Consider the following 72,089-nt stretch of genomic DNA (forward strand, 5'->3'; position numbering starts at 1 on the left):
TTATAAATATTATATCAGTCCTTATGTGAGACATGTGATTTGGGCAGGACAAAGGGAGTGGGGTATATATTTTGGGAAAAAAATAGCAGATAAACATTAAGCATGTCTCCTGAGATAAGTGAGGGGACATCTCTGAGGCATCATCGTGAGTATAGTTTGTTGTGAATTATGCCCTTTTCAGCTCTTAGTCTGAGCCACACTGAAACAATGAACCAAGACAAAATCCAAGTAGCACCCAGTCAGCAAGGAGACTGAAAAAGCTTCCAAGTTTACTCAAAAAATGTTGGAACTTAGTTTTGATGCAGTCCCTGCATGTAAAGGACACAAAAGTGCTTAACTTTATAAAATAAATTAATTTCTGTATGTTTTGGAGTTCTGACATTTTTTGAGTGAACTTGGAAGTTTTTTCAGTTTCCTTGCTGACTGGATGTTATTTGGTGTTGTCTTGGTTCATTTCTTGTTTAGACCCAAGGTTTTCTCCCACGGCCAAATACCCGCCTGCGCTCTTTGAACTGTAGTCTGTACTTTACAGAGAACAAAGACAGGCTGCTTTTCTGCCACTGCCTCAGCTAATTGTTTGTCAGCTGTAACCCTGTTAAGAAAACAGCTGCTCACAGACTTTGTGTAGCCAGATAGGCTGACCATGCTGTCATCTGAGCATTTTACAATACTAGTGTTTTGTGGTAAATTGTTAGTGACTGCATTTTGATTTAACCTTCCAAGGAACAACTCAGGGCCTCAACTGTTTCTCAGATGAGGAATTCCAGTTGATACTCTGCTTTGAACCTTTGGCCCGATAAGCTAAAGGTAGCTTTATCTGAAAGAGTTCTTTGTGACAGAGACATGCACTATAAAACTAGGTGAAAAACAGAAATTCTTTTATATGCCTTTACCTTAGGCAAAAAAGAATATATTCACATACATTAAATATCAACAAAATTATATTTAGAAAACTATGAAAGTGCAATAATAGAAACCACAAACAGTTTCTGGGAGACAAGAAAAAGGAATGCAGCAATCTAGTATGACAGCTTTTAGACAGAATAATCTGCCTGTCTCCATCTGAGAGTCAAAAAACTAAACGCCTCGCAAGATGGGTATGCTCGGCCAAACCATTAACTGAAAAAACACCAGAGGCCAGCACACGCAGCTAATAATTCCTTTATTCAAGAATAAGTATTAGTAGAGCATATAATGCCACAGGAATCTACTAATGTCAATTCAAACCGGTTTTGGCTTAATAGCCTTCATCAGTGAAGAAGCATAATAATAAACAAATTCTTATAAATATTTATAGAAACCACCAGCCAATAGAAATGTGGTATGGTCCAACCCTAAGGCTGGTTTCTCAATGTGATTAATAAAGCCATACACAACAATTACTATCACCATCCAAATAAACTATATATGAAAGAATCATATAAATGTATGTTATAACCAAAAAAACATATCATGGAAATGATGAATATAAATAATAGTAAACAATAAAGAGTAATTAAGAAAAGAAATAAATATCCATCAACAATGTGTTATCCTATAAGTATATAAGATATGAGAATAGTATACTATCTAAACACACAGATATTGAAGGAAATAAAAAAAAAAATGTTTTCCCCACCTGTGTCGGCAACAGTGTTATCATAAATACAAAACTGGAGTTTGTAACTTGTAGCTAAATGCTAGGGTTAATAGTATGGATTAGTGAAATAATAATCCACCAGCTGATCACAATAACAATAGCTTACCAATACATAGCCCAGATTATATCCAGGCACTTAACAAAATGGTAAACACAACAATAACCTATGGTAATGTAAAGAAATAATATACAACACGAACATGAATATTTATTTATCTGGACTAATAGTTCATAAATCAATAAAGTCCAAACTATACTTAGAAGAAAAAAATTTAATAAATTCATGTTCTTCCCAAACATAGCTCATATACTATGATTCCGGTGATTTAAGCATCTATAATCTCCTAGTCCCAATAGTTTATTAAATTATAGATGATCATTAAGGCCGGGGAGGGGGGGAATAAAGCCCCAAGGTGAATTATCCAATATTTTTCTTTGTGATTCAAAATGCTATGCCACCCCTGTTGACTGCTCCTGTCTCCAGTTATTTTATCTATGATCATATACATAAATTTGGCATTATGATGTTTTAAGGTGTGTCTGTACAGAGCATCAGTCTGCTTTCTGTTTTTAATGTCACTTTTGTGTTCACCCATCTGAACCCTGAGTGATCATGATGTTTGCCAGACATAAAATGCTGAGCAATGACACGTTGCCAGATATATGATCCAACTACTGCTGCAATTCCCAAAAACTCTAAGATCGTAAACTCTACTGGTGTTGGCACTGGTGAACTGTTTTAATTTACTTACTTGGTTGCAGGATACACAGTGGCCACATGGAAAGGTTCCCAAAAGTTCATCTCCCGACATTGTCAGCTGTTTATAGATGGCGCCCCCACTTTCTTTGTGCTTATAGTGTGAGAACAAGGCTCTTAAGGTTTTACCCCGTCAGTAGGAAAATTTACATTTTGGGCCCAAAAGGTTTCTTAGTTTGTTATTTGCTAGTAATATATTCCAGTTAGAATCAAGAATGTTTCTAATGACATTATGGTTTCTGCCAAATGTAGTGACAAACCTTAGTGAAGATTCATCACTTGTCTGTTGACGTTTTTTGTACTCTAATAACATATTTCTATCTTGATTGTCTGACCATATACTAGCTGATATTATGTCAGATTCGTGATATCCCCTTTCTAAGAATCTGTTTTGAAGATCCAGTTTAGCGACCTCAAAATCTGTTTTGGAAGAACTAATACGTTTGATCCTCAAAAATTGAGATTTCGGTATATTACGGATGGTGTGGCGTGGATGCATACCGGATGCATGGAGCAAGGTATTGTACTGTGGATATTTCCTAAAGGCTTTGGTGCTCAAAGTGTGGTCATTGTTCCTATAGACCGTAACATCCAGAAAATCAATAGTATTGAAATTGTATGTGATTGTAAATGCTATTCCCCAAATGTTTCTATTAAGATATTCCACAAACTCCTGCAAATATGTAGATTCTGCACGCCACACCATCCAACAATCATCGAGGTATCTTCGCCAGATATCAATTTCAACCATGTATATATTATGAAGTGGGTTGTATATCAGGCATTCTTCAAGGTATGCCATGAATAGATCCGCATATATGGGGGCAAAAGAAGCCCCCATGGCAGTACCCTGAAGTTGCCAATAGCACTCACCTTGAAAATAAAAAACATTCTTGTTGAGCACATGTTCAGCCATACATATAAGCAAAGTGTTGAATCCTGGTGGATATATATTGGAATGTTCTAACCAATATTGTAGTGCCTGTAGTCCTGCCCAGTGGGGTATACTAGTGTATAACGACTTAACATCCAGGGTGCACATAAGCCAATGTGGTTCAAGTTGTTTGTCCTGTATAATTTGAAGGAATTGTGTGGTATCCTGTAACCTAGCCCTAACCACTGTAAGTAATGGTTTGAGATGTTGTGTCAGGAACATGGACAAAGGTTCTGTAAGAGAGCCTATACCTGACACAATAGGTCTTCCAGGTGGTTTTGAAATAGATTTATGTATTTTAGGAAGCAGATACAAAATTTGTTTCTGGGGGTCCATCACCGTAAGATGTTTAACTGTATTCAGAGTAATGATGCCTTCTTCCTCCGCCAAATTCAAAAATGTATCTATTTCTTTTTTGAAATTTGGAGTGGGATCAATAGACATGTGTATATAACATTTAGTATCTGATAACTGTTCCAAACCTTCTTTTAAATAGTAGCTCATGTTCAAACCCACAGCCACCCCACCTTTATCTGCTGGTAATATGGCAATATTGTGATTATTTCTCAGTTCTTCTAAAGCTATTTTTTCTTAAGTGGAAATATTCTGACCCATAATTTGTGATTCAAAGTGTGGAAAATGTAGATCCCTAACCACTGATTGTTGGAAAATAGAGACATATTTATTCATGGGGGGTTGGAATTGAGATTTGCGGAATCTGAAGTCATTAGATCTTTGAGATGTTTGTAAAATTTGATCTGAAAAAAAAAAATTTAAGATTAAGATTACGGCAAAAGCTCATAACATCAGGCACAATGTTATATTCATTACAAAAAAAGCTTGGTACAAATCCAAGACCTTTATTGAGTAATGTTTATTGTTCATTAGTCAATATTACATCTGACAAATTTAACACATTTTTGCATTCATGGTCAATTATCTCAATAGTGTTTCTATCAATCCCTCTACAGAATCTATTCTGCTTCCCATGTTTATGTTTGCGGCCACCCCGCCGCCTTTTTCCACTTCTAAAGGGTGTGCTGAGTTGGACCTTTTTACGCATGGGTGACTCCTGAGGCTGGGCACTTTCACTGTCCGTGTAGGAGGATTCCTCCCCCGATGTGCTTGTAAAAAACTTGTCATTAGTTTTGAGGATGGACCTGGGTCTCTTTCTAGTTCTGCCCCTTGTTGCCCCCTGACTAGTATCCATAAATCTCAGATCTATGTGATTCAAAGGGGCGCCCTCTTTGGTAATCTGTAATATCCCTGTTAAACGTCTTGATTTTCCTTTCTTTTGTTTGTTTCTCAAAGTCTGCCAGTTCCTTGGACAGCCTGTTTACTGAGCCTTCATATATCGAAAGTGATTCATATTTTTTGCATTCCTCACAGATTGATTTCACCTCTGATAAATTTATATCAATCATTATTTCATAGTATGAGGAGAAAATCTTAACAAACATCATAGATGCTTCTTGTAAGGCCAAATTCCATTCAGTGGTTAGTCTCTCTTCAGATCTACTAACCAACAGCTGTAAACGTATTCTGAGACCCCTCGGGGCCATATTCTTATTGCTATATGCACAAAATAATTTAAGATGCCAGATGTTGGCTCTGAGATTTTTTAAACCCTTGCTAAGATTGTGAAAAGCCACATCACATCCATCTGATGGATTAGTAACTGAATCATTTGGATTATTGCCTGAGATGTGGTCTATGCCAAAGACCCCTATGTCATCTTGATTGGCACATAATCCTTGTAGGATTTTCTCCAAATCCATGGCTAAAGTATAGTCAACAAGACCAAGGGTAATTGCAATAAATATATTGGGCAAAAAATAAGTAGATCAGACTGTCCAATGAACTGGCAACAAATGATACTCTTTCGATAAACCGGAAATCTAGTACAAAACAGGGTAATACACAGATACCACGGGCTGATATACCAAAGTGAACTGTTTGTCAGGTAAACAGCAAGGAGGCAAGAACAGAAGAGAAAACAGAACCAACCCACACAAACTGTGCTTAGATATAACACTTGTTTTAGGTTCATAGGTTCATAGTGTGCAAAAGCAGCTGATAGTAAACAGATACCAAAAACTAATGTACAAAATTGAATTGTTATTCAAGTGACCATCAAAAAGGGAACCGGTCCACACTGATAGCACCTAGATATAACAAAGATATCCAGTAATGCACAAATATCACTGCAATTATAAAATATGCACCTACTTATAAGCATCAGGTATGTAACTTATATATGAAGAACCCTATGATTTCTATATCTTTACAATAAGGGTATAACCCGGTCTAATTGCATACAAACATGATAATCAGATCCAGTAATATGTGTTCCCATATATGTATAAAACGTCTAGGTATAAAAATGTGGAAAAAACAGAAAAAGAACAGCTCAAAGAATTTACACATACAGTTATAGATCTAGTCCTTATTAAATATCCACTCTAATGTTATAACATTAATCCAATTGTAATGATTTCACATACAGAATCAACAGGCAGAGTCAAAAGATAAATATAAAAATACCAACATTATTATACATGAGAAACTGGCAATCTTATTAATTATGAATAATAAATATTATGCCCTGTGCTTATATTCCTATATACACATATGTATGTATATGTATATAAGAATTTTATTGCAATCCTAGGCTTAATAATAAAGTATCCACTTTTCCCTAGAACATTATGATGATTGCACATACAGAGTTAGCAGGCAATATCAAAAAATGAATATAAAAATAACAAAATTATTGTACGTGAAAAAATGGCTACCTTGTTTGGTTATAAGTGATATATAACATGCCTTGTGCCTACACTCACATATAGACATATAAATGTGTGTATGTATGTAGAGGTTTGGTTGAAATCCTGAGATTGGTAATATTATAATACAAAAATTGAACACATCCATCTCAGACTCTGAAAGGACATTTTTTAGGAAACATTGTCTTTTATCAGTCAGTGTAGGATCAGCATGGTGGGCCATCTCCCTGGCTGTGCAACATGCTAATGAGGCATTCCAGGAGACCACCCTATGCTAAATAAGCATGTGCTGTCCCCTAGAAATGCCTGTAGGAAGGGATTTATGCTGCTGAACAATTCAGGCAATCACTCAGGTGTGTAATTGCCAATTTGCTGTGGTCCCGAGTAGTAGTCAATAGGTAAGTACTTGGCTACCTGCCCTTGTGGGGCATTTTAACTCTAGTCAATTTCCTTTTCAAAGGTAAGACGCAATCGTTGTACCTTGTGTCTGTGAGGTAAATAGCTTAATCATTATGCCAACCCCCAATCAACACCATGTTGCTGGTAAGAGGAGCAGCTGAGATGTAGCAGAGGGGGAGTGTGTGAGTTTATGTATATGTGTAGCAGTATGTGTGGATCTCTGCAGGGTGTGACAGGTCTCGGTCGTGTGTGTATATGTATGTGTCTGTAGATACATATAGATAGATACGTGTGTGTGTGTGTATATGAGTATATATATATATATATATATATATATATATATATATATATATATATATATATATATATATATATATATATATATATATATATATATATATATATATATATATATATATATATAAATAAAGAGCTAAAGGTCACAATGAAAAACCAGTGAGAAAAAAACTAAATGAAAACTCCAGCCAAGCTAGAACTTTCAAAGAGTGACCTCCCAAACCTCCTGTAACAGAGGTCCATGGGATATATGCAAATGACCCTTATGAACATCAGGTGTTTCAGCTATATGGCGATTCTGAATGCCCATGACTTTTACATTTGAAGTCATTTTAATGGACAATTTCAGGCCAATAAAGCCAAACCCCACTAGCTATGGATATGCATATTTCGGCCTTGTTATGACCTCTTCAGCATAGCATAAGCAGAGTGTTTGACTAAGATTAAGAAACACGAGGTTGTTATATAATATATATATGTGTGTATATATATATATATATATATATATATATATATATATATATATATATATATATATATATATATATATATATATATATATATATATATATACACACACATATATATATATATATATATATATATATATATATATATATATATATATATATATATATATATATATATATATATATATATATATATATATATATATATATATATGTATATATATATATATATATATATATATATATATATATATATGTGGATCTATGTTCTTAAATCAAAAGTATGGTTCATCAAACCGTAGTTCCGTGAAATGACTTCCGTGAAAGTGCATTTTTTCAAAAATGCACTTTCGCAGAAAAATTAAAACAAAAATAAACATTAAAAAAAACACTGTAAACACTAATATGCAGGGGGGCAAGCCCCCTGCACTCCCCACACCCTCCTACTTTAATATTTTCACTCTGAGATCACACTACAGTGGGGAGAAGGGAATATTCCCTTTTCCCCACTATACTACGATCTCAACACGATTTTCCTTAGTTGTACATCAACAGTATACGTTGATGTACAACTAATGTTGTTGTATCTTTCGGCTTTTCCCGGTTAGGGGTCGCCACAGCGGAACTCCGCTCCGCTAATGATTGGCAGTTGATTTTTACATACCGAGTTGCCAGCTCTGACCCACAACTTTCAACGAAAGTACGCCCATTCACACATGTCTCCACACAGAAGACGCTTTAGCTGAGAATCGAACAGGTCAATGTTTTACTGTGAAGCGACAATGCTACCACAGCACCGCCACCGCAGTGTTGATATACAACTAATGGTACATGCAAACGCTGACCCCGGGATTCATGAACCTTGCGCCAGGCGCACGCATAGCTAAGGCGTTACAACGCCAAATATGGCCGGCGATTCAGGTGCGATCAATCCACGTGCACTACCGGCGTGCGCCGGATCTGCGCCGCCTCCGGCGTAGGTATGCTAAACACCCCATGTGCGGTGTTGCACCATGCAAATGAAGGCATATAGCGATCCATGAAGTGGCGCAGGCGTAGCATAAGGCCACGGCAATGTAAACCAAAAAAAACGGTTTACATTTTCCCAAACATAACATAGGAGTAACGGAAGGCTGTCAGCGTCAGGTATCACACTGTTGCCATATGCCAATGGCGAAAGACACAGAGAATGTCAAAAGAAAACATGCACAACATGTAAATAATAACATAAATGGTATGTCCACAGAAACTCACAGCAGAACCCCAGGACATGTCTGCGGAAGGTGCAAAACAATGAAATAATATGACAATGTTATAAAACAGCAGCGTAATACACATCAGCTTCACAGCCACAATACACCATGGTATGCATGGAAAGCCACAACCACGGTGCAAGGGTTGCCAAGGACTCGCGGCAGTGTTGGCGTGGTAACTATGAATTAGTAGTCAATGCCATGCAAATGAGGCAGATAATACTGAATCGCAAAACCCCCGCCGGCGTAAGGCTGTACCAAGCAGCGCGGTAATACACCGAGGAGTGGCTCAGAGGAATACATGTCACCTGCAGAGGGTGTGCCACTGTAGGAGGAAGCACATTGGAGCTCAGCAAACCTGGGCTGTACATTGCACATCACAGCTGCAGGACCGGCGTGTGGGGAAATAGTTGAGCTGAGAGCACACAATGCGCGCAGAGGTGCATGTGCACGAGGATGACTACGTTCCCTTAACCCAGTCATGTGGCTCGCCCGCAAATAACATCGGAAACAGGAAGGTGATGTTGAGAATATGAGGAAATCGCGGAAGCAGTGTAATTGGAGTAGTAATGAGCAATCAACACTAATCAACCCACGAAGGCCAATCGGCAGCTGACAACTCTGCATGCAGAAACCTGCAAAATGGGATAGGGGAGGCATATGAATGCAAAGAAAGTAGGGGAGGTAGCAGATTGCAAAGAGTGAAGACCTGACACAGCAGAGCCAAGCAGACAGGCAGCATAATGGCGGCACACAAAGCACGATATGCCATGTCCCAGAAACTACACATGACAGGGCTCGGCAGGATGCATGCCAGGAAATAGTAGGTGCAACGTGCAGAAACAGTAAGGGAAGGCCGAAAGGTAATCCATTGCAGGCAAGAGTAATGCAACACCAAAGGCAACAGCGTTGCAGTGCCAATGGTAAAACACGGAAGATAATCCCCAGATACGGCCGCACAGACACACCCTATGACATCATCGGGTGTACAGCACAACAGTATAAAGTGTGAATGCACACAACACACAGCCGTGTATTCCCAAACGCCGCACCATAGGTGTAAACACACGGGAACTTTTAAAATGTACATGTTGGGTGCTGCCGTGGCCGTGATCCATCAGCATGTGTTAGAGACAGGCGGTGTTGTGGAGGAGGGTGCCGACAACTACCGTAGGCCTCAGAGGAGAAGGAGAGTGTTCAGACCAAGGGTAACCTACCAGGGGCTACAAGACCTGGAGATAGTAGAGCGTTACAGGGTGGATAGGGACACGTTACAGCAAATAGTGGAGCTGTGCCGGCCACGCCTGAGAACAAGAAACAACAGAGGGAGCCCATCCCAGTGGACACAAAGGTATGTGTAAGCTTGCGAATACTGGCCACAGGTACCTTTCAAAGGCCAACTGGGGATATAATGGGCATCTCACAGGCATCAGCATCCAGGGTACTACACCAGTTTCTGGATGCCATGTTACCACATGCCAATGAGCATATATACTTCCCCAGATCTCAGGAGGAGTTGGCTAGCAATATGTGCCACTTCCACCGTGTGGCACAATACCGGAGGTACTGGGTGCGATAGACTGTGCGCACATACAAATCAAGTCACCACCTGGGGAGCAGGGTAGGCGCTACATAAACCGCAAGGGATTCCCCTCCATCAATTGCCAGGTCATGTGCAATGCGCAGGGCATTATCATGGATGTGTGTGCTGGCAGCCCTGGAAGCTACCACGACTCCCATATCTGGCATGCCTCACAGCTGTACCAGGTATTAGCCAGGGGACATCCCACAAGGCCACCTTGTGGGGATGCTGGCTATGCACTGGAGCCGTGGATGATGACTCCCATCAGAAATGCACACACACACATGCAAGAATGCCATAATGAGGCACACGCACAAACCAGAATAATCATAGGCGTGTGTTTGGGATGCTGAAATCACGGTTCCGGTGCTTGGATACATCCGGTGGAGCCCTGCAGTACTCTCCAGGCACATGTGCCCACATATTCATAGTATGTGCCATGCTACATAATATGATCCTGCGGAAGCAGCTGCTGCAGGGACATAATGGTGAAGGGCCACAAAGCCCACCACAACTGCCAAGGCCAGTCCAGGCACAGAGGGTTCAGGACCATGAACACACTGTGCCAGCCCCAGTAGGCAGGCGGAGGTGTACCCAATATGCCTATGCCCTGGCAAAGAGGGAGGGTATAGCACATACTCTGACAGCGTAGGCCCCATGGACTGACACCTCCCTACCTGCACACACAGTGAAATGGATGGCACACAAACATGACCACCCGTAAAGTGTACCGTATGGGTGGCCCCATGTGTGACTCCAACATAGGCAGCACCCAAACACTGTACACCCAACAGCCAGCGGGGCATGGGACGCCAACACCTGAACCGTGCGCGGGTCCTACAGCAGGCGGCGTTGCTGTATGCTGCCACGTTAAGCGCCAAAGGTGTATACATATAAACATGTATATATGTGCATATACATATATGTAGATAGATATAATTACATATATAGAAATATATGTACACATATACATATAAGTACTACAGGTAAGACAGGGAATCAGAGGGATGTAAGGTGACAGAGATGTAACACGCGATATCTGTACATAGTATACATAGTGAAGCGACAACCTGAGCATCCGGGAGGTTTAACAGAAGAGGATACCGCCAACCATGGAAAGGTCAACATACGAAATGCATAACCATGAGTCGGAATGATCGCCAGGCCACAGTACAGTAACAGTACATGCGGGTAATACTATGATGATATGAGGGGAGGTAGACACCGCCGCGGTGATGACCCACGCAGGTACTGTGTGCAACCGTCCCGTGACTGCCGTAGTATGTGTATGTGTGCGGTGAGGGTGCCGTGTGTGTCGCTGTCGCGAGTGTAATGTGTGTGTCTCTGTAATATGTGTATGTTGGTGCCATGTTAGAGGCAGAGTGGAATAATATGTGTAGGCATACAGTACATTAGCCACAGACATAAGTACACCAGTAGTCCCAAAGTAGTAGTGAGAGCCCCACCCTGGCTAGGCGTGTGGCGGTGTATAACGATGCAAAGTGACAGTGTCCCAGAATGTAGCACAGGAATATACCCCACAGGAAATGGAAACGGCGTAAGTACTAATCATGACAGTATGTATGACACCGATATGCTAATTGCAAAGCGATCGTCGGCAAAGTCACACAGCAATAGGTATGTACCGCGGAAATACGTATGTGCTACCTCGGTACTGACCGCGGCTGCGTATCTGCCCGTAAACACCGCTGTGTGTTCTACAAGTGTCAAACAAGCAATCCCCACCTGAATAGGTGGCAACCACTAACAAACAGGCCATCCCAAGTACAGGACCACAATGACTGTAAATATCTGGGACAGAATGACAAGGGATAGTCGTCGCATTACAAACAACCGCTGATATACCACAGATGTGATGGAGGAATACATGCATGAAGCACACATGCAGGCGATACCAACACCACATGACAACAACACAACCTACACTCCCAGACCAACAGACAATTAACTGTCAACTCCCCAGGCAGGGATGGAGCACACAGACAACCATACCGTGTATGTAGAGATGCAAGGCCCACAACCCGTATCCGTCACCTACAACCTCCGATATCCCCCATCGTACATATTAAAGGGATACAAGCCGTAATAGCAGCACAAACATACAGGCAGTCAATGACATCTGCATAACCGCAACATCTCGCGTGGGAAACACAATCAACAGCGGATGCATACTTGCATGCGTTGTTTAAAGGAATACAACAGCTATGTTACACATCCGAATGCAAAACGCCATCAACAGATGCCGTCAGGACAGGGACACCCACATGTCGAACCTAATACCATACCCAACACACACAATCCACGGCTAACACCACTGCGAAATGTACCTGTCGCCACACATAGCGGCTGCAGTTACACATAACATAACACAATACAGACCATCTCCACGAAGGTAGGGCAAATAGCCAGCGCCCAGGTGAGGAATCAACCATACCCCAGTTACGATGCGTAATGTCGAATGGAGTAGATGCACAGGTGATATCGCACAATTACACACTGAGGAACAGCAATTGGTGGGATGAACCCACATGTTGCAGGTATCGGCGGATTTAAGGATGACTCCCAGGATATTCAAACCGTATGTTCATACCGAACCAGCCGTGTACAACGGAAAGAGTAATAAATAGGAATACCGATACGGAGCGAAAAGCGGAGCGAAACACCGACAAGGTATGTAGAACACACGATATGTATGGGTGTGTAATGCATGATGTGTATGAAGCTGTACTGTATGGGAATGGTGTTTGTAAGTAATGATACTTGTCCATAATGCAGAGAGTGGTGAAAGGTGGTTATGTAGTGCTATCCTGCTGATCATACCAGCGACTGTGGACACCGTGTGCACAGCAGTGGGACATCATGTACACAGCGAGACACCACAAGGGCTGCCACAGGGGGCATAAGAGAACAATGCCAGACCACGCCCGATGCTGGCAGTGGATGTCCAACAAGGAAGTGCCATAGCAGGGGATAGGACATGTATGTATACTGTCACAGCACACATGTGTATGGGCATATACCGTCGATGTCATACGTAATGTGCCCGGCGTGCGTATGCCTTGCAGTAGGGGATACTATGTCAACTATGTGTAATGTAAAGCTGTCATGGTGGATATGACAGACATTATACACAGTATCACAGGCATATCATGCATAATGGAGGTATTGCCTATTGGTATGTACAATAACAGGATACATATGGCCTGTAGGTATGGGACAGAGTAGTAGCATCATAGCCATCCGAAATGGAAGGAACACCAAGTAACCATGCCCAAACGATCTGTAGCAGGTGCATTGTGGGCAACAATGAAGTCTGGCAGGTCCATGTGTAAACACATGTGCAGTGTACACAGTAGTGTCACCTCCCCATGGTAGTGTCCAGTGAACAGCAGAGGCGGGTGTCAACTGCATGTTTACACAGTACTGCTGCTGTGGTGGTACCATGACTACGTGTCACTCAAACAGCAAGGGAGCTATCACATGAACAGTGCCACTGTGTGTCCCTGTGGGATGTGCACAGGACCTATGTTCCACAGCATGGTGTGTGTTGTGTCTGCGGAAGTAACACAGAAGCCCAGCCCATGCAGTGTGGCATGTGTGCACATATCCATGAGCAGTCCGTTCACACTGCCCACTGCAATTGTCATGTATGAGGAGTATATGCATCAGTAATGCGGAGGACATGGTCCGTGTCAGAGCAGAAGACACCCCTGTGTATGTGGTATGCAGATGTGTACAGATGTGTTTTCCGTCTGTCAGCCGCATATGTAAACTGTCCAAGCCTGGTACACATCGTGGCATGACAATGCTGTGCCATGTAAAGTCGTAGCCATTGTGGAAGGTACACCATGAATGTGGTATTGTACCCTTGACCGTGTGTAGATGTGTGTATGCCACAGGTACAATGGCTACCTATGTACCAGCATCACACACAGTACAGATAGGTGTGGCCCTGCAGAAGTGTATCCATGCCACAGTGGAATACGGTAACCACAGGACCGTGTGGGGCATTTGTGTGTACAGCAACCATGTACAATGTGATATGCGTGTGCAGGGCCAGTATCCATGTGATAGTCAGTGGGTGAATGTTGCTATGCAAAGGTGATGTGCATGCACCATGTGTCATGCATCCTGATGCCATGACACCCACATGATGTATCTGCCACACTGACACCCGTATGGTCATTATCGGTATGAGCTGGTGGAGCTATAATGGCGCCAGGTATGTAGATGTGGGATATCTAGGCATGGACAGTACTCTGTGACAGCATGTTGTGTATGTAAGCAAATAGTGAACATGAGGGGCCCCATGACTGAGGACTGTGTAATGCCATATGTACCTGACATGTAGTAGGTAGTATGATATGCTTGCACCACTGTGTGTCCTGTCCAGGAGTCATATAGCCTAACATCCTGAGACACAGGGTATGATGTGCAGGTGGATGTGTATGTTGCCAATACCAGAACGTGGAATGGTGCTGAAGGGCAATGTGAGGACAACGTCTGATTTGTTGCCCTCTGTACCACCCCAACCACCCATGCAATAGTACGACAGGTGGCCAGCATGTGTATGTGGCGTGCTGTGTTACGCAGAAGCCCAACCAGGGTGCCAGGGAAGGCATGGAGGCCATCAATGTGTGCGTGAAGCACGTTCGTGAGGATGTGCCCCAGTGCCATACAGAACGGTCCAGTCATGGGTGTATGAATGCAGTCCCACACGTGCAATGCAGTGCCACCCATGGGTAGTGCGATAGATGCGGCTGTCGCGGTGGTCAAGGTACACAATGTCCGACAACAGGCTAGCAGTGAATATAGTGGGCTGGTGTGGAGACACATACCAAACAGGTTGGCGGGACATAACAGCTAGGGACATCGGAAGGTGACATCGGGCCAGTGTCCCAGGACATAACGTGTGCATGTCAGTACCATGTATGTGTCCACAGGGACACTACGATGTCCATGTATGGATTGCAACCCTGTAGTGAGTGAGAGTGTGTATTGTTGGTAAGTACACCATCGCCTGGCACGTTGCCAACATTATCTCGGTCTGCAATGCCTGGGTGACTATTGTATGTGACATTGAATGTGGATGTAGCCAAACAACACAGACATACCACCACACTGCCTGAGGCCCCACACTGCAATGTTGCGGCAGTCATGTGTAGGTAGCTAGCCTTGGAGCATGTGATGGACCACGAGGACCCACCATGGCTGACAAGTGATGCACCCCACACATGTGAATATACACCACCGTGCAACAGCCTGCACATGTGCCCATACATCAGATGTGCATGGAACATGACCACCACCGTGGCGTCTGTGAAAAGGTCAGTACCGCCATGTCTCTGTGTGGAATAGCATGGTCCCTACCATTGTGTACATGCTACGGAAGTGCACTGTGGTATGTGTCAGCATATGTATGTACACTGTCCATCTGCCGGGATGTCATGCCATTAACAACTGCTGTCAGCAGACGTCAGTAGTACTGGCTGTAGTACACATGTTCCGTGTATGCTGCGATGGGTGTGTGTCCAGGGTGTGGCTAGCAGGGCCGTGAAGCATATGTGTTCATCCACCAAAGGGGGGATAACCCCAGGTTTAACACACCAGACACATGGAGGTATTGTGCATGCTGAGGGTAGTGTAGGTATGGTATGTGTTGTGTAATGTGTCATCCAGCTGGGTGGAGTGCATGCCTCAAGCATGTGTAGGTACATGGGTGTCCATTCTAGGGAAGTGTGGGTTGCTGTCAGCACATGGCAGTATCAGCTGTCTGAGGCCCAATGTACAGTATAACAACACAGACAGCATGTAACCTGTGGTGTACAATGTAAACTCTGTTGCGTGTTACAATGTGTCTAGCGGTCACAAACATGGGTATCTGCACATTGAGCACCTATGATGCATTGTGTTTGGCAAATATCCAGGATGTGTGCAAAACACTGTGTGATGTGGGATCCCCTCACCTGTGTGTGTTGCAGTCCAGGTATGTGCCTGGGAGGTACGATCCGTGTACAATCTGTACTTGCAGGCGTGCTGCGCAGAGCATGGAGGCAGGTCCCAGTCACTGCAGATAAATGTGAGTGGTGCACTAGTGTGTGTGCCTTGCTTGTGTGCAGCACAGTGGAAGGTGCAAGCATTGTCCCACATGACCCCATGCCGTGCCTGCCTGTTACAGCCCTGCTGGAGACAGTCATGTGACACCGCCACAGAGGCAGTATAGCATGTGAAGATGTACATGTGTGCTCCACACCCCAGGCAGATGGCGCAGGTCATGTGTGCCACAGCAGTGTGGTCGACCAGGACTGTCATAGTGGTCAGATACCACATGCCTGTATAAGTACAGTATGAGCATAGGCAACAGTTGCAGTGACACAGTAGGTCAATGTACAGTGTCCCTGTGTTCAGACCACTGCCTACTGTACACTTGGCTAGACACACACCCAGAGGGTGAATATACTGGTGAGCCATCACATGTCCCAGTACACGTAGCCTGTGTAATGCCATCACAGGGCGGTCACAATAACACGTTGTATGAGAGATATGTTGTACCAGGTGATGTGTCATGTGTGCATATGTTGAGTTGCACAGCTGTTCACACGTCCGCAACATATCAGTGCATGATGCCTAGTGTAACATGATGTGTGGAACTGCACTGTGATCCACAACAGGGTCATCTGAGACAGGTGTGTTGTGAATGGTGTAACCCATGGTTCCACGGGATATACACTGGTGCTGTTGGCTGCCATGCTGGGGGCCACCAGTGGTGCCTACAGTGGTCATACAGACATACTGCACACATTGTTCTGGCAGGAATGTCCATTGTTGTAGATGATGTGTTACTACGTGAAGGTAGGTGTGTGTTGTGAATGTTACCCATCCAGATGTGACCATCAGGTGCAGTCATGGTTGTCGACAGCATCACACCCATCCACAGCTGTCAGCACCCTGTCCCCAGAATGGGTGTCAGCCGCCCTCGTACTGTGTGACCTATGTGCAGATGGCGGAACACCTACTACTGGCTGGCTAACAGTGTCATCTAGGAAGGCTATGTGATGGCTGGAATACGCTGTTATAATGTATAATGATGGTATCCCAATGAAGTACATGGAATCACATACAGTAAGCCATGGCTGGCATGTAAACCATGTACAACAATGACTGTGTGACAGACACAAACAATGCGGAGCCATGTTGAACATGCACCCATGAGAACACCAAATGAGGTATGTTGCACATATCGATGTACAACTGTCAGCTATGGGCACAGCATGGATGCAGGCACATAACCGCCACAGACAGAACCACGTCATGTACGTAGGGGGCATTGCGACTACATGTGACAGTCGCTGTACCGCCACATGTACTGCATATCCGTCATATAGGGGTAGCAGTGGTACGTGACTGTTGGACATGCCTGTACATATGACCATGTCCCACAGGATATGTGTTACGTGTGTACAACACCTGTTGTACCGTCATCAAGCTGTGAAGTGTATGGCTGCCAGTGTACCTGTGTGACATGTTGTGCAATGGGTGCAAAGGTGCACAGTAGTGCATTGCATGCCCACATGTCCCACACAGGTGCATAGCCTGAACATACAATACAAAGAGGGTGTTGGATCATAGCAACCCACAAGAGGAGATGGGTACGGGTGGCAACCCACTACCACCTGTCCGGGTAAGGTGTGCATGTCCATGACACATTAGCACCTGAGATGTTAGCAGTACAGCTGTACAGGGCGGCATGCATATTTGATCACTAATACCCTGTGTGTTCCACCACTGGCCTGTTGACAGACAGACACCAACACAATGTGCAGCATTGACATGTGCACAGCACATCACCGCTGGCTACTGTAGAACAGGTTTACCGTGTAGACACGTGCACAGAACATCTCGCCAGCCACACTCAAACACGTTATGTGTCAAACCCCACCATCATTGTAGCCCATGCCACAGACAGATGTTCATGCATCTGTGTATGTATGACTGGGAATGTCCCTGGCCTAGCAGTATAGCTGTGTCAGTGTTGCGAACAACATACTGAATGGGCTGGGTGTGTGAGGTGTCGTCATGCGTGTATGGTCCGATGGATGATACCATCAGTGCCCCCGCTATGTGAACATCCCTGTCCCCATACATGGATACCTATGCTGTGCCCAACACCACGGTCCCTGTGGGAGGGATGGTGCTGTGTGGTGCACCTGCTGACATGGCGGTGGCAGCAGGCACTGGATGTAGACATATGTGGTACCCATGTCAGGCCAGGCTACCATCCATGTGCACGGGATATCAGTGTGTGGGCACATACAGCACTGTGTTGAACAATATCACAGCACATAGCACCTGTCAGGGGTAATGTGTATGCATGGATGTGCGATACCAGCATGCACCATACACACCCCCACCAAGCAGCATGCTGCCTACCTTGCAGAAGGCCATTGTCCACACCATGATGATAGACATGTGTAATGTCCATATACACATAGCAATGACATATGGAATGGACAGCCACCCTCCCAATATCAGTACCCCAGGTGGGACACATCCCTGTGCCATGTATGTGACATACCCTGTCATACCATGCAGCCCTGTCCAGCAAGGCTGCACGTGCTATCACAGTCATACATGGTGCGATGGCCAAATGGCACTTGCACTATCAACCGTCCAGAGCAGTAATGTGGCACTGATGCACCTTGTGGTGTCACAGGTGCTGTGTGTTGGCGTGTACAACGTGCGCGCACATGCTATGTATGACCATCCCTGCTAATGTCATATGATTACACAATGTCCCATGTGTATCACATGTGCAATACAGGTGAGCCGTGGCAGGTTGTCCAACACCTGTACAGTGCTGTGTAGATGTACATGGCACAACACATGCATGTACAGGTGTCCACGTGTATGTGTGCAGTGCCACTGCTGACGTCCATAATGGCTGCGTCCGTGATGCCTAGTGACATATACACAGCATCCAGGTGAACAGTAGAACTGTGTGCACATTGGGACACGTGCCAACTGGTATGAACACAGGTGCAGGCAGGTACACATGTCCACAGCAGGTTACCATCAACATGGTGTGTGTACAGTGTGATGAGTTGACACACAGATATGATATGATACCCGCTGCTTAATGGTGTGACAGCAACACGTCAGCTGTGTCAGTGCCATGATGCATCGCAGAGATTACTGTGCAGATGTCGTACATGTCATAGCAATGTATGTCCAGCGGTATGCCAGTACATCAGTGTAAATGTGACCTGTCACCATCATTATGTCTTACAGATAATGCCACGTTCACGGCTGCCAGCCTTCAGCCGCCAGGAGGATGACGTAATCATACCGTTGCTCCATGACAACTATGACCTGCTATTCAGCCATGTTCCACAGCAAGCACAGCAGCGGGATGACCTGTGGCAGGATATGCGCGGGAGGGTGAGCGGCGTGGGTGGCAACAACCGCACCTACCAGCAGATCGCCCGACACTGCATGGACCTAATACGGCACGAAACAGCGTGCGCCGCAATCGCCAGAGAACAAGGTGGAACAGGTGGTGGGCCACCAACCCAGCACCCACTCACACACGGAGGAGCTCCTGGCCAGTCTGGGGACACCCAGGAACATCATGCAGAAACACTCGCTGCCATCGTGGAGGTGGGTGTCTCCCAACCAACGAGCCTGGAGCTGCCTGGTAAGTCAGTCTTGCATATGTGTATGATAACTGGCGTAGGTGTGTGTGTCACAGTACACCACATAATCTACCAACACATGCCAGGTATATGGCCACACAAGCCGCATACTACAGTATGCTACGTTGTGTTGCAGACATGTGCATAACACATGCTACCACACAGGTACATGATGTGACATGCACAGTGCTTACTGTGGCTACAGTCATGGATAATGTTTATACTGTTGTGTCGCCCCTATACAGGTACCTCTGGCGTGTCGCACAGCCATGGGTCCGTCGCAGGTGAGACTGTTGTTAGTAACAGGCATGTTACAGTGTATAGATATTCGCCATGTGGCCAGGTATGACATGCACACCTGGGTTCTGCTCCAGTCACGGTATACAGGTTGCACCACCTGACACACGCCACCCATGTACAGTAGATACAACCGTTAGTATACACCGGCATGAAACCACAGAACCCGTCGGTGTGATATGTGCAGTCAGCTATGCATACAATGGTGGAGGTGTTCTACAATGGCTGCATATGTAGTATGCATTGGAATGCCATTTGTGGTATGCACACAGTACCACATAGTGAGCTGTGATCTGGCCAGCACACAGGTGTTACCAATGTGACATATGCCCCTGCATTGTGTGCACACGTTGTGACATGGCACATGACATGTCCCATGCGTGGTGTTCTGTCTGCAATATTGTCACACCATGACATGACCTCGCCCGACATAGCAGACATCCACACTGTCTGCATAGCCCTCTGGATTGTGACACCTCAGACTTGTATGGGTGTATGTCACATGGGCCACCACAGGGATGGGTACACGATGCCCATCACACACAATTGTCCATGACCCAGTCAAACATGGCCATGGGTGATACCTACAGGCATGTTGCCACACAGTACATCTGGGGTGGATAGACACCGTTGCACATTGTCCACACATAGTGCGATCATAGCTGTAGTGGACCACCTGTACATTTGATGTGGTACACCAGACAACGGAATGCCTGTCTGCAGCCACTGGAGGTGCCACCAATGTCTACCATATACGTGCTGTGGAACAGCATGACTGTGTTGCAGACATGGCAATGCAATGCGTCCATGTTATGCATCGCACAGAAACATACCTGTGTCCTGCTGCCATGCAGTGGCACAGTGCCTGTACTCCCCACTGTATAGCTATGTACACGGCTCACACCAACCACACCTGCACAGACATCTTTGTTACACATGCATTCTATCTGTAGCCTGTACACATAACACTGCACTGTGACGTCCAGTATGATGCGGTGCATGTGGTGGGACACCATTGTCACATGTCCACATGTTATCGCACATGTTGGCGGAGTACATGTCAAAGTGACGCCAGCCATGTGTACTGTTAACCTGCCTGTGGCCACATGGTGTATCACGGTGATGCATGCAAACTACCATGAATGTGTGTACTGCATGCCTACTGAAATGACACCTGCTTGATGTAGTGTGCACCCCAGGGCAGTATGCATACTACCACTATTAATGTCTGGCCTGCATTCACTGAGCTGTGGTGTGGGAATGCTGCATGCCATCTGCAATATCACATGCATGATGTGTCTGCGTGTGTGTGTGTCTGCGTGTGTGTGTCAGCGTGTGTGTGTGTCTGCGTGTGTGTGTCTGTGTGCGTGTGTGTGTCTGTGTGTGTGTGTGTGTGTGTGTGTGTGTGTGTCTGTGTGTGTGTGTGTGTGTGTGTGTCTGTGTGTGTGTCTGCGTGTGTGTGTGTGTCTGCGTGTGTGTCTGCGTGTGTGTAATGTATCTTACAGTATGTCTTTGTATTCACAGGTGGTGTAGGTGCGTTCCCCTCCTGCGGTCCATCTGATGCTAGTGTCCCCACAGATACTAGCGGTGATGACCATATGCATGAGGCACAGGCAGGGTTGTCAGGGGCAGAAGCTGTGCCATTGGTTACCATCCACCTATGTCCCCTTCATCTCCGCACACGGTTCTGATGCCGACACATACCACATCACCGTTGCCCATAGAGGAAGGACAGTCAGCGTCTGTTGGCATTGAGCAGGAATGTGTGGTGGCTACAGAAGGTGCGGGTACACACCATGTTGCCAGTGTAATGACTGGTGATGTGCCACACAGGCATGTGGCTGGTGCTGCTCGTGGGAGGACCTCTGGCAGACATGCACCTGCTGTACAGGGTGCAGCAGCTGGTATCACCAGGCGCATGTTCCAGACTGTAATGGCGGCACAGGCACGTGCTGAACGGCAGAACCAAGAAGGGCAGAGGCTGCAGAGGGCCGCAATCCGTTCCCTAAATGAGAACATCCAGTCATTGGCGAATGCTCAACAGCAGATTGCTAATGTTCTGGATAGGCGATTAGGTGAGATGGTTGGAATCCTCGACCGAGGCATGTCAATCCATGGCGTGAGCTGTCTGTGCTGGAACACCTGGTAGGGGTGAGGCGTGGGACACGTGGCCGTGGGCCAGCAACACCACCTAGTGTAGGTCGGCGTGTGCGTGCCACCTCTCATGCCCACTCACACAGTGCGGTAGCAGCAGCAGTGCAGCTGGTGCTACACCAACCACACCAGGACACAGCAGGCCACGTGGACGTGGCCCTGGCGGTCCCAGCATGGACACGGTTCCAGCGGACATGTGTCATCGGAGTGGCCACTCCATACCTCTACCGGTAGTGCCCGTGCGACCCCAGGCAGGCACGGGTCACGTGGCGCCAGACGGACACAGTGAGCCATACAACCTGCACTGTACAGTCTGGGGCTGCCAAGTATACCCGTGTAGGCATCACAGATGGCTGAACTGTGTACACACATACCCACACACAGCAGACACAACTGTAGGGCTCCACCACATCCACATGCATTCTGCACAGTCATGCCCAGTAAATGCACCGGCCCTTACACACACACATGATGTCATCCATTGGTACAGCCTATGCCCTGGCACACATATCACCCTGTGCATATGATGAAGCCTCTGCCGCATCACTGTCATCCACACCATCGGTGCACAGTTATGCAAATATATTCTGATGCACAGGGTGGACAAGATAGTGAGAGGTGTATGTGATACCTGTGTATGCATAGTGTGTGATGTGTATGTTGCAGTGGTTGTGTATGACAAGTGACAGGTGCGTATGTGACGTGGGTTGTGTACTGTCATCATGCAGCAGACATACCATGTAGTGCAGGTGCAGCATACATTGAGCTGTGTACACGGTATGTGTGGCGGTTACATGTGTAGCACCATGTTGGTTCTGTTAACCTGTATGCCTCATATGGTGTACTTGCATGTGCCTACTGGGAGCACTGTTATCAGTCCCCACGTGTAGCTGTGGGTTACCCACAGGCACATCTGGCAATATCAGCATACCACAGGTACCCGCAACCTGCCTGGACACCTACATAGGTACATAGGTGCATAGGTACATACCAGGCTATGTGCCCTACGGCATGTGTAAGCCTAGCCAGAGTGTGTGTGGCTTTCACCACCCCTTAGGATGAGGATACTATATCCATTGGTCTGCTGTCCCTCTGTCCAGCAGTGACACAGAGATGATGCCTGGGGCATACCTACGATCTCCCATCCACCGTCAGGATTACTCTTGGACAGAGTCAGTGAGGGGCTCTGCTTCACAAGGGCTGGGAATCTGTTCCATGGTGTAGGGAGTCTCTGGGCGATGAACCTGTCCCTCCAGCACGTCCTATTTATGTCCGTGTTGAGGTTTCTGTCAGTTGCTCCCGTGCCCGTGGTTGTTTGGATCCTAGGAGGTGGAACATGTCCATGACACCCAGGTCGGACATGGCCGTGTATGTCAGGCACAGATCACCTCGGAGCAGGCGGTATGAGAAGGTATACAGCTGGAGTCCCCTCAGTCGGGCAGCGTGTGACATATGTTTCAGCACCTTTATCCCTGTGTTGTGGAACGTTTGAGGTCCTTCCGAGTGCTGCAGGTGTCAGGTTAGGTACATTCCAAATGTGGCGTTGTACCCAATCATTGGTCTGATGCGTGAAGAGTACAGGGGTACAATGACCTCCCCTGATGTGGATGTGAATCCCTTCATGACCAGGTGGGCACAGTGGAATGTCTTCCCAACCACATTGGCAATGTGAGTGTCAAGAGAGGTTACCGACAGGTTTGGTACCCATGTCCTGATCCGTCCACCATGTTTAATGGATTACCACCTATGTGGTAATTCGGGTGAACATGTCTTTCCCAAAGGGTAGGTCTATACCTTCCCTGGCATGTAGCTTCAGGCCATGGCTCTGGCACCAGTTATCCATTTCTATGAGACCTCAGGTGGATGTCCGTGTCTGATGGGGTGTTGAGTATGGTGGCCGGTTTGCAGTCATCTGCATACCTTGTCTGCCACAATCCCCCTATGTTTGCATGCACGTCGGAAAGTTGAATGCCGAACAGGAGGGGGCACAGGACTGAGCCCTGTGGGCCACCACTCGGGACCAGCTTGGAGTCTGACATGGCACCAGGAACACTAACCCTGTGGGTTTGACCTCCATCCGGTTGGCAAACCATCGTGTGACATATGTCTCTACATCTACGCTGGTGAGCCTTTCTATGATGCCCGCGTGGAGTGTGGTTCGAACGCTGTCGCCAGGTCACGGTAGTCTGTGCAAACTGATGTACCCCCATCAATGGCTGTAGTGACTCCTCCAAACAGGTCGACCAGGTTCAGGAGGCAGGATCTGCCCTTGACTAAGCCGATGTGGGTATGTTCCAGTATTTGTCGTTCCCCAATGTCTTTATTTATGGGCTCCATTATGGACCCCTCCATAGCTTTGCAGACAAGGCTTGTCAAGCTTATAGGGCAGGGATGTACAGAGTCCATAGGAGCACTACCTTGGTGGAGTGGGACCACAGTTGCCGTATGCCATCCATCGGTGCGTAGCCTGTAGTAAGGCTAAGATTAAACAGCAGCCTTATGTGCGGGGTGAGGCCCTCATTGAGGTTGTGTAGCACACAGCCGGGGACACCATCTGGTCCCATTGATGCTGTGTTCACTGCTTTACAGATATCAGCTCTCACCTGGGCATTCGAGATGTTTGGGAGGCTAGACTCTGGTGGGATAGATTCGTCCCCTCTTGGGGGAGGGTAGATGTATGCACGGAACCTGTCTGCCAGTTTGTTGGCAATGTCTGTGGGTTCAGTGATCATTGTACCATTCTGGACTAATTCCGAGCATAACTGTGTGCTTCCACCCATGTTCCTACCATAGCTAAGGAAGGCCTTATGGTTGTCTTATGTGTCCTTTGCAAGTCCAGTCCCACAGGCGGCCTTGGATGATTGTATGAGTGATCGTATGTTAACGCCAGTATTAATCAGTGATGCCTTCCCTGGTAGTGATATTGCTCTGTCATGTAGTAGCTTTCACCTCTTGTTGTACGGTTTGTTAATGGCTGGGGTCCACCAGACCATGTGCCTGCCTTTGGTGGACAAGGTCCTGATGTTATCAGGGATCGCTTGATCCAGACATTCCTGGGGGTGCTCATAGAAGGCATTTGTAAGGGTTTCAGCAGCGTGGCCTGTGTTTACCACTGGCATGGAGGCCTTGTAGGGTACCACACCAGTCGTATGACATGTGGGGTTCGCTGTGGAGAGGTCTTCACTGTGGTCTCCCTGAAGGTGTTGGGTGCAGGATCACGGATCTCCAGTGAGTTCACTATATGGTCTGACCTCACCGTTGAGGGATGTACATCCTGTGTGGAGCATGTCGTCCCCATGTGTGATGATCAGGACTAGTATAGTTCCTCCCCTTGTGGGTATGGTGCATGGTTGTTCCACAGCATTGGTGTATGAACACCTGGAACCTTTGGTGTAGGGTGTTGTGTCCTGGGTAATGTTCGTTCTATGTATGGGTGGTTGATGTCACCCAATATGATGGTGTTGTGAGAGCATTCATACTCCCCAGTGTCTTCAGGAAGGCTGTGCGGGTATCCTGGGTTTGGGAGGGTGGTCTGTAGCATGCAACAAACTGTAGGGCAGTCCTACCCATGGTTAATTGCACCTGGATGGTCCCCGCTGCTACGTGCATTACTGCCAACCTGGAGGTGTGGGTATCCTTCATGGAAATGGAGACTACCCCTGCTTCTGTGTTCGGTCCGGGTTCTGGTCCTGAACGCGTGATATGAGGTATGACCTGATAGTGCTGGGGTGCTCTCAGGAGCCCTGAACAATGTTTCAGTCACAGCACTGACATCGATGTCCTCCATACTGAGGAGGGCATTTGAGGGCGTGCAGCTTGGGCGTAGACTACTGGCACTGAGCAGTATTACCCTTTCTTTTCTCCAGGTTTGTAGTCTAGGGTGGTAGGTTTATCATTCCAGCCTTGCCTGCAGTGGGCACTGTGGGGGTGGCAGGAGCCTTAGCCAAACTCTTGAAGACCAGGGGCGACAGGTGCGAGCCATCCCTTGCGAAGGGGCGTGCCAAGCATGTCATCCCAGGCAAGAGGAATTTGGATCCCCTCAGACTGACACCGGTAACCAGGCACATTATCAAGGGTGATCATTTGGAGCCAGTATAGTGGCATCATACTTGATGAGGGTGGGATACTGCCCAGGGTCAGGGACATGCTGGCCTGGGCTACACAATCTGAGAGCCCCTCTATGTCTCCTTTCATGTATCCCAGGGTGGTATGTCTCCGGTCGTTGACACCAGCATGGACAATGACCGCGTCATACTTGTACATGCTGCGGAGTGACCTGAGTGCGTGTGTTATGTGGCGGATTCCAGCGCCCGACAGGCAGCCTACTGTGATCATTCCCTTGTTCAGTCTGGTGGGTGGGGCGTCGGTGTGTCTGACTGTGGCGTCACCCATTACAAGTGTGTCTGGCATTGTGTGTGGCCTTTGGGGCTGTGACTGTTTAGCACACTGGCGTTGAGAACTATGTGTTGCATGTCCTATGTCTTGTGGAGGCAGTTGCTTGGGTGTCTGCTTCAGAGGCCTCGTTAGGTTCGTTACATGTTTTAACAGTGCCTCCAAGTATGTCTTAGTGTGTTCATGTGTTTGTTTAGCATTTGTGATAGTTACATGTGACACTGGGTTTGTGGTGTGCATGGTGTCCTTCCCCTCCCGTTTGGTCTTGGTCATGGTTTGAGAGAGCTCAGCCCCCTGTCTGGCTATATAGTTGCATCTCTCACATGTATTATGTTTAGTGGGGGAGGTGCGGCTTGTCCGTGTCCATGAGGCACCTGTAACATTGCCCAGGATGCCCAGATTCACCATCTGAACAGGAGAGGTCGCTAGCAATTGACCCTTGACATGCCAGAGAGCGTGAATGCATTTGCTGTGTAACTGGGTCAGAAGGCACCTATAGGGAAGTGGGTACTCAAGGGGATTCTAGGCTAGTGTAGTACTCCATCTAGTATACATGTACTTTACCTATGTAGGAATACTATGGGAGCAGGTGCAGAGCTTTTGTGATAGAGAACAGACAGTTGAGATTGCAAGAAGAGGTTCTACATGTAAACCTGCGAGCACGGAGCCAGATATAGTGTAACGTTGCTTACACGGTACATGGCACATGTCCACACATATACTGCACCTGCGCCTGTGGTCGGTGCCACAGGCTACGGTGGACAGAGACATCACATACATGGCATGACACAGTACAGGTATGGTGACATTCTGCAGGTGTCGTACACAGTGTGCTGGCAACTGACCGCAGGTGTCACCTGTCAGCTGTGGTGCACGGTGTGCAGCAGTTGGATGCTGTACCGGTACAGGAATATGTCCGCAATCGCGGGGCATACACCACTATGGCACACACCCCATTGTGTGCAGATGGGGACACCTGCCTGTGTGGTCAGCACCCTCACAATACAATGCACCCACAAGCCATGTCACAGGGGGCGGTCTTGCACAGGTGGCCAGTAAGGCTCACAAGTATGGCATTGACAGGGCTGTACAATGCAGCACCAGTACAGGATGGTCACCCTGTGTGGTTAGTGTCCAGTCACAACACTATATCTGCATACACCCTCACAACAGGCAGCAGACATACACACATGTTGACACACTGACATGGTGGTGACCACACATGTCTACGGAGGGACGGCGTGTTGCATGTACTGCACCATCCACATCCATGCACCCCACACTGAGGTATGTACAGATCTCTACCATGGTGTACAGTGATGTGTGGCACGTGGCACATAGTCCCCGATCTGTGGCATACATGGGCACACATTCCTGCACACATGTTGGTGCTAGGAATGCCACAGCCGCTATATGGGATATGTGCAGGCGTGCAGCGGTATGTAGTGCATCCTGCGTACCACCACTGTATCTGGCAGCTGTGCCAATATATGCACTTGGGAGGTGGTAGGGGTTACAGTGGCCATGTGACATATGGTCGATGACACATGGCCGATGGGTATGCATTATGGCAGCGCTGTCATGTAAAGGCGACATAGCAGACTGTATGCACATGGCAGGGTAGGATGGTGTGTGACACACCTGTGACCAGCACCTGCACACATGCATGTGGACAGGTGTTTAAACACATGGTGTACACACATACCGCCATGCGTGCTGTTACTATGCCACCATATGATGGCCCCCATGATGGGTATGCATGTGGTAGGGGTTGGAACTGTGTTATGGACATCGGACACAGCTCATGCATGGCTGCACCGTGCACAGTACACGTGTCACATGTATCCCCTGTTGCCATGTGTGTATGCATTGCTACGTTGTGACATGTGTGTCGACATACATGGAACATGGACTGTGGTATGGTATCACAGCTGTCACAGGCAAACTGTACAAGGGTATGTGTCCCAGTCAACACCGCTACACCCTGTAGGGGGGTGCATACCACAGACATGTGTCCACCTTCCATTCGTGTGTGTATTACCGCGTACGCCAGTGTTATGCATGTGGTACATCACAGGCTTCATATGTGTCCTGTGTGCAGTCCATGCACACAGCCAGGCAATCACATATATGACATATCCGGACTTTGTTTCACTGTGGTACAGCTGCAGTCATGTATCATATCTGTGTCAGGCCCGTGGTATGTGTGGAGCACGCCTGTCCATGTATACCGATATGGGTGGACTACATCACACCTGTGGGATCATTGATAGTACATGTGTACTCTGCATGATGGACGTACACCGCCACATAGACTTGTGGACATATGTCACATGCTGTTGCTGGACCGTGAGGCATACTGCTGCACCGATGACATGGTGCTGGCATGGCAGCTACAGTGTTCACTGCAGTGTGTACATGTTCAGCCTGCACCCGTGACGCCTGTGCTGTCATCTGTGTGTGTACGTGTAACTGCATGTGTGTCCACCCTGTGCGTGTGTACAGGTTTACCTGGCCGTGACTTGCGGTGTGTGCACTCCGTCTGCATGCCGGACGGCGTAGCACATACTAAGTTTGTGAGCATGCCCGGGTTGCTGTTGTGTGGGTGGACACACACGACGGTCCACAATCTGCCCTTCCATGATTTCACCCCATGTGTATGCATGTCTGCACTGTGCAGATTCTAAGTGTCTGAGCATGCCCAGTAAGCAGCTGTGTAGATGGACACACAGTACAGTGCACACCGCGCCCGTCTGCGTTGATACCCGTGTGCATGTCTGTTTCCCCTTCGCAACCGCCACGTCTGTGGCATGGCCGGGTTGCTGTTGTGTGGGTGGACACACGACGGTCCACAATCTGCCTTCCATGATTTCACCCCATGTGTATGCATGTCTGCACTGTGCAGATTCTAAGTGTCTGAGCATGCCCAGTAAGCAGCTGTGTAGATGGACACACAGTACAGTGCACACCGCGCCCGTCTGTGATGATACCCCGTGTGCATGTATGTTACCCCTTCGCGACCGCTAGGTGTGAGGGCATGGCCAGTATGCCATTCGAGGGTACACACTACAGTCGGCACCGATGTCTGCTACTAGGCGTGTAGCCATGGCCAATGACATCCTGCATAGCCATGGTGACCGTCCAGGTGAGTCATATGTGGTTGGTATGCCACAATGGCTGCCTACATCGTGCACGCCGGATGCCCTCTCATAGGGTATACTGTCTGTGGTGCATCCCGTATCCATGTTGTGATGTTGTGCTCCGTAGTTAGTTGGTATTCCCGAGTGCAGCACTACCATGTTACTGTCGCCCACCTTGGGATGGTAACATGCTGTGTGACTGCGCACTCTGTCTTCATTCCCTATCGGCTGCCTTGCCTCTGCAGATGATATCACCCACCTAGGGGTATGCCTCCTGACAGTGCTGTGCTCAGTAATCTCGGTAGCGCGTTCTGTAAATGCATCATGCTGTAGTGTGTTCATGTAGGTAGGCGTAGGTTCAACTCCAGGCCCTTCCCGGTGTGTGTGTGTGTGTGTGTGTGTGTGTGTGTTTCCAGCTGCCTCTGCAGATGGTCATGCTTTTAGACGCTTCGCAACACATACCTTGGCTATTGTCAGCTATTCCTTTACGGATGATGTCACCCGCCTAGAAGTATGCCTCTGACAGCGCTGTGCTCAGTAATCTCGGTAGCGTTCTGTAAATGCATCATGCTGTAGTGTGTTCATGTAGGTAGGCATAGGTTCAACTCCGGCCCTTCCCGTGTGTGTGTGTGTGTGTGTGTGTGTTTCCAGATGCCCTTGGTGAGAGTAGTTCCTTTAGTAAACTTCGCAACACATACCTTGGCTATTGGCATCTATTCCTTACGGATGATGTCACCCGCCTAATAGTATGCCTCTGACAGCGCTGTGCTCAGTAATCTCGGTAGCGTTCTGTAAATGCATCATGCTGTAGTGTGTTCATGTAGGTAGGTGTAAGTTCAACTCCGGCCCTTCCCGTGTGTGTGTGTGTGTGTGTGTGTTTCCAGCTGCCTCTGCAGATGGTCATGCTTTAGTCGCTTCAACACATACCTTGGCTATTGGCATCTATTCCTTACGGATGATGTCACCCGCCTAGAAGTATGCCTCTGACAGCGCTGTGCTCAGTAATCTTAAATGCATCATACTGTAGTGTGTTCATGCAGGTAGGCGTAGGTTCAACTCCCGTGTGTGTGTGTGTGTGTGTGTGTGTGTGTTTACAGCTGCCCTTGGTGAGAGTAGTTCCTTTAGTCGCTTCGCAACACATACCTTGGCTATTGGCATCTATTCCTTTACGGATTATGTCACCCGCCTAGAAGTATGCCTCTGACAGCACTGTGCTCAGTAATCTCGGTAGCGCGTTCTGTAAATGCATCATGCTGTAGTGTGTTCATGTAGGTAGGCGTAGGTTCGACTCCCTGCCCTTCCCCGTGTGTGTGTCAGGTGTGTGTGTTTCCAGATACCGTTGGTGAGAGTAGTTCCTTTAGTCACTTCTCAACACATACCTTGGCTATTGGCATCTATTCCTTTACGGATGATGTCACCCGCCTAGAAGTATGCCTCTGACAGCACTGTGCTCAGTAATCTCGGTAGAGCGTTCTGTAAATGCATCATGCTGTAGTGTGTTCATGTAGGTAGGTATAAGTTCAACTCCGGCCCTTCCCGTGTGTGTGTGTGTGTGTGTGTGTGTGTTTCCAGCTGCCTCTGCAGATGGTCATGCTTTAGATGCTTCAACACATACCTTGGCTATTGGCATCTATTCCTTTACGGATGATGTCACCCGCCTAGAAGTATGCCTCTGATAGCACTGTGCTCAGTAATCTCGGTAGCGTTCTGTAAATGCATCATGCTGTAGTGTGTTCATGTAGGTAGGCGTAGGTTCAACTCCGGCCCTTCCCGTGTGTGTGTGTGTGTGTGTGTGTTTACAGCTGCCCTTGGTGAGTAGTTCCTTTAGTCGCAACACATACCTTGGCTATTGGCATCTATTCCTTACGGATGATGTCACCCGCCTAGACGTATGCCTCTGACAGCGCTGTGCTCAGTAATCTCGGTAGCACGTTCTGTAAATGCATCATGCTGTAGTGTGTTCATGTAGGTAGGCGTAGGTTCAACTCCTGGCCCTTCCCGTGTGTGTGTGTGTGTGTGTGTGTTTACAGCTGCCCCTGTAGAGAATAGTTATTTTAGATGCTTTTCAACACATACCTTGGCTATCGGCGTCTATTCCTTTACGGATGTTGTCACCCACCTAGACGTGTGCCTCTGAAGGTGCTGTGTTCAGTGGTCCACGTGGCGCGTTCCATACCTGTGTCATACCGTTGTGCGGTTGGGTAGGTGGGGGTAAGGTCAATCCCCATGCCTGCCAGCTGTGTGTGTGTGTCTATGCTCCCAGCCACATGGGTTCATAGGTTATGGCTTTAGAGTTTCCACAGAACACTTATATCCTGCCGCCATCTCTGTGTTTGTGGATGGTGAGACGCAGCTCGTGGACTGCCTGTGTGCCTGCTGTGGTTGGCGACCTCCGTAGCGTGTTCTCCACGTGCGCCCTGCTGTGGTGTGGTGGGGTGGTGCTGTGCGTTACACTCCGGCCTTGCCACATGTGTCCGTCTGTATCTCTCGATGTATATATACATACTTATGTTGTGCCCATAGCGCTGCTCTTGCATGGACAGCTGTCTGTCCCATGTATCGCATATTTGCGGCTGACACATAGAACTGTGGTGCGATGCATATCCACTCATTGTCCATGCAGCGTCCGTATTCCAGCACACCCTAGAGACATCTGCTGGATATCGTGGCAGACAGCTATCCTTGCTGTACTGACACTGTACCCGTACACGCCATAAACCTTGTGTATAATTGCCTGTTTATGGTGTGTGTATGTCTATCTGAGCTGTATGCATGGTGTGTGTATGTCCCGCTATAGCCGTCTGTGCAGGTGTCGCCACTATGGGTAATCCTTGTAGACCGCTGTTTCATGTGCACTTCAGCACATACCTGCAGACCGTACTACCCCTTCTACGGCAGTGGCCTTAGATCAACCGCTGCCCTAGGCGATAGGGCTCCATGGCACCCACCACCACAACACATGGTGCCCCCATCCTGGTGTACCTACATGACATACCTACTAGAAGGGGGCCCTGCTAGTGCGGCCCTAGGCAGCCGCCAGATTGGCCTATGCCTGACCGGCTATGAGCACATCACAAGGCATACTTTTACATTCAGTGTTTTACAAAGGCTAGATTTTAATACCAGAGGGGGGGACCTTATCAACTATACTTTAGAATGCGGATTGAGATGGATTATTAGGTGGAGAGTTGACCACACACCAGGGCTGAATGATGAAGCACAGATTAAGCCTCTTTTGAGAAGCAGGTGGCTTAAACCCAAATAACAGGAATGTAGTTTAGGTACAGCTATACATTTAACACCCATTAGTCCACTCTTTCAGTTGTTTACCACTGTATTACATTGATATAATATACATATTTTCTATATATATTGTTAGATTTTTGATTGATGAGTATTAGGCATAGTACAATATCATATAATACATGTTTTAATAGGATGTTTTGAAGATGTTAATATATGTGTGTGTAGTTAACATTGCATCTGCGCTTTATATGCTGGGGTTAATTGTTCATTGTTTGATGAGAAATTGACCAATGAAAGTGTAAGGAGGGATATTTAAAGCCTGGATGCTTTTATGTTATGTGTAAGTCTGACAGAGCCTACGGGTGAAAGCGCTTACTTGTCTATAAAGGAACCTTTTTATACCATTTGGGCACTGTCCTGGACAATTTCTACGTTAACTCTTTCATCTACCTATGTGTTTTTTGATTGTGTGCCATAAGGTGCCAGCGGTTATTTTATGTTGATTAGGTGTATTCCATGGTCAATTGACATTAATCATATTAATTCATTAAAGGATCTTCTTTATAAGTGGGAACGCCATAGTTTAACCATCCTATGACCTTCCTAGTTGAAGTTGTTAGTGTGCCATTAGTATGTGTTCCACAGGTCGCCCATTTGTTCCGCATTATGGGCGAGTGATCCCCATTTTGGTGATGGCAGATTGAGAGCTGTGTATGCGGTATTACGGCGGTCTGACTTTGTATGGGGAATGTCTAATGTAGTCCCTATCTGTATTTCCTGTGCTATGCCTTACTGCAGCTGTGTAATTCCACCAGGTTTCCAGTTATGGGTGCCATCTTGGTCGTGCGCGTGTCCATCCATGGGAATTGCCTACTGGACACTGATATAGGGCTGTACACATTTCACACCTGCTTTTAGCATTATCCGGTGGATGCTTTGCATCATTAGTGGGGAGTAAGGCATGTGCTATACCCACATCCCTCCCAGGCGGGACAACGGATTATCTGCCAAACAACACCGAGCCCCATTTCTGCATACCCAGGATCCCATGGCTGCAACCCTCGGCGGTACACATTACACATACTTCATGTGTGCGGGACTGGGATGTGGGCACTTCTATGGACTCGACAATCTGGGGATTTCTGTTCATATGTCCTGCATTTCATGGACACTTGTCATCAACCTTAAACACGCTGGTGGTGCATATGTCTAGCTGTGCCGTAGTCACGGCTGTCATTTCTTCTGGGTCGATCGCAGCTGGTTGATATTGCGAGCGGATCAATTTTTGGAGTCCTACAATGGACACCAATGTGCATATGTAAAGTGTAGAACTTGTTGGACTGTCACCATCTGGCCAGTGGTTTTGACTGCTGCTGTATGTTCCCCAATCGCGGATGTCTGTTTGACTACCCATATTATGTATTACTTGGCCTATCTATATCCATGTGCCAGTAAGCGGAAATACAGCAAACCTTGAGTCCTGGTCATCTTCATAAAAGACATTATTGAACATAAACCATGCCAAAACAGGCGATGACAAAAGCGATACACTCCACAGTCAAAGATACTGAGCTCTTTCACCCACTAACATGGGGCATCGTCGGAGTCTGAAATACATTAGATAGTCGTCCCTTATATACTTCCTTCAGAGTCAGTTTAAAGTCAATTAATTAATAAACTTGCTCATAGTTAAGTGGACAGTGCTCCAAGTCTTGATGATAAAGTGACATATACAAATCAGTGTTGCATACATTACTTAATGGAAACAATAATACAACAACAATGTGTTAATATAAATACAATATTGGTCAATACAATCAGTATATTGAAACATAGTTGATAATTGTTGTGAGTAAACCTTAGAATGTAGTGTGTTGATAATGATATTGTATATCAATGTGTATAATTGTTGCATTAAGATTCCAAATCATGGAATAAATAAGTACAATTAAATGCATATTTTGTATAAATATGAATGTAAATAAGAGTCACAATGTTAAATATGAATATGACTGTATTATAACTATATCAATATGATATGGAATAAACTGTAGTTGTTTACATCTTGTTTTCAAGTGACAAATCTATGTCCATGCGTCATATATACGGGCCGTCGGACTGCTGTGTGTAGATATATACATGTGAACCCCTCGTTTCATACCTTGCTTTGTTACTGTCTGTGGATTACCTGTGTACACACATCAATTACCATGCCATACCTTTCCACTGTACAGGTTCTGGCATGGTGTATGGCTGGTTGGCCCTTAATCTTGCTGTGTGTTACATTGACCTGTGTCTATCTGGCAATTCGCTGGCGTGTCATGTGAGACCTTCTTGCTTCTATAGGGACCTGATCCCGTAATTGTGGCGATGCTTCCACTGCCCATATATTTCTCTGTCGTCTGGGATCTGTGTGTAACCAGTCCTTTCAGGACACTTTCTATTGTTGTTCTTTTTTGGTTACATATATGAGTACTTTGGTATGTTGTGCTATTATTGTGTGTGGAGCATTTCTCCACGGGCCTCTGCTGACACTGGACATATATCCAGCTAGCCTAGCCCGGTCAACAAGTGTGAGCCAACTGAACACATTTCGTACAGGGGCACCTTCTGACAAGTGGGTCGGGTTACAGATGCATAACCGTCATCAATCCATACTACTAACACACACGTTATTCTATCCACATTCTATGTTTGTCTTATCACATAGCGTGTGTTTCTCACTATTTCTAATGGTACTTTACATGGCATTGCCCGATTCCATACTTTCAGAGGCTGACAGTTTTGAGACATGTATGATTGACGTGGAGGACACAGCCTTAACTTTCCCTGCTGTGAGCGGATCACACACGCACGCGCACTTGCATTTCCTAATTGTGGGTTACTGGCGCGCGCATGCATATCCGTATTCTGGTTACATATGTTTACTGGGTCTGTGTGGTTACGTGGTCTGTGTTAGTTGTGACTGTTCGGTAACATATCTCTGATCCGGTTGACGGACGTGCGAACGCACTTTCACCTTTACACATGTAACAGTCTTTGCGGCATGGACGCATTACGTACACGTTCACATTTATATGTTCTATAGTCGTAATTCAAACGGGACTGCATTCACGTTTGCCGGTTACTGTGACCACTACACGTTAGCTGTTCGGTCTCATTTATATGCATACCCATGGTACTTAGCTAAATTTACATATCCCCCCCACACCACCACCACCCCCCTGCACTCACGTACGTCACAGGCATCCATTCTCCTGCTGGGAAAGGTGCGGTACTACATGTTAAACATTCCTTATTCCCTCCCGCTCATGGCCCAGGATGCATATGTCGTGACCGCAGGGATATTCAGATCACAGGGGCTTATATCCCCTACGCATACAGGCCTTTGATTGTCAGGGTGTTCCTGTGGTGCTTTGGGTTTGGTCTTGTCCGCCTAGTGTACAGAACTGCCCTGACCGTGTACGAATGTCAGATGAGTCACATGGGCACGGTTTGTCCATGTCTATGATACCATATCCCCCCCCCATTATTTCTAACCGTGTGCGCTGATTGGCCGGCGTGCCCGTTGTAGATCTTGTTATAGTAATTGCACACGGTCTGGTCGAACGGACCTATTTCCATTACTAAACCTCGGTATTTATAACCTGTCTCGCTATATTACATGGGTTTAACATTGCGTGACGGCTTTCACTGAGCCACGGACATGTCCGTTGCTTAGTTTGGGGCAGTCCCGCTCTGCTACACACATTTAACATGGCGGAACAGGTTGTACAGCTCAGCAACGGGGACATCGGGCTCTCCGTCGCTGTTTAGTATTGAATCGCTATGTTGACTTTGTTTCACATAGCGAGACAGTGTCGACATTGGTAACGGACATCTCGCGCAGTACGTCCGCACCGCGGGTGCCATATGTCTGCTTTGGGCGGCGGACAGGCATTATGCTGTGCCATTATGTCTGGGAATATATGGTTTCTTTCCATAGATGATATGGCATACTAGCAATGACCCGCGTCTGGATGTGGGTACTGCTGTAAGAGTGGCCTTAGGTCAAGTGGTGACCTAGGCAAAAGGGCTCCATGGTGCCCCCACCACATCACCCGCTACCCCCATCCTGGTCTACCTACACCAAATAAAGGCTGGAAAGGTGCCCCTAGTAGAGCGGCGCCCTAGGCGGCTGCCTAGTTGGCCTATGCCTAAGGCCGGCTATGTGTGTGGTCCCTCGGGCGTCGGCCTCGGGAACGCACCATGTCTGCCGTGGGTATATCTAGCATTACCCACATCTGGGCGTGGTTTATTGCTATGATGTTCCATGTGTACGGACACGTGTGTTTGGACAACCTACAATAGCTTCTGCTATTGGCATACAATGCTGTGGGTGGTGCCGGTTACCATACATATGCCTTTCTCAAAAGCCGACTTCACACTTCTAAACACTAGTGTGGTCTCCTTTAAGGCCCCTGAGCCAGTGGTAAACATTACTCAAACCACTGAATCACTTACATATGCCTTCTACCAGCACCTACAGGACTGCATGGATCAGGCAATCCCATACAAAACTGAGACTCTTTGTACCAAAGCCAAGCATCCAGTCTGGTGGACCCCAGCCATAAACAAGCTCTACAACGAAAGGAGGTAGCTACTACAAGATAGAGCAGAATCCTTGTAAGGTAAGACACCCTTGCTCATTATATGTGAAGAACTACAAGCTCTCATGAAATCATCCAGGGCAAATTCGACAGATAAATCACCAAGGACTTGACAGACAATCATAAGGCCTTCTTTAGCTATGTTGGACACCTGGGAGGACACTCCCAGATATGCTCAGACTGGGTTCAGAATGATGTGAAGATTACTGAACCTACACACATTGCCAACATACTGGCTGACAGGTTCGGTGCAAACTTCTCCCCCCCCCACATGGAGAGATATCTATACCAGAGGATTGTGGCCCCCGGAACATCTGTAACGCACAGGTGGGAAATGCTCTCTCCAAGGCAGTAAACACAGCATCCATGGGACCAGATGGTGTCCCAGCTGTGTACTCCATGAACTCAATGAGGAATTAAACCCACAGTTAGGACAGCTGTTTAATCTTAGCCTCACCTCAGGTAACGTACCCAAGTAGTGGCGCAAGGCGACTGTAGTCCCACTTCACAAGGGCGGTGCCTCCACTGACCCTGGTAATTACCGTCCCATTAGCTTGACAAGCCTTATCTGCAAAGCCATGGAGAAGGATCATAATGGAACTCATAGATAAAGACATAGGGGACTTGCATACTTTGGATCCAACCCAGTTTGGCTTGGTCAAAGGCAGATCATGCCTTTTAAACTTGGTTGACTTTTTAGGAACAGTCACCAAGGCCATTGATGAGGTCAAGCAGTCCATACAGCCTACCTCGACCTGGCAAAGGCCTTCGACACAATACCCCCCTCAGGTATCATTGATAAACTCATCGGCTTGAATGTAAACCCATACATCGCAAGATGGGTTGCAAACTGGCTAAGTGACAGAACCCACACGGTCATAGTTGCTGGCACCATGTCAGACTCACAGCCGGTCACAGGTGGTGTCCCACGGGGCTCAGTCCTGGGTCCACTCTTTTTCGGCATCTACATTTCCAAAGTACAAGCAAACACAGGGGGGTTATGGCTGACAATGTTTGCAGATGACTGCGAACTGGGTGCCATAGTCGGACACACATCTGACACAGATATCCTTCAGAAGGGCCTCACAGATATGGATATCTGGTGCCAGAGACATGGCCTACAGCTAAATGCCGGGAAATGCATAGTCATACCCTTCAGGAAGAACAAGGTTACCCCTAGCTACCATATAGGTGGCAATCCACTGAGCACAGAGGGAGTTACCAGGGATCTGGGGACCCAGGTTGTCAGTAACCGTTTGTTCGACACACACGTTGCTAACGTAGTTAGGTAGACCTTCTACATTGCCCACCTGATCATGCAGGGATTCACATCTAGATCAGGGGAGGTCATCGTCCCCTTGTACTCATCACTCATTAGACCTATGATTGAGTACAATGCCCCATTCGGAATGTATCTGACCCGACACCTGCAGCAGCTGGAAAGGCCCCAACAGTTCATCGACAAACGGATGCAGGGTCTCAGGAATATGTGTTATGCTGCCCGACTGAAAGGACTCCTGCTCTATTCAGTCACATACCACTTGCTCAGAGGTGACCTGTGCCTGACATACAAGGCCATGTCGAACCCAGATTTGATGACTATGCTTCACCTAAAGAATCTAGATCCCTCAGAACCACAAGGGCAGGTGGCGTAAACCTTGACACGGTCATTAATAGAATGTGCTGGAGGGACAGATTCATCACCCAGACACTCACTATGCTGTGGAACAACATCCCAGTACATGTGAGGCAGAGCACCTCGCTGGCCTTGTTCGAGGGGAATCTTGACCAATGGATGGGAGATTGCAGATATACCCCAGGGATTACTTCAGTGTCACTGCTTGACAGAGGTACAGCAATATAATAGGCATAGTTTTCTTCAAACTGAAGGGGTGGCAAAGGCAACATAACTATGGGCTAGGCTTATAGATGCCCTTGGGCGGATAGCCTACTATGAACCTATGAACCTATGAACCTATGTTCATAGTTTGTCCCATTCACACTTGTCTATCCCCTGTCCTCATTCGTATGTGGATATTTCTGTGGCACATGATTGAACTATGTATTACCTGCAGGTATGCTGTGTACAGTGCACATATGTCACGGTTGATTACAGTGTATCTGTGTACCTACCTCTGTGATACTGAGGACTACCACACATCCTTCACAGCATTACATGCATATGTCCATACTATTATTTGTTGGCCTGTGGGGGGGGTTGTCAGGGCAACGGTTACACATGTCCCTGTTTGTGCACGCATGATGGTGGTCTTTGACCGGCCTCCGTTGCTATCGTGGGATGGACGGTGGTGTTGGTGTGTGTTTGGGTTGTGTTTCCACTGCCGATACATCTGTGGGGGGTGGGGTTGGCACATGTTCCTCTTTGCAGGGAGCCCCATCCTGGACATTTGTGTCATGCGTCAACACTTGGCACATGCCATATGTCCTGTGATATTCCCACAGTCATGTATGCCTTCCTGCATTACTACTGCGTGTTACCGGCAGTTTGTATCTGGAACGCATGGCTATTATATTGGATAGCTTAGCCTATTCCCATGATATGACATACCCATTCATCCAGGCATATACATGTTATTCCATCCTTTGCATTGGCCGTGGGTGTTTGGCCATCCGGCACCACTATTCTCTATGTGTGATGTCCCACCTTCACCTTCTGTGCATGTGGCACCCTGTTGGGGTGTCCTGCTTGGTGGGCAGATGTTCCGCCCTATGTGTTGTGTTTGACATGTCTGCATAGCTAATCATCAGTACGGTGGCTGAACATACTGCTTTGTCCAGATGTGTACAGTTATGGACACCGTGGCGTGTGAACGCCTATGGGGTTTCGACAGGTCCATACCACATGCGGGATGTACACATTCTGCCGACACATTCACATGCAGCCATTTGGATATCAGTACCTGAGGTGGGATGTTGACATGTGGGGTACATATTTGCCCGCGTGGCACTGCCTAGGACAATACTTCATACTACATTTGAGGTATACCCACTGTGTGTAGGTGTGCAGCTGCGCAAGGCTGCTAGCTGGGTTGGGTGGACAGTCGTACATGGGTGCGGGTTACGTGCTATGATGGGGCTGTTGTGTATTACATTTGCATGCATGGGTTCTGCTTCTGGATATTCCGCTTGCATCGCCGTCCTATGTGTATCACGGCACGTTGCTGGATGTAGTACATGTTGCTATGCACATGTTTGTCTGTGTTTAGGGTATCTGGTTTCCTTCTGGTTGTTATATAGACACGGCTGCCCGGCTGTGTACTCTCACTACTGCTGGTGACCATGCCCATGGGGCTACTTGTGTGTAGGTGCGGTGCGCTGACATGCTGCGGTACACCTTCACTGGGTATGCCCACTGACAGTGCATTGCATGACGGACACGGTATTACGCGTATCCTTTGTTCCTTGGACGGGTACAATTTGGACTTCGTGGGTTAATGTTTGGTTCTCCGTTTTGTGTGAACGGGTACTATGTTGCATACTCTGCGTACGTTTCATTATCCATGGACACTGACTGGTGCTGTTACTATTGCAGGCGGCCTGTGACAGTCAGCACTTTAGGTTGCTCCTCGCCTGCCGGCTTGGCCACGCCTACGGGCGCATCCTACTTGGGCTCGCGCACGTGCCCTCTGCACATGTTTGTGGTTGCGGCGCGCAATCATTACTATGCATGTGGCGCTGCTACGCCGATTATACACTGCACTGCCGGCGCAAGCCTTGCGCCGAGCTTCATGAATCCGGGGCCATGGTTTTTTTTGTTTACATTAGCGAAAGTGCATTTTCAACAAAATGCACTTTCGCTAAAGTAATTTCGACAAAGAATGGCTTGATGGATCATACTGTTGATAAAACAATTAAGACCCATTTATATATGTATATATATATATATATATATATATATATATATATATATATATATATATATATATGTGTACTTAAAATAATGTCAACAGCAGGAATATTCACAGAAAAATATCCAAGCACAAAAATATCAGTAAAATCTAACCACTTTCAAAACCAATGTCTTTGAAGGGGAACAAGCCCCCTTGTACCCCCCCCCCACATTTCCTGCTAGTTATATATACCGACTCTGAAGTCACACAACAGTTGAAAAATGGCATAAATCCTTCCCTAGTTTAACTTTGATTTTGATGATATTTTGTGTTTAGATATGTTTAAGTATTGCTTCTGTCAATATTATGCTGCTTAGATTATTTAATAACTTATATTTATTTATAACTTTTGTTGACAGATTCAGACTGGGCGAAAAGCCCCTTTTCATTGGAGGCCCAAGGAGAAAAGCACAGAAAAACACTTAATACATAGTCTAATATTATACTGCTACCTTAACATAGTGTAGAAGACAAGATTATTTTAAATATACCTATATGCATACATATATAGATAGATATACATAGATATGTATAAGTGAATGGGTGAGCATTTTCTTGAGTGCATTTGAGTGTGTATGCGTGTGTATGTTTGTATGGGTGAATATATGAGTATATCCCTGAGTGTGTTTGAGTGTGGAGGTGCCATGTTGATTGGATATGTAGATGTATGTCTGTGTGTCTGTAGGAATGTCTGCAAGTGTCTGTAGGTGTGCTGGGGGGGGGGTTCTTGTGTCAAGCGAATGCCTGAGTTGCCTGAGGTATGTACTGTTGACCGCTGCTGTTAACATCAGCAGTATTTAAACACAGTTTGGAGACATGCAAATTATCTGATAGTGAGTTCTTCCTCATTGGGGTTAACCATGTCTCTGAGTTTCATTTCCCTGAGATCTGGTAAACTGTTGCTACATGAGCACAGCTTTTTTTTTAATACTATCCCCAGTTGAGAATAAATCTATGAGTCTTGCACCCTATGAATGTTAATTCAGGCACCACTTGCCCTACAATCCTTCACTTAACTAAGCCAGTATCTGGAAAAATAAATGAAAATGGATTTTCATATGTAGTCAGTAGAAACAGTAAGGCAAAGAGCTCAGAAAACAAACTAACTTATAATTTGCATAATACTAGCAAATGTAGGCTAAATTACCAAAGCAACCTTGAAAACATGTTAGACTTCATTGTTCTTCCTAGTAGGTGCCTTGAAGAGCTTAGAACCATGATACTATTCTCATGACGGCAATGCCTGCTTTGTGAAGGCCAGATGTACCTGCCAGTGCACTGCTGGACTTTATGATTTACACAGCTACTGCTAACCTCTGCAATAAGACATAATCAGAGCTAGTAATACAAGAAGCAACTGCCGCAAAAATGACAGAAGACAAAAGCATAACATTGATTATAATATTAGAACAAAGAACACAGAACATTTATTGAATAATAGTTATCAGTGGTTTGTGTACTGAATTCTAAAAGTTCACAATAAATTATTTAGCTGCACACTCAAGTAATGAATGGTTTCCAAAATACACTTAAAAAAGCATTTTAAAGTAATTTTATTGTTTTCTTTGCAAAATTTTGCCTTGCAATCTTAAACAGAAAGACAGACAGCTTTAGCCTTGTGCCTTACAGGCATCATAAAACATGCAGTTAATTTCTATTAATCACACTCCACTGTGCCTTATTCCTTTCATTAACTATTGAAAATAAAGTATGACATTCCCCATGGGCAGACCTCTCAAATGTCCCTGTTCTGGAGGAACAACCCTATCTTCAGGCTTGATTACCCTCTGCACATTATGTCCCTATTTTTGGAGGTAAATCCCTATTTTCAGGCTAGATTTTTGAAATTATCTAGTACATAGAAAATGCCACTATATAACCAACATACAAGTGTCACCAATAATATAAAGAAAGAGAAGCCACAACTTACATCTTACTTCTTCAGAAGCAAAAATAAATGAATTTACAAATCCCTTTGATGCTGTGCCCATATTTTTACATCATTTTTGTCACTCTCTGTTTTTTAAAAAATGTGTTTCTGCATAGTATTCCACAGTTCTACTGGAAATGGAAAGTGTTATATGCAATTTGGTATTCAGATTTTATGCTAACTGGATGTCCAGGTTAGAATCTGGCTGTACCTACTTTTCAAGGGCCTTTGTACCTAATTTCAGTGTCTGCAGGTTGAGAGATATGCCTGAGTATATGCTGTGATGCTCCCTGTGAAGGTTTAACAAGCAAACCCTTTTGTTATATTAGTAACAACTGCTCTGCAGCTACTTCCATGCATTTCAAAATACATGAAAACAAACGAGAATCCATGCATGATGGCAAAGGGAGAAAATCCTGCTTTGTTTGTACAATATAATTGACATCTGCTGTAGTGTAACTGTTGAAGTACAATAATTTGCACCATTATTGGATTATTTGCCTCCTTGAAATCCATGCACACTGTGAAACTTGCACTCAAGCACCATTAATAATTAAATGATGGCAAGTGCCTTTGTTTTTCATGTTGACCTGTCTCGTAGTTAATGATGGGTTTCTCATCTGCGAGTCTCTGTGACTGAGGTTTGTCTCCACCATCACTGTCATGATTTCATCACTGCAGTTAAGAAAATGACATTTTACAACCGTATGCAGTAAAGAGAAATTATGTGCTCCCACTGATGCTATAAAAGAACTTTATGTTGTTTTATGACACAACATTTGGTGAACTTTCATACCTGACTGCTTACTTCATGGTAGACCATGCTCTGTACCACTTTATGCATGTTAGAATTGTCAGACCATTTTGTTTTCAAAGATTCCCCCACCCTTGGATGAAATAAAATGTAGCCCCCCCCCCCCGGCTCCTTTGTCTTCATACTATAGCATATGCATCTGCAGTTCTTCTAAAGTGATGAGGATTTGGAGAGTGATTGACTCCATATGATAATTATTAATAATCATAATTTGATATTCCTTTTATGTCTGTCTTCACCCTACTAGAGCAGCACTCCATTTTGCATCATATTGTAAAATGTCTGAGCATATCTTTAAATGACAACCAAATGCCTTTGAGGAAAGAAATGAAAGGGTACTGATTTAACTGGACACTCATTCTCTGCTTGTGTTAAATATGTAGTGTACATTTCCTTTTCTCACTTTATTTGTCTCTGATTCATTTACAGGGTCTCCCACTAGGTATCTGATCAAAATGCTGTAACCATGAAATGCAGTCTCGGAGAATGACAAAGTTATTTACATGTGCATTACTAGTTTTGTTAATTAAGCATTATGCATAAGGAAATAATCAAAAATATGTAATTATGCAACCTCAAAAAGAAAAAAAAATCAGATACAAGTAGCACATACAAAAATGCACTGCTCTTCTCTCCCAAGTCTACCCTTCGTTCCTAATCATTTACTGAAGAAATGCATCTCTGCATCTCCTTCCCCTGACCACAGGAATATGAACATGTGGCGAAGTAAAAAACTGACAGCACATACTGAACATCTGCTAGCAAGTAACATCTAAACATGATGTCAGCACCCTCATAGGGCAGCTTTTGTCTTGTTACATATATCTAATTAAGGGGTGATGTGTAAACGCTGAAAAGAAGATATATAATTATAAAAAGAGAAACAGTTAACCTGATTTCTGAACTACCACAGTGACATAGAAATATATGAGCTATAAGGAAAAAAGGTACCCCCGAGTATTAAACTCAGTTGTTTAAACAGCAATGTCTGATAGGTCTATTCAAGTTAAAATCAAAGAACACAGCAAATCTAAGAAGCCATCCTCTAAGGGTAAAACAATGAGTGCATTTTCAATTATTTCAGACTAGAGGTTATCTTACTCTTAATTCATAATGGCTGATTTTATCACTTCTAATATTTCTGTCTCTTGGTCTTGTACCTTAACTTCACCCCCTTTGCATAACCTATTTCATTCTGATTCACTTAATAGCTACATTTACCCATGACAGTGTGTCCTCTTGAAAAGCGTAATCTTTCTGTGTTTCTTAACCGCTGCCTTCTATATACCATCTCTGACATGCTGTATCTTCTACAGCGCGGTACCCTCACATACCCTTTCTACTCTGTCTCTTCCCCCTTTCACCTACTCCCTGCATCCTGCCATTCCTTCACCTTTTCTTCCTGTAGTCACCTTTCTGTGTTTTCTTCAGGTAATAGCCAGTAATTCATAACCTTCGATATCTTCTGTATATACCGAATGTAAGTTTTTCAGATAACTTTTCCATGAACTATCCTCTTATTCCGTCCTAGTCCCTCCGTTCAGTCTTATATGTTTTAGTCTCTGTCTTGACGCTCCATTCCTTCTATGATTCCATTCCTTTCAATTGTAACTTTGTGCTATCACCACCACCACCACCCCACCCCCACACACATACACTCACAGTCTAGATTGCACAGTGGCAGAGTGAGTAGCATTGTGATGTTACAGCAAGAAGTTCTCTATTTTAATTCTTAGTTGGGTGCCTTCATACCTCCCAACATCTTAGTGCAAGAATTCTGGACAAAGCCAAAAGTATTGTGGGGTGGGGTTGGCAAAGGCCTTAAATCATTGATAGATTTTAAATATTGCTCTTATGAAATTCAAAAGTTAACAGAATAGCAGAGTTTGCATTAGAACACATTTCCTGAAGGATATAACATCTGAAATGCAAATATCTGTCATTATTTAGTGACTGCAGTCCTCAATGATTTGCCAGAAATCCACACATTTTATGAGGAACAGACCAAAATATAAGGCAAAAATCTGGACTTTCTTCAACGTTTTGGACAATTGCAGAGAGTGATCATGGTCAAATGGGGTCCTATGTATATAATGGATTACACCCCCCAACACACACACACACACACACACACACACACACACACACACACACACACACACACACACACACACACACACACTTGGCTGTCTCTCCCCAATTATAATAACCACTGTTCAAACATATCTTTGCCATGCTATTTTCTTCTTTACTTTTACAGTGATTAAAGAGACTTGGAATTAATCTAAAGCTTTTATTTCAAATTTTATAAAACAAACTGATGGTCATTTGATAAATAATTGAAAACAAAAACAGTCTTACATGGAAAACAGACTTAGCATGAGCAAAAGTAAACTTCCCTTCCTTTGAAAAATCCCATTCATTGAAAATGCATCTGGCCAGCAGCAGATTAAGTGCACCTTGGGCCCCAAGATGTTTTCAAACTTTGAGCCCTCTGCACACATTTTTAGGAACATGCATCAATGCATGTGTTCTATGATTCACTTTCCTGATTGTTTTAAATTAAATCTCTTGTTTAATACACTAACACTTGTTCAAGTGCATTTTAAATTTGTAGTTTTGAACATTTTTCCAGTAATCAGTGAAACAACATATATGAACTTATAATAACAAATGTGCGCAATTTAGGACATTTCAGCCATAAAGGGCCACTCAAACTGTTGCAATGATGATCAACCAACATCTGTACTCAACAATTAAAGCCAGTTTATCAGTTGTGTACACATCACATGTCTGATTCTGATAAAATGGCCACAGCAAAGTATTCCAGTTTACTTCGCACATATGCACACTAGTCTTGCAAAGATGGACCAATGACTTTTTACCTTTATCAGCTCAGCAGAGTTAGTCATTTTTCTCCACAGACAGCCCCCGAAACCCAGCAATTAGAGTTACATTGTTGAATACATCCTTCTCAGATGTTTGTGTCAAAAATTAATAAAAATAATGACTAAAATGACATATTTCAAATTTGTTTGACACAAACACAATACACTGTAGCCAAAATATTCCAACTTAATTCACAAACACACATGCACACCTTGCAAAGCCAGATTAAAGACGTTAAAAATGACCAGATGAAAAAAGCACAAGGGTCATTCATCTCCAGAAAACTTTCCACCTCCACCTGTGGTTAAAGCCACTTTGTTGAATGCTTAACATCCCTTATTGTTATGAAGAAATAACTTACATGTATGTTATTGGTAGCATTGAATGAACTTCATGAAATAGCATAAAGATTAAAATAAAAACCACTACCATCATACCATAAGATCCAGCAATATGTAGTACAGTTTAAATAGAAGAGTATTTCTGAGAGCAAAAGAAATATTAACCACTTGATAAATATGCTAAGCCAATATGCACAATCTGCGCACAAGTAAACGTCATCTGAATAATTCCACATTAAAGAGAACTATTACTAATGCAGAGATTTCTGTTGGCAAACAAGTTTGCATTCCAGTGCTACAAATGCAGTGCCTTCTGCTGTTGAAGAATGAATTGCCTATGTTACATTAGCAAACAATGACAACATGTTCTTAGTTACTAGGCGTGCAGTGCAGGACACCATTATGGAGCCTAGTCCAAATTCCCAGTCGCTCCAAAGCACAATTTGGTTAAGTGACTCACTCAGTGTCACAGTAGGTAAATGAAGGTGGAAAGATTCAAACCTTGCATCCTTATTACAGGAACCTGCTCAATAAGTCAGAGCTTTAGTCTTCTGCTCTGACTGTCTGATCAACAGTTCATAATTAAATGCAGAAATCCTTTACAATCCAATCTTGTAGAGAAGACTGTATCACAGTAATATGTAACAGTGACTACATAATTAAATGCTAAAGATGACATGGTTCTGATCAGTTGCTAGATGTTGTAAGAAAGTACTGCAAAATATATTACTAAATGCAACTTGTTTAGAATACTAAAATACATCCACTAAAATGCAACAGTTTTAAACTGTATTACACAATCCAGTACCATTAAGGAATTCATTTTTAGTGCAATGAAAAAAGCAAAACAATTTCAAACAATGTAAATTATGCAGTGGCTTTTGTTCCACAAAATACAAGTCATATAAAAATTAGAAATATAACTGCATATAGCATACTGTTTTTTTGTGGGGAGGGACTTATATGATTGGAGGAGACCTACATCTCATTTTTGAACTCCCAATGTCTCCTCTGTCATCAAGAACAGTTATCTCTCTGACATAACTCAATATAAGTCTGACCTACTTGAAAGGCTAATAATACTTTATTATTGCAGAATGTCCCTCCAGAGTCAAGACGGCCAGATTATGAACAAATTGGGCCATATGCAAGTTAATGAATCAGGACCCCACCAGCCATACCAATATCCCATTACTTGGCTGTTTCTCTTCAATTGCCATAAACACTGCTCCAACCTGTCAGTGTACATAGCATTTTATACTTTACTTATATAATTATAACAGGAGTTTGGATTTCATCCAAAACCTCTATTGTAAATTTTACAGAAAAAAACAGTATCAGCCATTTTCTAAACAAAACACTTTAACATTGAAAACAGACTTAGCATGAGCAGCAGTAAACTTCTCTTCCCTTAAAACGTAAATTTAATGAAAATGCATCTGTCAACACATTAAGCTATAAGAGAGTACTAATTAGAATCTATGTGAAGAGTGCAGGAATTCAAAGAGCACAGTCACTGGATACAAGTGTCCCTTTTTAAGCAGCCCAAAAGTACTGTCTGGTGAAATAACTTGGCAGACTCACATAGAAGACAAAGGAAGACTGGGGGAATCAGCCTATCGGTCGACAGATGCTGACTGAAGGTTCTTTTTTTGGGATAAACTCTTGTCTAGGATTGTAAGGGTCCCAGGGCCATTAGCCTAGTGACCTCCTATGATCCTATGTACTACAGGAAGCAGCTCCTTAACTGCTCATGCTCTTATTCATCTGCATTAAGTGCTAGACAAGCTGTTGTAATACAGAGCATTCCATACCTACAAAAAAAGTAAGTTAAATTAAAATGCAGTCACATTTAAAATCTTAATATTAAACTAGCAACATTCATGCTGTCCAGTTTCCATCCATCCATCCATCCATCCATCCATCCATCCATCCATAACCCCTTTTTCCCCATTTTTATTCACAGCTAAATAATAAACAAACTAACTATTAAAAAAGTCAATGATCACATCCAGAAAACATGGCTCATATGATGATGTTCTTGTTTGCTACAAAGTGAATTGCATAAACAAGGACAGGGCATAAATATGTGTCAAAATCAGAGATGATCTGGAAATCTGGAGCTAGATAAGAGAAGATTACTCTAAATCACATAAAAACTTAACAGAATGGCAGGTTTTAAACCAAAATGAGTTTTTGAACCACAAAAACTGAAACTGTAATCCTGACATTGACTGATTGTAATCCTCAAAAAGGAGAGAGAGAGAGAGAGAGAGAGAGAGAGAGAGAGAGAAGAGAGAAAGTCACACAAAGAAAAAAGAAAGTTAATGTACGTCTGGCAGTTGATGTGGTGATTAAGGCCCTTGCCTTCTGTAGCTAAATACAGAGTTTGATATGGCGTGAATCTGAGCAAGTCACTTCTGTAGACAGTGCTCTCTAACTAGTGTATTACACACACACTTGCATGGTTCAACAGAGTAACTCTTTCCCATCACACCTAGATTTGGCAAAGGTGTATAGAATACATAATTATAACTGTTTCTTTTCCAAAATTATATAGTCATGGGATATTCTCTCATTTTTTGGGACGATATTTTATATTACTTAAAAAAGTTTTGTTGTCATACATGTCTGTTTCCTAAAACTGGCATGCAGTACAGAGAGATTAACTGACCACTGTAGTTTGGCCCACCATCCTCAACAGGTTGCACCACTGACACCAAGCATTTCAGGGTTCCAAGCTGTCAGCGCTGCCTCAAAAACCCACTGCCAAACCTGCCCCACCTGCATCAGGTAGCTCTGCCATGGCAGGTGTTGCACTGGTACCCTCTGGGAGTATTATTAGTGGAGGTGGTGATTTTCTCACCCATCAAGAGCTGACAGGGCTGGTTGAGAGTATAGTGCAAAGAGGGATTGGTGACCGAATTGGCCATGTCAAAAAAGATGCTTCATCACATTGCCAAAATGATGCCATATTGAGCACTGACACAGGAAAGCTCTGAGGGTGAGAACAAGATTCTCACTGTTCTCAAGCTTGACATGTGTATGCAGGCGATGTCTTGTACCTATCCCCAAATATGGTGACCACCAATCTTCTGTGCTCATCACCATCCTTGCCTGTCTTGTTTGTCCTTTATGTCTGTTCCTGCTTCCTTACCTAACCTTACCTGACTCTGACAGTCCTAAGAACCTTCCACAACATTTCTCTCAATTTGAAAGTAAAAAAAAAATAAATAAAAACTGGGCACCTATCCCACAAAATAATAATGACCCATAAATAGCTCTCCACTTCACCTGTGTGTCTTCTTGACACACTTCATTTGGTAAATTGGTTGTACAACATTATTCTGTTGTCACCAGTCCTTGGTGTGGTGACAGTCCAAATTCATGAAATTATGGCTACACTACCACATTTATGTTATGAAGAAGTGAATAACTATGGTTCTCTCCAACTACCTTCCTGCAAATTCCTCTATTCTTTCTCTTGTGCCCTCTCATCTGCTTGTTCCCCATTTCACCTCATCCCTGTCAACCCCATTTTCATACATTTAATCTGGTCAACAAATACAATCACACACAACACACATAGCCAGAAATGGCCCATAAGAAAGCTTTCACTTTCTGTTACAAGGCTTTACACAGAGTTTGGCATCATGTACCAGTGCTGAGTAATGGTGAATGACTGTTCATGTCCTATGGTTTGTAATGCTGAATGCCCGAAGATAAAGCCTAGTGAGTTGTTGCTATTACCCACAGTAGCCCAGTTTTTCTTTTGCAAAGGTGCTTAAACATGTTGTGCTATCAGAGTACAGAGCAAAGGAAGAGCATTGCACACACAATTAACTTGTGATTTCCCTTAAAGCATGTCTGGTATGTACTAAGAATAAAAGGTAATTTCAGTATCTATTACTTGTGCAATTTAGCCAGGCAACATATTTATAACAGTCATACCTAGGTACTCTTAAAGTCATGCTAAAATGTTACTATAACAATCACAGTCTGACTCTTTTTGGGAAATGATGCACATACTGGAGTTGAACCATGCTTCAGCTCTGCTCATTAATTTAGTCAGGTGAGCTTACACCTTGTGCTATAGGAAAAGCTCAGTTGACAGGTGGATTTTTTCCACTAAGTACTGTCCAGAGTGTTGACAGCCACGTATCATCGCTAATTGTTTGTGCTGTAGAAGGCAAACGAAATTTAAGTAAGCCCGTTTGCTTACAGTGTACCATCATGCAATAGGGAAGGCAAGCACAACACTTCATTTTGTATTGAGCTTTTCAGTTAACATGGAAATGTATAATACACCAAATTGAGCATATGTATGCGACATGTTAAGATAAAACAGATCTGTTTTACATATGAATCACAATAGTTCCTCTGTGATTCTTATTTGTGAAAGTTTGGCTGGAGACACCATTGAATATTGCTAAACACTGTTGCTTCACAGTCTGAGTTCAACACATCAACGTATAATAACGCATGTGGTAACACTTTGCCAATATCCACGCAAATTTATTTCTCTGCATTGTGCATTAGGAAGACATTTGGAACAGAAATAAGTATTGCTAATGAATTATATTACTTCATTACATGGAAACTGGTTAATGCACTCATGTGAAATGTAGTGACCTGTGTGCTTAACTGACCACTTCATTCTGGACAGTTGGGTCTGCAAAGCAGCACTGCCACTTACAAATGATATACAACCACATACAGCCTTGATGCACATAAATCATCATTTTTTATCCCTTCTGCATTGGAGCATTAAGTATTGCTTGGTATTTACAGTCCATATTGCCCATGCATGAGCACATACCATTTCTAATATCAGTACCATTCATTAAGGTTTACATACCATCATCATAACCTGATAATCCATTAATGATTCATTGTCCATCCTGTCTTTCACATCTGTGTATGTGTGTGTGTGTGTGTGTGTGTGTGTGTGTGTGTGTGTGTGTGTGTGTGTGTGTGTGTGTGTGTGTGTGTGTGAGTGTGTGTGTGTATCTCATCTCCAAAAGACAGGTAGATACATGTCACTTTCAGTTCTGCAGTATACATTAATGACAACACAGCTGACGTAAGTCAGCAGTATGTACGTATTTTAAATCATAACAGTGCACTTACTCCGTGAGATCAACAAAAATGGATTTGCTCAAAACCTTCAACATCATAATTTCTTCTATGACACAGACTAAGAAGCCAATACTATCTACGCATCACTGTCACAGTACAAAAGTCAGAGTTCTATGGTGGCACTTATGTTAAATACTGTGTCCTCTACATTGTGTCAGTAGATAAGTAGACTGTTCTTAATCTCACAGCAGTCAACGCGCGTGTGTGTGTATGTGTGTGTGTGTGTGTGTGTGTGTGTGTGTGTGTGTGTGTGTGTGTGTGTGTGTGTGTGTGTGTATGGAGTTGGGCAAATATGACTTTAACTACTGTCGTCTCAAAAATTAGTAGGCCTAAGAGACTTTTACACTGCAGGTAAATCCGCATCAATGTCAGACCCTTCTTCCAACATAATTTTCACTGCAACACCAGACAAAGACCTCTCTGACACTATAAAAGTCAGATATCTGCAGTACCTCAGGGTTCAGTCCTAGGACCGCTCTTGTTTGGCATCTACTTCTCTGAAGTACAGGCCAACACTAAGGGACTCTGGCTAACAAAGTTTGCAGATGACTGCAAACTGGGAGCCATTATTGAATCCCCAAATGAAGTGGATACTCTACAAAAGGGCCTTACAGAAACAGATTCTTGGCATTGAGCTTGAGCCCATGGCTTTGGCACCAAGCATCTGTTTCTGTAAGGCCCTTTTGTAGAGTATCCATGTACAGTTATCCCCTTTGGGAAAAAAACATGTACCCGTGAATTACCACATAGGTGGCAGTACACTAAACGCCGAAAGTGTGATAAGAGACTTAGGGACACAGGTGGACAGTGGTCTCACCTTCAATAACCACAGCACCACAACAGTCAGGAAATCCTACTATGTGGCACACCTCATCACTAAGAGCTTTTCATCCAGAAAAAAGGAGGTCATTGTCCCACTGTATTCATCCCTCATTAGACCCATTATAGAATACAATGCCCCATTTGGTATGTACCTCTCAAGACGTCTGCAACAACTGGAAAGGCTGCAGAAATACCTCATTAAAAGAATCACAGGCCTAAAGCAGATGCCCTATGCTGACCGCCTTAAAAAACTCCAGCTATAGTCGCATATCGTCTACTCAGAGGCGATCTCTGCTTAACATACAAGGCCATGTCAAACCCAGAGCTGTTGGACATGTTACACTTAAAGAAATCCCAGTCTCTCAGAGCCACATGCTCCAGGGATCTAAACCTTGTCATCACAATAAACAAAACATGCTGGAGGAATAGGTTCCTGACCCAGAGACTCCCCAGCCTCTGGAAAAGACTGCCCATACATATCAGGCAGAGTGCCTCCTTGGCTCTCTTCAAAAAGAATCTTGACGATTGGATGGGAGAAAGGAAATTCATCCCGGGGATCACGTCAGTCGCCCTGCTAGACAGGCGACCAGGGAAGTAAATAGTGTGGGAAGAAATAGCCAGGGAATTGTTACGGCTAGGCTTGTATAGGCCCTAGGTCTGATAGCCTAGTACAAACCTATGAACCTATGAACCTATGAACCAGTGACACTTTTGTTAAGTAGTCTGTCCTGCAGACTGCATAGCTAGATAGATAGAGGACTCTAATCTCACATCAGTCAATGTGTGTGCGCGCGCGTGTGTGTCTATGTTTGTGTGTGTGTGTGTGTGTGTGTATGTGTGTGTGTGTGTGTGTGTGTGTGTGTGTGTGTGTGTGTGTGTGTGTGTGTGTGTGTGTGTGTGTGCATGTGTGTGTCTCTGTGTGTATGGAGTTGGGCAAATATGAACTTAACTACTGCCATCTCAATAAATTAGTACGCCTGAGAGACTTTTACACTGCAGGTAAATCCACATCAGTGTCAGACCGTTCTGCCAGCATAATTTTCTCTGCAATACCACACTGATGTCATCTGCTATAAAGTCTGCTCTCACACTATATAAATCAGATATCTGCAGTTACACTTGTGTTAAGTAGTCTGTCATGTAGACTGCATAACTAGATAGATCTTACATCAGTCAATGTGTGTGTGTGTGTGTGTGTGTGTGTGTGTGTGTGTGTGTGTGTGTGTGTCTGTGTGTGTGTCTGTGTGTATCTTTGTAGATATGATTTTAACTACTGTCAATCTAAACAAATTGGTAGCCCTAAGAAACTTTTACACTGCAGGTGAGTCACATCAATGTAAGACCCTTCTGCCAATATGAACTTTCTGCAACACCACACTAATTTCATCCTATATAAAGTACACTCTTACTATAAATCGCAGACTTCTGAGGTGGCACTTGCAATAAGTACCTGTCTTCTAGATTGCATAGCAAAGTAGGTGGGGGTTCTAATCTCACAGCAGTCAACTTGTGTGTTTGTGTGTATAGATTTGTGTAAGTATAACCTTAACTACTGCTAGTCTCAATACAGTAGTACAACCACACTCCATGAAATACCGCAACCATGGTCCAAACATAACTTCAATTCTACTTTTAGTATAACACTCCAAAAAACCAAGTAGTAAAACACAATTATTTTATTCTAGCGCCTCGGTGTAACCACCTTCAAGGAATAATACAAATATCACACTCTTTTTATATCAAATTTTAAATTACATTCAATTTATCAATCAAATAATTAATTAAAACAATTAACTTAAAGCAAACACCTCCAATTTAAGTCATTGTTCAAGCCCTTAGGAACTAAGGTCTTGTATTTTAAAATGTATATACTTTCTTTATACATCAACTTTTGTTTTAATACATTTTCATTATTTTCCATACATTCAATTTTTTTCTGCAACAGTGCCATGCAATAAACTCCCTTCACTATTATGACATGCTTTAAAATGTGAGGATATTATTTTATCTTCTTTTTGATTTCTTACATCTCTCAAATGTTCCATAAATTAAACACGGAACTTTCTTTTGGTCTCTCTTCTCTCCTATGTAGTATAACTGACAGGGACATCTCAATGCATATATTACTCCTTTGCCTTCACATTTATACATCCCTCTAGATACAAATTTAACATCATTTATACTATCAAATGTATTAATGATATGTGTACATATACTACACTTATTGCATCTAAAAGTTCCCTGTTGTAATAAAGGCCTTCCAATGTTCATTTTTGGCACAGTAAATGTACCATGAACTACCATATCTTTTATATTTTTACCTCTATTAAATGAAAAAAAGGGTTTCCTTTGTAGAATGGTTGACAAAAACATGTCCTGTATTAAATATTCCCAATAGTACTTAATCATATCAGCTATTGCCCTACTTTTAATATTGTAAATAGAAACATAACATATTGGATCCTTTATGTTCTGACTACTTAACTCACTTCTCTGATAATTTCCTTTTATTGTTCGTTTTCCTTTCTCACTGCCCATTCCTTCAGATGCCGTTTTCTGAGCTACTTGTATGGACTTCAAGTTATACCCCCTCACCCTAAACATTTTTATTGTTTGCCCCAATACAGTAGTAGCCTAGAATTGTTTTTATAATGCAGGGTGAGTCCACATCAGTGTCAGACCCTTCTGCCAACTTCATCTTCTCTACAACGCCAAACAGATGTCATCCTCTATAAAGTGCATTCTCACACTATAAAAGTCAGACTTCTGTGGTGGTGCTTTTAAGTACTGTGTTCTCCGTATTGTATAGCTACATAGATAGGGTGTTCTAATCTCACAGCAACCAATTTGTGTATGTGATGGTGGGTCCATAGTATCAGTGGAATATTAATTTAACAGACTGTGCTCCCTTGACTCTTACTAATGAGGAACATTTACATAATCAGATCAATCCCACATCCCCTTTTCACTCTATCCACAAAAGTATGCAGTCTGTAACACACTGATGAGATCATCATTTCAATAATATGTGGCATGTGTGTATAACATAGTTATTTATAGAGTGTGTCAGTCGAGAGGTAGAGAGCTTGAATACAGCAGTGAGACTATCATGAGTGTGTGTGTGTGTGTGTGTGTGTGTGTGTGTGTGTGTGTGTGTGTGTGTGTGTGTGTGTGTGTGTGTGTGTGTGTGTCTGTGCTTGAATGTAAATGAATGCAGGAGTGTCTTACACCTATTAGTACTGACAACACGTACAGCTCCACATAGCTGTAAAATTCATATTTGCACACACACCTCTTTTGCATGGTACAGATGATGTCATCCTTTCCAAGATGCAGGTGTGGTTCACATGCAGTCAGACTTCTCTTACGGTATGCATGTATAATACACTTATGTGTAAATTGTTTCAGTACACAGGGAGTTTGAATACAGGAATGTCTGTCATCTGTGAGTATGTGTTCTTCCTTGTACTGTTAAGAACAGTCTGCAAATACATATAAGAGATATATCTATACAGTGTCTATATCAGCATTTCGAAAAATGAATAGTTTGAATCACTAAATGTCGAACTGACATGATCGAACTAATCAATTTTCGAATGCCGATAATAAAAAAAAAGAACAAAAAAAAACCTAAATGGTGTAGGCAGGGGAACAAGCCCCCCCTGCACCCCCACACCCCCCACTACTTAAATATACCGACTCCGAGACCGCATTACATTACGGAGATTTCCGTTTACACATTCGATGTTCTGCACTTTCGGCATTCTCAATGCGACAATATCACATTTGATAGTCAGCGTTCGAGATGCTGATAGGAACCCATCCATACAGTCTGCTTGTGTTGTGTGACCACTTTTTAGCAGATACATTATGGTAATACAGAATGGTGATGTCATCCATTGAAATATATGGAGTCACGGTTGTGAAATAAATCAATAGTTGCATTTGTATTTCAGCAAACCTTCATTAACCTGTAATATTAGCTATATAATTCAAATCCCAACATCACCACTTATAATCAACGTACATGTCGTTAACAGTGTTGTCACCCACATGTGCTATGTTCATATGTATATGTTGTTTCCTACTACAAGAGTTTATTCAACATTTCCTTTGGAAAGATATTGAAGACTCATGTAAGACACCTCCTCAGGACTGAGAACATGAAACAATGTTATGTATGTTGCTCTGTAAGTAAGGCATGTGTTCCAATCCTGGGTTATATACACATTGTACATTATTGCACTTCTGCCATCACAGTGACAATGGCAAGGGGCAACAGGTGTGTTTGGGTGTACCTAATATTAGGCAATTTTGTTTGAAATGCAGCAAGATTCAATCTAAGTAATTAGAGGAGCACATATTCCTTGATTCCTTACACATGATGTAATGCTTTCATATAACCATACATATGACAACTAGTGATGTAGTGATACCGTGGCACATTCACTGATCCCACTATAGCGCTGAGTTTCTCAACACTTAGGCAAGTATTCCAAACCAGTAGTAAGTGACTGCAAACACCTGTGTCCTTAACTGTCCCACAGGAAAGACATTCCCCCAATTATAGTTTGTACATTTAGACTGGCAGGAAAGACAACCACCCAATTATACTTTGTACATGTAGAGTGACGTGAAAAGACATCCTCCAATTATACTTTGTATGTAGAGAGTGGCAGAGGCCTCCCCATCCATTTTATCAGAAAACAATTATGGGGAAATAAAGTACATCTGATTGAATGACTTCAGAGTTCAATAGCTGTGATAACAGTTCCATTGTGATGAACGTGGTTAGTAGTCATATTATTTTTGGAGGAGTTGTACAGCTTGTTGTTCAGTTCTAGTATAGGATTTCATTTTGTTTGAACAATTGACGTCAGATAACAAACATTGCATCATATCCCTTGGTATGTTCCATGAACACGTGTGAATGTAACTTTGGATTTCATGGTAGTAGACATTTGTTCTGCTAATGTCATGGGAAGAGTGCTACTTTGGCACATGCATTGAGTACTGTGGTATACACGAGTGTGCTCCAGTTCTTGGGTGGTATGTGTACAGACATACAGAGAAATATTCCTTGACCATAGAACATTAATACAGGACTGATCACATCTGTGTGCATATCATCATACTTATTTAATTGCCATCAGTCCGACATGCTGATATGACATTCTGTACCAGGAATTCTTTCTTATTTCACACAGTCATTTTATTTGTTTGTCACAGTATCCATTGTTACCACCTGTGGCAGATGCCAACAATACACAGCTCTGGGGACTACACTGCATCATAGTGTGGTGTTTGCATCTCTTCTTATCTGTCGGTACAATAACTGTATCAGGCAGGAATGCCTTAAACAAGGGTATTACGTATGTCACACTCTGCTCCCACATTCGTAACACCACTCACACCTACATATTGGATGCATAACTATTACAATACTGAGGTGCATAATTCCCTTTAACAGTGATCCTCCTCATACATGTATTAGGCCTATTTCTGTAGCATATACAGTTAGTAAACAGGTCAGTGTTGACATTGATGATATGAGTTCGATCCTTGCAAAAGGGATTGTGACTTCTAAGACATTTTTATTTTCCAACAAGTTATATTGATGAAATGCACTAGCAGTGCTGCTAAACCTAAACCTTGACTGAGAGGTTATAACTCATTTTATGGAAGTGTAACAAGGCCTGATTGCCTTTTTCTTTAAGGAATCCACATGAAGGCCTGCAGCACTTTCTTATGATACTCATGGTGGGAGGTCAACTCATCCTCCACACATGCAGGCATTTCCTTGTCAATGTCCAGCTGTGTCCACAGTGTGCATGTTGTAGGTTCTTACTAGTGTGAGAATGGAGGATGATTTGGATTCCATGTGCACAGCCATACTGCTTGTGAGGATTATCATTGTGTCCGACCTCCACCATTCCAAAATAGTGGTGAATTTCCTTATGAAAACCTTGTAACATTCTAACCATCACTACCTGATTCTCATTGGCAGAAGACTATATCATGGCAGGATCCATACAGATGCTCGACTGCATCTTTAACCGAATCTCAATTTGGTGAGCATACTTGCAGGAAAGTGCTGTTCACCAAAACAGCACTTTTGCGTAAGTATGCTTGTTGTTCCGGTCGTACTACGGTGCAGTAAGGGAAAATTCCCTTTTCCCCACTGTAGTGCGACCTCAGAGTGAGAATATTAATGTAGGGGTGTGGGGGGACACAGCCCCCACAGCAGGGGGTGCAGGGGGGTTTGCCCCCCTGCATTCACATAGATTTTGTGTTTTTTTTTAACATACTTTAACGAAAGTGCTTTTTCGATGAAAGCACTTTCATTAAAGTGTGTTCGGTGGTAATGGATTCGGGCTTTGAACTTGCATTCAAAAGTCCTAGATCCATCATGGCGTATCTGTTGCTGGGCAGAGAAGGCCTTGCTTGTCTCTGAAGCAAGCTGTATGAGATGTGTTTGCCTGGCAACTCTATGTATAAGTGTAACAGTGGGTATTTTTAATTCAGAAAGAGTTGTCTCTTCATCAAGAAGTTCATGCTATGCATGAGAAGGAGTTGTTGAGCTACATGGTGTTTCTTCACCTTTTTGCAATGACATTTCCTCATTATTCTAACTGTTTGAGCTTTTGGCAGTAACCACAGAGTTATCCACCTGCTTTGGGGTAGGGGGCCTACCAGTATACACTGTGACTGTGTACTGCTGTCCTGAGGCTACGTTATAAGAATGTGTGTAATGCTATCATTGTAGGCAGTCATTCTGCTGTCAATATCAGCTTGTCATGGTGCAGCAAAGCACATCATTGTTTCTGCTGTGACCCTGTTAGGAAATATGTAATGATATGGTTAATGTGACCGGTGACAGGCATATCCCATTTTATTAAAGGTAAGATTCCATACATGCCAAGCACTGAATACAGAGGGGATGGTACAGCTGATGTTGATGGGGTACCTGATGAGGAAACATTTAAGAGTTATATGTACACAGTTACCATGAAAAGTACATTTGCTTGAAATTAACAATGCCAATAAAGCAACGACCTTCTGCACTGCCTGTATGTGGATGTTAAGAGGTGTCTGAAATTACTGGTGTCAGTGCCACCTCAAATGATTCATGTTCCATCCTCCTCTGCATCAAAGTTATCACCCCTTTAGGAGAGCAGGTACTCCTTATCAGCTGTCTGAATAGTGGAAGATCCACCATTGCTGAGACTATGGGCAATAACATGCTTCCTAGCCTTCATCCTTGCCTGGCCCACTATGTCATTAACTCTTTTTCTACACCATGTTGAGGTGTGGTTCTTTCCATCTATTATATTTATGACAACACCAACATGATTCCACACCATAGCTCATTCTGTGCGTTTTGGTCCTCCTTTTGCAAAAAGACATCTCCATATGTTCTAAATATATCCATGAGGATGTGGATTCCCTCAGGATTGAAATTCCATGTTCCTTGCTCCCTGTTGCTGTAATATCTTTTCCCCAAAAATACATTTTGGAATTAATTATGTTGTCTTAACCTGTGTTAGTCTAATCAGTTCAGTGGCATGCACTTGACTGATAAATTGAACACTACCACAACAACAACAAAACATTATTTATGTATATGAGACTTTTGCTAATTCCATCTGCTGAAACAATTTCTGCTTACATTTCTAGTCTTCTCTGTTTAATACATTGGTCACTACTTGTAAAACTGTGCACAGTGAAATGTATGCCTCTGAGGTAGGGCTGGAAGGGTGGGGTAACAGAATAAGAAGTTATTTGTTTTCATTTATTAACTGTTATGGTTGCAGTGCTATAGCCTGCAGTTCAGTTTTAAACACTTCCATTGCCAAAAAATAGTCTTCAATAAATGACTTTGAACATGTTAAGGCAATGAATACAAAAGTGAATATGACACTTTATACAGTGAAAATAAATGCACATAGAATAATAGTACTATTGTAAGATTACCAGTAAATCAGAGGTGAATCCTGAAGAAGTCACAGTAAAATACATTCATAACTACCTATATCCATTAGTTTTATCCTAATTGTGCCACTTTTAAACTTATTTAATTCATGATTTCCATTAACCTTTGCATAAACCTGGAACCTTAGAGCTGTCAAAATGATGAACTGTAAAAAGTTTTACAAAAACTTGATCCTATTTATAAAATTCTTATGCAAATTAGGCATTTTGGTGCTTAGCTCTATGAATTGTTCAGGCTTTTGTTGTTTCAGCCTAATGGTGTGATGCAGGTGGACATGTGACCGATCTAGGAATTCACTTGCTTTTCTGTGTCCAGCAAGAGCTGCACAGAGTGTAAGTAGACACACAAAAGGATGTCACATCCAGGTAGTCTTAGTTTCATACTTACCTCCTCATTCTTATTTGAACTTGGCACAGGTAACATGGATTCTGTGAAGGCTCAGGGTCATGTCCCAAAATGGTTGGAAAAGGAGACAAGGATGTTCTTCACTTCCTGAAGGTATCATGCCTACCAAATATAGAAGGTGCATCTAGCAGGATGTGGATAAAAACTGATATATGGACAGAGCTGGGGGATGAGCTCACCACACTGACAGGTATACCCTGCTCTCAGGAGTAATGCAGGCACAAATGTGACGATCTGCAATGGCGGAGGGGAGATCAGTTATCCCAGAGGGTGATAGAAGTCCAGGAGAGGTAGACAGATTCTATAATAAGAATTCATTTTTCTTTTGTATTGCACTACAAGATAAGAGGTATATATAAAACTTCTTGTTGACACACTTTCCATTTTTAGGTCCATAGGTGTTTACTAGGCTAATGACCACAAAGGCCTTTTTAAGCCTAGCCATGCATCCCAAATCTCTGACCAATTCTGGTACCCTTGATAAGTGTCAGCAGGAGCTTGGAAGGGGAACCATTTACAGGCTGCATGTGTCCATTAGAAACATAGGTGCCAAGGCAGGGATGAATTTCCTGTTCCCCATCCGATTGTCCAAGTTACACTTGAATTAGGTTAGGGGGAACTCTATTATTATTATTATTATTATTATTATTATTATTATTATTATTATAAAGTGAAACATTTTTGCTGTAGCAAGATAATAACTACAATTCAAGAAATAACATTTAATGCCACTGTTCCCAGCTGTTGATGCTATTACTAGTCCTGTATTACATTATTCAGTTTGCCTGGTGAAATGTTTAGTCAGATATATATTTACTTAATTTATTATTAATATGTTGTTCTACCCAGAGCCATCACATCACCTTTCTGTAAGACATCTAAAAGGTATTGATAATGTATTGGGGATTTCCAGAACTTTTCTCATCTTCAGTAAATGATACATTCAGAGGCAGCACACACCTCGTATGGAAAGGGAAACAGGTAGCTATTGAAGTGCATATTTTTCATTAGGTTTGTTTTAATGTAAACTGCAGTGCTTTAGACCTTGATCAATGCCATAACTTTCCAGGTCTAACTAATGATGGAAATATCATTGCAATATCATATAAGTAGTAGCAATGCAAAATACACATATTAAAAATTAACAGTAATGGCAATAATTCATCTGAGCTCATACTGAACATTTGAAAGTAGTTTATACAAAGAGTAAAACCTGCAAGTCTCTAGCCTTCCTGACACTATCTGTGAACTTATCATAGCAGCAAACATTTTACCAACAAGTAGATCAATAGCTCAGTCACCCTCTCCCAACAAAGACATTTGTTGCATCTAAATGTAGCTACTGCAGAGGTTCAGTACTGCCTATAAGAATTTATTTTCAGATGCAAAGCATTTCCACCTTTCACTATAGGCATGTATAACATTTCTTTTTGCAGGATGGATACCTTACCTACTGACTAGTCAGACTTTAAACAAAACTATTTTCATATGTTGCATGCAGTTTTAGATTGATTATGTTTACAGATTTACATGCTTCATTTGATAATATAGAAGTTATGGAGAACAGGATAAAGTGCGGGTAAAGGGGGAAGGGTTCCACAGTAGAAAGTATACAGCTATTTTGTCTAGTCAGACCTTTATGGTGAAAGCATGCAGAAATATCCATTTGAAACAATGCACTTCTTTGAAGCACACTGTACATACAGTCTGTGTCAATAATCACTTTTTGATAAACTCCTTATCTAAAGAATGCCAGTAGTGGAAGGCTGGTGGACTTGGTCCCTTCTGAGCCCATGTTGGCCCATTTTTCTGATGGATAAGGACAGTGGAGAACTTGTTTTCTACCAATAGACCCACATTAAAGCCTCTTGCTAGGTGAAGATTTGATCGAAAGTTTTCAATTATAGATATATATATATATACATACGTATTTATGACCATTCATCGAAAACACACAATATCGAAGACAAGTCTTACAAATGTTCACACATTTCAAAGTCCAACAAACTACTGTCATCTAGAAAAGCCATTTAGTAGGGAAGCTACACTAAACACATAAATATTCAAAAAATAAAAAAGGTAAATTACTAACTAAAAAAAAACAGAAATATGTCATAGCATAACTACATTATTTAATTATGCGTAAAATATCATTACAAATGAAATAAGGCAAACAGATATCAAGATTGTGACATAAATTTTAAAGGAATAAAAACACTAAAAACTCAAATGGGAGTATGTTCCAGAAAGTTAAAAATAATCTCCTGGTAGAAATGAAAGCAAGCAGTAAAGGAAATATTGTCATTAAGGACAAAATTAACTTAAAGAAAAGACCCGCAGTCTCCAAAGCAACAGAAAACAGAAAGTCAGTCACTCTAACCTAGGAGTCTTGTCTACTGCATGTAGGTCAATTTACACAACAGCGGGAGAATACAATTCAGAGACAGTTATGGTTGTGATGAGAATGACCTCGTTATCATTTCATTAGCATATCTTTCAGTTATGGTTGTGATGAGAATGACCTCATTATCAGCTCATTAGCATATCTTTCAATCACTCTTGTTTAAAACTAGTGTAGTCAGCTTTGGCAGAAGTAGTGTTTTTCCTGGTAGCCTATGCAACTTGTTGGCAAATGCACCCCTACACTCACAGCTTCGCCCATAAAGACATTGAGACACCCCCACACACACACAAACATACATATATCCACCCAGCATTAACAAACAAGACCCTCCACAGCTGATCACAGAAATATTCATCCATTTACTCATATGCACATTCAAACACACGAACACACACGCGCATGCGCAGACACACAGACGCACTCACATTCTTCCAGCTTTATTTATACACCTATATACAGACCCACATGTCCACAAACATGTACAAATTTAGCACACCCCAACATCCACGTCTTTGCTGAACTTACCTGCATCATAAATGCATGTGTAGCAGTGAACGCGTGACTATTGCCTTTTGACAATGTTCAACCTTTCCTCCAACAGTGGAAAATTGCACAGCCAAGTTGTTTTCTGAATCACACAGCAGCAGAAATTGGAAGTTGCAGGTATTTGCACCATATAATGCATGGCTAATTAGCATGAAACCACTCTCCCAGATTAAGATATTGTCATGTGGTTCAGCCAGTGAGACTGCCCTCTGTGCTGAGCCCTCTGCCAGCAGGAAATCTCGGCTATTGGCATGGGGTTCTATGAATCAGAAAGGGTTACTGCAAAGGGGAAACTGTTGCTGTTAAGGCTTCCTGCTCACTCTAATCCCTTCTAAATCCCAGCCACAGAATACAAAATAATACATTGCATATATACAAATATGTATTAAATAGCAAGTAAGCACACACAGAAATTCTGTTATCTTCATATTCTCATAACAGTGAGGAAAGAAGAAACTCTCCATAACAGTGTAGAGCAATCTTACAGAAACAGTGATTCCACACAGCCTACAGTACAAGTCATCCTACAAGCAAGTATAAATTTGAGCAGATATGTTCAGGCCATTAGACCCCAATCAAACTGCATCACTCACTCACAGGGAAGCGTTCATTTTTTAGTGGTATTTATAATGAAGAAGATCTGGGCAATTAAAATGGCCTTTAGTGAGCCCAGACTGCCTTATTTTTCTTTACAGCTACAGGTTTCAACATTGCATGCATTTGTTTTAGATAAATAGGGGTATACCTTTCATATACTGAATATGTAGGTGGGGTGACAGCAGACAAATATGAAGATTTTGGATGATATATTTCTTTTTCACAGCAGGTGCAAGAAATACTTCTTAATTTTAGTTACTACATGTGCAGACACAGGCTCCTCATCTGCAGCTTCCACTGGTATAGTAAGCACATGTCTCTGACAGCCCACATGCAGGAATGTATGTACTGCACATCTAATTTTCTATCTTATTTTCAGATTAAGAGAATGGATTTGACTCTGTGAATCTCCTCTGATTTAACTGATATGTCTCTTTGCAGACAAAGTATGACTAATAACCACAGATCTTAAACAGCTTTTGATTATGTCAGGCACTTGTTTGTTTTTTATCTGTTTTATTTATCTGACATTTGATTACTGGAAAAGTCTGACTGGGAATAAATGCCATTTTCAGTACTGGACTTGGATGAAAGCTCCATAGAACATAATACAATTTTGTCCAGATTTCTTGTACTAAGAGGTTGAGAGATATGCTTCCAGGATAGGAATATTTTTACCTGGGAGGATATACAGAACAATTATACACAGGCTTTTGTGATTGTTTAGTTTATGGTTAGGAATCAGTACCTCTGCAGAGTGAAATGTAGGGGAGGCAATGGATGGGTGAGAGAGAGCAAGGTGGTTGGAAATAGGATGGTTATACCCCAGCTTTTTTGTTTAATCTGTAAGCATATATAATATTATAGCCTGGGGAAAGAATTTCAGAGTCTTTGATGTAAACTATGTTTCAGTTAAGATGACACTTCGCAGATCCAGGCGTGGAATTCAATTGCTTTATTTACTATACTTTGGATGTTGATACAGGAGCTTTTTAGTTTTTTTGGGGTGCAGATATAGGGGAGGTGAAGGGGGATGGTAAGATGAGGGGTTAGGTCTAGGATTTACATTGCCGTATAGGGAAATAGTTTGTAAGTGTAAGTAAAAGGCATATTGGTAAGTTGGTACTGGGCTTATATTTAAGCTTGAATGAGTGGATAGTGAAGTATAACTATATCTGTAGTTAGATTACATATTCATGAGAAGATTTTCTTAAATGTATATGCTTATCAAGAATCTGTTATTCAACTCACTGTTTCTCTGGATTGTTGTTTTCAGATCTTGTAAAACTAAATGAACCATTTATTTTTAGCCTTTTTGGCAGAATAATTTCTGCTGGAGGTAAACCTGTTGTCATCTGAGCAGTGTTATATAACTAAACAAAACCCATGACAGTCTAGTTTCTGCAGTCTCATGTTTTATTTTCTTCATTCCATCTTTCACAGTCTGACAGCTATCATTGTCAGACCACTAGATGAATAATGGGGCGATACTCTAGTTACACAATGAATTACATTTCTTAAAGTTTGCAAATTCCATACTAGTGAAGCAAGATCCTTTATTAGGCATACGTATTTCTGGTATACCACATATGCAAAAACAAGTTGCCTCAGTTTTTACTGCATGTGATATGTCAGGGTTAATGGCATTAATATCTATCTACTTTGAACAGCTAAGCATTTATCAAAACTAGAAAGAGTTTTCCAAGGAGTAAACATGCATACCCTACACACTGTCTATACCCTGAAAATTGTGTCATTAGTGATGCTAAAATCACATGACCAAACATACACGAATAAAAATAAATAAAAATGGCTCATAACGTGGCTGCTTTAAGTTTTGAAATGCTACCTGAGATAAAATAATTAAACTCAGGAGATTTTCCTTGGTTTAGTCTCAGTCAACTCTCTGAACCTATTCTCCTAGCAACCACCTCTTGGAATCTTTGAAAAAGGTGATTTTTTTTTTTAATTCACAAAAACCTTGGAGTGTTTGCTCAGAGCTTTGTCATCATCTTTGTTCTTAGTACAATAAATATACTCATATATTAGTTGATGCAAATGTCCTTCCGCTGATTACTCCTATCCTTTCCAGCCAGCTGCCACAGGCACCTGAGCCTCTAGTCAAACATGGCTTACTTATAACATATTCATGCCTGTATTCCCCCTATGCAATGGAACTGGATAATACTAAGGTATTATAGCTTGAACTTAAAATTTCAAACACCTTAAATGGTTTAACAACCTTAATAAGAATATAGCAAATATCACCACCCAAAGGCAGCAATGCTGCCTTTGGGTGGTGATATTTGCTATATAATTGTTGGATTCCAGGATTTTGTTCGCTTCATTTGTTGAACCTTAATAAGAATCCAAACTCCAAGACAAAACTAGCATTAATAAAAGCAATGTGTACAGCTTCGTACTTAGAAATTTCTAGGAGGATGAACAACACAGCAGAGATAGCAATGGAATGGACTGGCTCATAACAAGCTTGAAAGGGATGATTACAAATCCATCATAGTGAAGTGATGCATTATATACACAGTGGAATTATTCACAATAACTGTTCAAGATACTGAAGAAGTGATGTGAAATAATGTGGCAAAGATGGACAGCGGGGATAATTGAGATAATCGAGCAAAACAAAGTGGAGGAGCTCCTGATGCTATGAAAAAACAAGGCAATGGGATTAAATTGCATAGTACAGCTATCAATGATCCTAACCAATCAACAGACTGCTGAACATTCCTTTTGCAGAAATATTCAACTGGTCCTTAACTAATGGAGTGATATGGAATACTGGTAGTACACTACAGGTATTCCATTCCGCATGGGCACAGCATAAGACAACCATGGGAACTGTAGACCATTCAGTTTCACCTCAGTAGAAGAAAAAGTCATGAATAAACTACTGTGGAAAGGAATATCATTTTCTTTGTATTTGTACCCATAGGATATCAACTAGCATGGGTTCATTGCAGAACAGTCTGCTAACAGTTTGCTAGACAAACATCATACCCTTTTATAACTGAGTAAGATGGGTCTAAAAGGGAAGGTGGTTGATATGCAACGAATAAACTAAAGAACCAGCTAACACAGCACTACATAAAATGCTTATTTAAATGCTTTTAATTTCACAAAAGTAAAAACAATAAAAATATATATAACAGATGAGTGCTTTCACACCAAAGGTGCTTCATCAGATCTAAAAACAAACAAACAGTGTTTAAATACAGTTAAGAAAATTCAAAATTACCTGATCAAGTCGTGTGACCTCAGCAAGGGTTTTAAAAGTACTGTATACTCATATACTCATTTAATCCTTTCCCTTTATCAGACTGTAAAATTAACATCCATTTCACTTCCAAGCATTCTGTTTTTGTCTTAATATCACCTCCTTTAGGTCCTACATTTGAATGGTATCAGGGAACATTTGTATGAAATAACTAGATGTGATAATAGGAATGCTTTGTATAAGAATATTTGTAAAACTGGTATTGAACACTCTTTTAAATTTTTAATTTTGACATTATTGAATGTAGAAAGATGACAGACATTCCTTTATTCAAGCTCCCTACCTGTGTACTGAAACAATCTACACACAAGTGTATTATACACGCATACCACAGAAGAAGTCTGGCTACCTGTAAACAACACTGCATCTTGGAAAGGATGACATCAAGTGACTCATGCAAAGAAGGTGTGTGTGTGTGTGTGTGTGTGTGTGTGTGTGTGTGTGTGTGTGTGTGTGTGTGTGTGTGTGTGTGTGCAAATATGAATTTTACAACTATACACACACATACACACACACACACACACACACACACACACACACACACACACACACACACACACACACACACACACAGGCATGAGAGTCTCACTGCTGTATTCAAGTTCCCTTACCTCTCGACTGACACAATCTACAAACAACTGCATTATATGCACATGCCACATATTACTGAAATGATTACCTTATCAATGTGTTACACGCAGTATACTTTTGTGGACAGAGTGAAAAAGGAATGTGGGATTGATCTGATGATGTAAATGTTCCTCATTAGTGGGATTCAAGGGAGCACAGTCTGTTAAATTAATCTTCCATTGATGCTATGGACACACCATCACATACACAAATTGGTTGTCATGAGATTAAAACACCCTACCTATGTAGCTCTACAATGTAGAGAACATTATACTTAACAAAAGCACCACCACAAAAGTCTGACTGTTATAGTGTGAGAGTGCACTTTATAGAGGATGACATCAGTGTGGTGAGAAGATGAAAATGGCAGAAGTGTCTGACATTGATATGGACACTCTACACTGTAAAAGTAAATATTGGCAACTACTTTATTGACTAGCAGTAGTTAACATCATACTTACTCAACTCTATACACACAGACACAAGTTGACTGCTGTGAGATTAGAAACCCCTACCTACCTAGTTATAGGATCTAAAGGACAGGTACTTAATGCAAGTGCCACCTCAGAAGTCCACTTTTGACAGTGCACTTTACAAAGGGTGATATTAGTGTGGTGTTCCAGAGACGCTGATGTTGGCAGAAGGGTCTGACATAATGTGGACTCACCTGCAGTGTAAAAGTGTCTCAGGGCTAGCAGTTTCTTGAGATGAACAGTAGTTAAGGTCATATTTTCAAAGCTACACACACACAACACACACACACACACACACACACACACACACACACACACACACACACACACACACACACAAAATGCTATGAGATTAGCACCCCATACCTATCTACCTATGCAGTTTAAAGGACAGATTACCTAACACAAGTGTCACTGCAGATATCTTTTATAGTGTGATAAAGACTTTATAAAAGATGACATCAGTGTGGTGTTGCAGAGAAAATAATGTTGGCAGAAGGGTTTAACATTGACGTGGACTCACCTTCAGTGCAAAAGAGTTTCAGGCCTATTAATTTATTGAGAAAGGCAGCTGTTAAGGTCATATTTGCCCAACTCCATACACACACACACACACACACACACACACACACACACACACACACACACACACACACACACACACACACACACACACACACACACACACACACAGACACACACACACACACACATTAACTGCTGTGAGATTAAGAACAGTCTACCTCTCTATTGAGACTATCTAGAGGACACAGTACTTAATGCAAGTGCCACCAAAGAAGTCTGACTTTTGTACTGTGACTATGCTGCGTAGATGGTATTGGCTTCTTACTCTGTGTCAGAGAAGATATTGTGATGTTGAAGGTTTTGTGCAAATCCATATTTGTTGATATGATGTAATAAGTTCACTGTTATGATCAAGAGTACATCATACTGCTGACTTATGTCAGCTATGTTGTCATTAATGCATACCACAGTACTGAAAGTGATATGTATCTATCTACCTGTCTTGTACAGATGAGATACACACAGATGTGAAAGACAGGATGGACAATGGATCATTTATGGAGCATCAGGTTATGATAATGGTATGTAAACCTTAATGAATGGTACTGATATTAGCAATGGTATATGCTCATGCATGGGCAATGTGGACTGTCAATACCAAGCAATACATAATGTTCCAATGCAGGAGGGATAAAAATTATGCTTTCTGTGCATCAGGGTTGTACGTGGTTTTATATAATTTGTAAGTGTCAGTGCTGTAGTGCAGACCCAACTGTCCAGAATGAAGTGGTCAGTTAGGCACACAGATCACTGCATTCACATGAGTACATTAAGCAATTTCCATGTAATGAAATAATATAATCCATCAGCAATACTTATTTCTGTTCTAAATGTCTTCCTAATGCACAATTCAGAGAAATGTATTTGCAAAGATGCTGGCAAAGTATTAGCACATACATTATTATACTTTATTGTGTTGAACTCAGACTGTGAAATATTGCTCAGTGGTGTTCACTGGTGCTTCCTGCCACACTTTGCACAAATAAGAATCACAGAGGCAATACTGTGATTCCTTTTGCATGTACAATGGATCTGTTGAATCTTAACATGTAGCATGCATATGTTAAGCTTGGTGTATTATACATTTCCATGTTAGCTGAAAAACTTAATGCAAAAATGAAGTGTTGTGCTTGCCTTCCCCATTTGCATGAGAGTACACTATAAGCAAACAGGCTTACTTAAAATGTGTTTGTTTTCTACAGCACAAACAGGCTTAGTGGTGATGTGTGGCCATCAGCACTCTAGACAGTACTTAGTGGAAAATATCCACCTATCAACTGAGCTTTTTCTATAGCACAAGGTGTAAGCTCACCAGGCTGCATTAATGAGCAGAGCTGAAGCAGGGTTCAACTCCAGTATGTGGATCATTTTCCAAAAAGAGTCAGACTGTGATTGTTATAATAACATTTTAGCATGGTTTTAAGAGTACTTAGGAATGACTATTATAAATATTTTGCCTGGCTAAATTGCATGAGTAATAGATACTTAAATAATCTTTTATACCTAGTACATATGTGACATGCCTCAAGGGAAATCACAAGTTAATTGTGTGTTCAATGCTCTTCCTTTGCTCTATATTCTGATAGCACAAAATGTTTAACCACATT

The sequence above is a fragment of the Protopterus annectens genome, chromosome 1.part0, assembly GCF_019279795.1.
Source record: "Protopterus annectens isolate FY-2018-M chromosome 1.part0, PAN1.0, whole genome shotgun sequence".
NCBI lineage: Eukaryota > Metazoa > Chordata > Ceratodontiformes > Protopteridae > Protopterus > Protopterus annectens.